This window comes from Amblyomma mixtum, chromosome 1 (genome assembly GCF_055824585.1).
Source record: "Amblyomma mixtum isolate Tamu chromosome 1, ASM5582458v1, whole genome shotgun sequence".
NCBI classification, from domain to species: Eukaryota; Metazoa; Arthropoda; class Arachnida; order Ixodida; family Ixodidae; genus Amblyomma; species Amblyomma mixtum.
This window is the reverse complement of record NC_143012.1, coordinates 142,927,037-142,999,125: the sequence shown is the minus strand read 5'-3', so window position 1 is coordinate 142,999,125 and position 72,089 is coordinate 142,927,037. Positions and strand designations below refer to the sequence as shown.

The window sequence follows — 72,089 nt, the reverse complement described above, 5'->3', positions numbered from 1 at the left end:
AAGAGAGGACATCTTCCAGACCACTGCCAAGCCTGCTCGAAAGAGAAGCGTGTAGCCTGCAAGCCTCGACTATATGATTGCAAAGTGCTATTGAAAAGCCGAGATAGGACTGAACGTGAGCTTGTGGAAGCCTTCTATATCAAGAAGCGAGGTGATAGTTGTATTAGTGACACGTCAGTTGTTCTTCGCCACAGTGAAATGCTGTTTCTTGATGCGTATCTGTGAGAGGCGATTGTCTGCGATCAAGAGCATGGATAAGAGCAAATGCTATTTAAACGTTCTTCCCTGAATAAATCCTGTTGAAAGTGCAGCGCTCGTCTTGTTCCCTTCCTCGTCCGTGTCCCCGTTTTGCGCTATCATGTCTTTCACGTATTTGAGATTGCAGTCACAATACTGGTGACCGAGCTTAAGGGCCTCATTGTGTGGCCAGATGACGAGCCATTTCACACGTGGAAGCCGGTGCTGTTTCAACAGAAGGCCTTCAGGCGTATCATGGTCATAATAGATAGCACGGAGATTTGCCTCGAAAAGTCAAGTGCAACAACGGCGCAAAGTGCAACATGGTCCGCCTATAAGAACTCTAACACGTTGAAGTTACTTGTAGGCATCACTGCAAATGGATTAATCTCCTATATATCTGACTGCTCGGGTGGGAAAGTCAGTGATAAGCAGCTCGTTATCGAGACGGATTTCACTACAAAATTCGACTATGGGAATGAGGTTATGGCGGACCGCGGCTTCAATGTTGGCCAGGAGCTGGCAGCTCTTGGCGTAGGACTAGTTGTCCAAGCCTACATTAAACAAAGGCAGCAGCTGTCATACAGAGAGGTCACAACTTCACGGGATATATCTTGCCGGCGCATAAGAGTTGAGCACGTTATTGGAAAAATGAAGAGGTATCGCATTTTGAGAAACGTTTTACCTTATTCTATGAAAGACTACCTCGATGACACTATTCTCCTCATTGCTGCACTAGCAAATTTAATGCCAATCTACAATTAGTACTAGGTTGTGAGTTTGCATGAAGTGAAAAGAATAAAGTGATTTCAGTCCAACTGTTTACTCTCTTCTGTAAGTGTCAGGATGACTTGTGAGCAAAGGCAACATTTACTCTTTTAAACAAACATAAAACCATAGGACAAACAGCCAATCTCTATTCGAACAGCATACACACCAAGTCATGACAACAAATTTCACAGCAACACTCACATAATGGACATAAAAATACTGCACTGTAGCTGAAGCTTGCATCGCTTCATTTCACCAGAAAAATTGTAAGCTGCTAAGCCAAAAGCGTTCCATTCCCCACTGATGTATAGCAGTAGGTACAAAAATTGCCAATCCGAGTTCTACAAGCACGCACACACACCAAGTCGTTGAAGGCAATACTCAAACTATGCTAAAAAATTACTGCACTGTTTCAGAAGCCTGGAGAGGTTAGTTTCAGGTGAAAGTCGTGGCATGCTGCTTCACCAGAACCATTTCATTCACGAGTGATAGGTGCGTGGGAAGTACACCCGCCACTGCTAACTGCCTACGATGCACAGCTACTGACCCGAAACATGCGGGTTTGTTTCCGGCTGCAGCAGTCTCATTTGAATGGAGGCAAAATGGTAGAGGAGCATATATTGTGCGATGTCTGTGCGCACTAAAACCTCCAGGTGGTCGAAATTATTCACAGCCGTTCACTACAGCACCCCTCATAGCCTGAGTCACTTTCGGACGTCAAGCCCCTAAAAACTATAAATCAACCACCAAACTGCTACAGGGTAGTGCATTGTGCAGTGTATGTTAATGAGCCCCAGGAGGTCCAAATTATCTATCTGAATTGTTTTGAAACATTAAATCTCATAAACCAAATAACTGTGAAGTTAAAGGAGTATAGACATGAAATTTGTGCTTGTGTTTTCTTCTTTCAAATGATGTGTTAGAATGCATAGTTCATCACATGGTACCAACCTGCGACCCCTAAAAAAATATAGTTTGTAATAAAGAGAATTGGGGTTTGCTGCCTCAGCGGCTAGCGCTGCCGAAGAAGAGGAAGATGACAGAAGAAGACAGAAGACGAAGCTGACGAAGCTGACGAAGCTCGGGTGCGCGCTTGCGAACGCCGGCCTGTTGAGCAGCACTGCTGGGACAAGGACTGTGCCCGACCACAATAACTGTGCGAGTTTCCACATTACACTTGGTGGAGGTGCTCCTTGTTCTCCCCGTGGAACTACGCCACGATGCCCAGGATACCAGGCTCTACCACGACGTCCGACACCTCGGTCCAACCTGCCCAGGCTGTCATCTGTTCCGGTGCCGTCCGTCAGCGCGACCCGACAGTCTTCAGCGGCACTGATGACACCGACGTAGAAGATTGGCTGGCCTCTTACGAACGCGTGAGCGCCTACAACAAATGGGATGACGTCGTTAAGCTCACGAACGTCATCTTCTACTTGACTGACGTCGCGAACTTGTGGTTCCGCAACCACGAGGCGGATTTTACTACCTGGGCGGCTCTCAAAACCAGCCTGACTGACGTCTTCGGCCGCCCCGCTGTCCGAAAACTTCGCGCCGAACAACGTCTGCGCAGTCGTGCCCAGCAGAATGGCGAGAATTTCACCAGCTACATCGAGGACGTTGTTGACTTGTGTAAACGGCTCAATCCATCTATGAGCGAGGGTGACAAAATCAAGCACATTCTGAAAGGGATTGAGGACGACGCATTTCAAATGCTGGTATCTAAAGATCCTCAAACCGTCTCAGACGTCGTCTCTTTGTGTCAGAGCTACGACGAGCTCCGAAAACAGCGTCATGCCACCCGGCGTGTCATTTGCACGGACGACAACCTTTCGAGCTTGGCGGTAGGCGGTCCTGCTAACGATCAGACGACCCTTCTTCAGCACATCAAGCAGTTTGTGCGAGAGGAGGTCGCCCGTCAGTTATCGCTGGTTACCTCCCAACCTGCCACAACGCCATCACTATCGCCTTCGATTCAGCGTGTAATCCAGGAGCAGGTAGCTGAGGTCCTGCCGCCCACTAATTCACCTACGCTGGTCACTGCACCGTTGACATACGCAGAAGCAGCCGTCCGGCCACGACCTCAGCCGGTTCTTCCAACTTATGCGCAGCCTGTCAACGTCTACCCTCAGCAGCAGCTCGCCCCTGCACTGCCACGCACTCACCATCCTTTGCCTCGCACCGGTCCCCGCCCTGTGAATCCGTGGCGCACCCCTGATAACCGCCCCATATGCTATGCCTGCGGTCTCGCTGGTCATGTGGCCCGCTGGTGCCGCACGCGCGGATCCGGTCCTTACGACTACGGGCGCTCGCCAACGTACGACGCTTCATTTCCCTCCGTCCCTGTCTCTTCTCCTCTGCCGCCTCCGAATCCCTCTCCGCCTCGCTCCGACTCTTACAACCGAAGCCATCGGTCACCGTCTCCTCGACGCCGTTCGCTCTCTCCTATGCGCCGCCGGTCCCCACCTCTTCAAGCGGAAAACTAGGCGCCGCAGTTCCGGAGGCAAGAACTGCGCCGTCAACGACCGTCTCAAGCCCTATGAACGTTATTGAAGTTATCGTTGAAGGCGTTACTGTTGACGCGCTTATTGACACTGGTGCTGCCGTGTCCATCATTAGTCGTAACTTGTGCCGCAAATTAAAAAAAGTGATGACGCCGCTTTCTGACCTTTCGCTTCGCACCACCAGCGCTGACCCCATTCGCCCTATCGCAGCGTGCACTGCCCGCCTCGTCATCCAAGGCCTCCCATACACCATTGAGTTCTTCGTTCTCGCCCGCTCCTCTCATGACATCATCCTCGGGTGGGATTTTCTGTCCGCGCATCACGCCATCATTGACTGTGCACGTGCGGAAATTGATTTGTCGCCGCTGTGTGATGCTCTTGTGGACGCCTCCCCTGTTACCGCCGCGCCTATTCTCGCCGCTGACGACGTCGACGTGCCAGCTTTCTCTTCTGTTCTCGTGCCGCTGACTTGTGCTGCCCTCTCTGACGCTACTGTCCTTTATTCACCCTCACCTCTTTGTGCGCACCGCAAGTCTGTCTTGCTCCCTCATGCCGTGCTCACACTTGCTGGTGGTTGTGGCGCTCTGTACGTCGCGAACCCGTTGCCTTTCCCCACCACTTTACTTCGGGGAGAATTTTGCGTCTCATCTTCTTCGCCTCGAGAGTGTTCTCCGCTGTCTCAGTGACGCTGGCCTGCAGCTAAACTTGAAAAAGTGTCGCTTCGGCGCTCGACAGCTGACTATCCTAGGCCACGTCGTGTCCAAGGATGGTGTACTCCCGGATCCTGCCAAGCTCCGCGCAGTTGCTGATTTCCCGAAGCCCACATCTCTGAAAGAACTCAGAAGCTTTCTTGACCTTTGCTCCTACTTTCGCCGTTTCATCAAGAATTTTGCTGCCGTTATCGCCCCGCTGACGCAACTTCTCGCTGGTAGCCACGACTTGTCGGCTTGGTCCCCTGCATGCGACGAGGCTTTTGGAACGCTGCGCCAGCTCCTCAGCTCTCCTCCGATCTTTCGCCATTTCGACCCTTCCGCGCCAACAGAACTGCACACAGACGCCAGCGGCATTGGTCTCGGTGCCGTTCTAGCTCAGCGGAAACCTGGTTTCAATGAGTACGTCGTTGCTTACGCCAGCCGTGCGCTCACAAAAGCGGAGACTAATTATTCCGTCACAGAAAAAGAATGTTTGGCGATTATTTGGGCGATCACAAAATTTCGTCCTTACTTATACGGGCGCCCGTTCGATGTCATTACCGATCACCATGCCCTTTGTTGGCTGTCGTCACTCAAAGATCCATCTGGCCGCCTCGCTCGTTGGGCTCTGCGTTTACAAGATTACGACATTCGGGTCATTTATCGTTCCGGTCGTAAACACTCCGACGCCGACGCTCTCTCGCGCTCCCCTGTGACCTCTGAGCCTGACCCACCATCTATTTCCGGCCTCACACCTTCTCTCGACACTATTGATATGGCTTCTGAGCAGCGCAAGGATCCTTGGATTACTTCTCTTCTGGATTTCCTAGCCAACCGCTCAGCGCGCCTCCCTTCTCGAGCGCTCCGACGTCAAGCCCATCACTTTGCCGTGCGCGACCAGCTGCTGTACCGTCGGAACTACCTCCCCGATGGTCGCAAATGGCTGCTCGTGATTCCAAGGCATCTCCGCTCCGCCATTTGTGCCAGTTACCACGATGACCCGCAATGCGCTCATGCCGGTCTCCTGAAAACTCTTACCCGCCTACGCCTTCGGTATTATTGGCGGGGCATGTACCGTTTCGTCCGCCAGTACGTACGCTCTTGCCTGGAATGTCAGCGTCGCAAGAACCCACCACCGCACTCACCTGCTCCTCTGCAACCTTTACCGTGTCCCGCCCGGCCATTCGACCGTGTTGGAATCGACCTTTATGGCCCTCTTCCCATCACTGCCGCGGGGCACCGCTGGATCATCGTCACCATGGATCATCTCACGCGCTATGCCGAAACTGCCTCGTTGCCTGCTGCGACGGCCTCTGACGTAGCCGGTTTCATACTTCAGAACTTCATTCTTCGTCACGGTGCGCCTCAAGAATTGCTCAGCGACCGGGGTCGCGTCTTCTTGTCCGGCGTCGTGGAAGCCCTCCTTCGGGAGTGTCATATCGTTCACCGCACGACGTCTTCGTACCATCCGCAGACCAACGGCATGACCGAGCGCTTTAACCGGACCCTCGGAGTCATGATGGCCAAGTACATTTCTGCCGATCACTCAGACTGGGACCGCGTTCTACCTTTCGTTACATACGCCTACAACTCTGCAACGCAAGCCACTACTGGTTTTTCCCCGTATTTTCTTCTGTACGGACGCGAGCCTTCCTCCATCATGGACACCATACTCCCTTACCGCCCCGATTCGTCCGAATTTACAACCGTCTCTCAGGCCGCTGCGCATGCCGAAGAATGCCGTCAACTCGCGCGTTCCTTTACTTCACACGTCCAGCACCGTCAGAACAGCTCCCGCGCCGCTTCTCCCGGTCTGCCGCCGCATTCTCTTCCGGACTCCTTGGTTTGGCTTTGGGTGCCCTCCTCCAGCCCAGGACAGTCTACAAAACTGCTGAGCAAATACCATGGCCCCTATCGCGTTGTTCAGCAGACATCGCCAGTTAATTATCTTGTGGAGCCCATCACGCCTTCGTCGGACCATCGCCGCCGCGGCCGTGAAATCGTGCACTTAGACCGCCTAAAGCCTTACTACGACCCAGCTCTCGTCTCGTGCCCTTAGGCCGCCAGGATGGCGCCTTTTCACCCCGGGGGTATTGTAATAAAGAGAATTGGGGTTTGCTGCCTCAGCGGCTAGCGCTGCCGAAGAAGAGGAAGATGACAGAAGAAGACAGAAGACGAAGCTGACGAAGCTCGGGTGCGCGCTTGCGAACGCCGGCCTGTTGAGCAGCACTGCTGAGACAAGGACTGTGCCTGACCACAATAACTGTGCGAGTTTCCACATTACAAGTTGAATTTCTTCTTAATGCTGTTTGGGCTTCATTAGCTGAATTACGGCTGTCACATGTAGTTTGTGTTTAGGTAACCTGAGAAAAAAAAGTATGTAACAGACAATATATTGTTTGTTGTCATTAGCTACTAAAGCACGCGGGCTTATTATCTGTTTAGAAGTTGTAGGCAAATACCACCCGGTGATTCATGCACTGTATTTTTCATCTACTGAATGAAGAAAACACGCAAGTTAAATTAGATGCGTATAGTCCTGAAAAACTTGTGAAGCCCATGTCTGCTCGTATTTTTAACAATTTAGACATCTGCTTGTTTCCTTGTCAGGAGCTGTGGAAGTAGCGTGCACCTGAAAAGGCTCTCTAAGGCTGTCATGTGTCGCTAAAAGAAATCCTCCTCTCTCTGGATGCGCACTATGACAAAACCCTTTTTAGTCCAACAGACAGTCACAAAAAGAAATATTGGCGCATGCCATCTCTGCTTCAACCTGATACATGTAATCATGGCTTTTATTTAGCTGCATGGTTTCGTTAAGATAAAAGATCTTGTCAACCACTTCCTTAATGAGGCAGTCCCTGTATTTGTATGGGCATTTCAGTTCAAGTACTCCTACGCCACAAGCAGCTGCAGCTAACTAAGCAATCAGGACTGGCTGCAAGACAATAACATTTGCTTGCTAGGTACAAGCCAGTGGCAGAGCACTTAAACTCAGTGTGGTACTGTTCCTGATATGCTATGTATTGCTCCCGCGCCTGCTCTTCATGATCAATTCCATATTTCATTGCGTCAGCTTTCCTCCCACGTGATTCGTACGCCATGAGTGGCGACATTTCCATGCCCCTTGCAAGACGTGCTGCAGCGGTATCACTCTTGCACTTGACTACTTTAGCTAAGACTGAGGCAGTGATCCGCCCACACCTCTGCTCATACCAAGGGAGGCAGTCGCGCTGCAGCCGTGTAGCAGCTTCTACCTCCACAATTTGCTCATTGGTCATGGAGCCTCCCACTATACGACTGATCTTTTGCTCCTTCTCCTGGCTGCTTTTGCTCTCCCATGAGCTGTCGAAAAGCTCAAAGAAACTCTGTGGCAGGTTTGATACGCTCACACACTCATGGCTTCCACAGCTTGCTTCATTCTCAGTATACTTGGAGTATGCAGTAAACATGGCTGCATGCGGCAAAACAGCTTGCATTGAGTCAAGCACATCGGGGTACTTGGCCTGCGGGGCTAGTGGTTGTGTCCGCTTGCGCTTCATGCCTTGTGATGGCTTTCCGTATTTATGCTTCACAACCAAAAGATCCCGGATCCGGCAGGGCGCCACCTTGAATGGACAATTAAAGAATAAACCGTTACAAAGATGAGCTTGCTGCAAATCACATTTTGTAGCTAAGGCATGTCTACTGAATGCTATCGCACTCCTGCTTGATCTTTTGTAGCTTGTCGTTTCTTATAAATGAACAAATAAATTGTAGCATGTATATTCCTCTGTATTCCTCTCGCATCACCTTCAGCAAAACATCAATTGTAGCAGAAAATACTCTTCCATACACCTCCAATCAATCTCGTCCTGCTACAGCTGCAGCCACTTTACCTCGCAAACTTCCAAATTTCATGTGCCCCTTGCAATGTTTGCTTTTATTGGCATGCGCTCTAGTTATCTTCTTTTAAAACACATGCTCTGCCCATGCTGATTTCTTCTAGAATCCAACTAGCTTATCATTAACTGGACCTATTGAGCTATCTGCGGGTTTACATGAGCCCAACAGAGGTTGGTCAAGTTTGGTATTTAAGAGCGACTTTGCAAAGGCAAGCTGTGACTCGACCTCTAACCTTTTCTTCAATGTTTTTCTACTTTCCCTCAAAAATAGGACTGAACTCGACCTCTGTCAGGCTCATGTATACATGGCTTAAGTTAATGGCAAGTGCCAACCAGCAAGCTATGTTGTGAGATAGTTTAAACTAGAACTAGTGTAGTGGAGACCAAACAGCTAAAGGGAAGAAAAAAACTATTACATACACTTCCCCGAAACTTGTTGTTCCATTCACACAGCTGTGATGTAGTGGAGCGAGCGAACCCATAGGAAACGAGCAGTTCCACCTTGAAGAGCAATGCAGCCACATGGGTGCAAACTTATCCTAACCTAAAATATAAGTTTGTCACCGATAAATTTCAAGCGTTACCAGAGCGCACACGCTTCGAAACTCGAATAAAATACCAATACAGCTAGCCACAAGTGGTACATATTCAGCCACTAAAATATCAGAACCTCAAGAAAAATGTTTGAAGTCCGATGTGCGCACGCATGTTAGCGGGGTATCTTAGTTGTTGAAAACTGGTAATATATGTCAAGTAAGCGTAAAGTAGGCTAGATGTGCAGGGTTTGGATCATGTACTACTAAGGCGACACATGGGATGTGAGGGGCGTCGCGGTGCTCGGTACCGGAGCAGTTTCAGCCGCCTAGAGACCTTTCTACGAGACCCGACACCGCACGGTCATGAGCGTTTTTTTTTCGTAATGGCTCTGAGCAGTGACCGCGCAGAGGGCACAACCGTTAGAGCCGAATCCCCCCCCCCCGAACGAAGCGACAGCCAGCGTTTTCAGCTTCAGCCCCGTCGATAAGCAGCCGAGATCGAATCAGCGATGCCGTGGCGGCGGGTGCGATATAGAGCCGGATAACACAATCAAATCATAAGACCTCGCATGCACTAACACAATCAAAATATATGACATCCTACTCACTGCATTATTGTATCCTTACTTCACATGTTTATTTATTCTATTTATTTCTGATACCATCATGGCCCACAGGGCATTATTGAGGGGAGTGGTACATAGATATCAAATGAAACTGTTACAAAAAGGGGGGTAACGCAAACATAGACATGCCTACAAAAAATGATACGCGTGATTCCAAAAAGAAAACTAGCTGCAAGAAAATACATGATTCAAAAACGCGAAACGATACAATAATTATTCGTTTTTTTGTATTCACAAAAACAGTCGAAAAACGTTGCAAGTAAACACAAAGATATGAACTAGAACGTTACCATTCGTAGAAACATTGAACGAGCAACTGGGTACGATGGCAGAAGGCTATTAATAAAACAAAGTGCATACGAAAAAAGGAACAGAGCTAAATACACAATATTCAAAACAAAGTGAACCAATTGAGGCTATGGTAAACCATATTGTAATGACAACATTGTCCTAAACTCATCAAGGTCTTTTGCAGCTACAATATGTGGTGGTAGGTGGTTCCACTCCGACGATGTTTTTGGAAGAAAGGAATTTATGCAGGATGTAGTCCGGAAACGAGGAACGCCAACTTTCCGTGAGTCATCGATGCGGATGAAACATATGTTGGTGCTGTGATCAATGCATCCTTAAGAGTAGAGTTCATGCTGTGAATTTTAAAAAACAGACAAAGACGGGACCATTTTCTGGGCACAGCAAGAGGGGTTAACATTAAACTATTTTTTATTTTTGTGACACTGGAAGCACGATCATCGTAGCGCACAATAAAACGCGCTGCTCTATTCTGCACAGCTTCTAGGGCGTCGATAAGTGTGTTAGTGAAAGGGTCCCATACAGAGTTAGCGTATTCTAATTTTGAGCGCATAAGTGACTTATACAGAAGAAACTTGGCAGGGGTTGATGCTAAGTAAAAATTGCGCTTAAGGTATCTAAGCATGCGGTTAGCGGAAGCTATAATAGAGCTGACGTGTGCTTTCCAAGTTAGATCTGATGTTAGAATGACGCCGAGATATTTATAAGATTCCACAGGTGTTAGCAAGGAAGCAGAAATAGTGTAGGAAACGGGACTTGAATTTTCGCTAAGGGAAAAGCGCATTACTTTGCATTTAGTCGTATTAAGCGTCATTTGCCATTGTGAACATCAGTTAGAGATAGTGGTTAGGTCTGCCTGAAGTAATTCAACGTCATTCATATTTTTTATTTCGCGGTAAACGAAACAATCGTCCGCAGAGTCTACTGAAGATGTTACATTGTTAGGCAGGTCATTAATATATACAAAGAACAGCAAAGGACCTATGACAGAACCTTGTGGGACGCCGCAGGTCACATGAATGGATGACTAGTTAAAGCCATTAGCGTGTACATACTGCAATCGGTTAGACAAAAAGCACTCAATCCACCTTAGTACGTTATGGTCGATATTAAGTTTACTTAGTTTGAAAAGAAGTAAGTTGTGCGACACTGTCAAATGCTTTGCGAAAGTGTAAATAAATAGTCAGTCTCGTTGCCATGATCAAGTATGAAGTTAATATTGCTCGTAAAACTTATTAATTGTGTTTCGCAAGAGAAGTATTTTCTAAAACCATGCTGTGCACAGTTGAAGAAAGAAGATGGCTCAAGAAAGTTCGCTAGGTGAGACAGGATGATGTGATCCATTATCTTGCAAAGAATACTGGTTAATAATACTGGTCGATAGTTAAGTGAAAGGTGTTTGTCGCCTGATATGTGGAGTGGAACCACCTTGCCCAATTTGCAGTCATCTGGGAGTTCCTCGTCTTGTAGGGATTGCTGAAAAAATTTTGCCAGTATTATGGGAGAATATACTTTAGTGTTTTTTTTAGAATTTTACTGCTGATATTATCTGGACCGCAAGAAGAGGATAGTTCCATGTGATCTATGATACTTGTGATGCCTTCAAAATCAAAACGAATGGGATCCATTGGGAATGTGATGTGACTATCATAATCCGGAAGTGATGTGGTAGAGGAGAGATAAAATGCCTTAGCAAAAGCTTCACTAAGTACCTTAGCACTGTCCCTAATTGGGATGGGATTTGATTGTGCATCGAGAGGAGATAGTGATGACTCGTCTGAACCGTTCACAGCGTTCCAGAACTTTTTTGGATCAGTTAGTAAAAGTGATGGCAGTGTAACGTTAAAATATCGCGTTAAAATTGGCTATTTTTAACGCATTTTTGTACTCTTCAACTACACCTCTGAGTACTGTCCAATGCTGAGGTTTTCCCGATGACTTTGCCCTGGAATATAAACGTCTGTTTTTGTTACCAAGGTGTTTTAATGACCGGGTTAACCATGGTGACCTGCCATTAGAAGTGATGATTCTTCAAGGAACATGCAATTCAGTTAGCTATGCAGTTTGTTCTTAAATAAGCACCAATTTTCATGAAGAGACCTTTGGTCGAACTTTATGAGAAATTCATTCAAAGATTAGTTAAGGCCATCATTAATTGACGTAAAATTTGCCTTAGCATAGTCGTGAATGGTTTTAGTTTTATTCCGCGATTTGTCAGACGGTAAGCTTAATTCGATAAGAGTAGGCAATGATCGCTTATACCTGGCAAGTAGCTTACGTCGGAAACAAGGTCTGGAGAACTAGTTAGCAAAAGGTCTAATAGGTTTGAGCTCGTAGGTATCTCCCTTGTCGGTTGTGTGACTACCTGTGTTAATGAAAAGGAGGAACTTGCTGATTCTGATGATCTATCATTGCCTAATTGAGTGTGTGACCAGTTAATGACTGGAAAGTTAATGTCACCAAAAAGAAAAATAGGGCTATTAGGAAACCTTGTTTGAATTATGTTAACAATGTCATGGAGGTCATTACGTAAGCCAACAGTAGTAGATGGTGGACGGTAACTTGCACAAAAGAGGAGAGCTTTGCTGTTAATTTTGATCTGGACACAAATGAACTCCGGAGTAGTCTCAAGGTTAACTTCAAAGCAATCTATATTCTCAGATACAGCGATTAAAGTGCCGCCGCCGCGGCCAGAAGGGCGGTCACAACGAAATACATGGTAACACTTTTGTGAGGAATATATTTCGTTATTGCGCACGGATTCATTGAGCAAAGTCTCTGTTAGTAAGATAATGTCAGCCCCATGGTATCGGCGGTGCAGGATAAGCTGTGACGATGACAAAAAACACTGCGTATATGAGTGAAAAGGATAGAAATGTTGCGAAGTGTTTTCGCAGGTCGGTGCTCATTTTTATCTAGTTATCTTGGGGAAGAAGGGCTTGAAGGGCTTGCGTTGGTTACAACATGTGTTGAACTGTTTTCTCGAACAGTATCAGTTATAGGGCAGTACACGTAACATCTTTTCTTAAGAATAAGCTTGTTGTAGCGAAGGCTAAATGCCTTGCGAATTGAACAAGTTTCTTCCGCGCATGCCTGGTGGCCTGAGAAAAATCTTCGCTAATCGAGACTTCTGAATCTTTCAATTTGGTCTTTGCACCGAAAACTCTTTCTCTGATTTTATGATGCGAAAATTTGACGAGTATTGGTCGCGTTTTCTCTGGTCCAGCCATACCAATTCTATGGGCGCGAATTGGGCGCGATTATGGGCGCGAATCATTTATAATTAAAGCAGTTCTGCATTGCACAGAACAGTGACAATAAAACAATGACTGACGTGCGTTTCGAGATTCAGAGCAGAGCCTCATGGGATATTCGTCTCCTACCGCTACTTCCGGTTCCGAATTTCTCCCTCTGCTCGCTTGCTTCACGACAGTCGCTGTGTTAGTTCGCTTCTAACACTAATTTAGTTCCACTGCAACACCGCTGATTGTATTCCGTCATTGCAGTACCAACTAGACGCCGACTCTGTTATCCTTCGTAGCGTGTTTTCGCATTGAGGACAACCGAAATTATGTAAACGATAGGAGGATTTCTATGGGTATGCAGTTCAATGTGTTGAGACGCGCTGTGCGCACGGTTGCATGTATGAATAGTCTGCTAGCCCATTGGTAGATATTACACGCTTTGAGGCAAATACATCTATCGTTTGCTAAACTGCGCAAGCGCAGCCTTCGTTGCCTTTGTAGTGCAGCGAAAAAAAAAATATATAATGACCAACGTGTTAAACTACTTCAACCACACACAGGACTCACTGGTTTTGATTCGGTGCCTAGTTTATGGGGGACAAGCATTTCCGCTCGGGGTACAAGCTTGTTGGTGTCGTTTTTGGAATCTGTTGCGTCCTGTCTTTGTTGTGCATTTTGGCTGTGAATAGAGATGTGCCCATATTTCTTGCCGCGAAAGCATTTCACACCTGTATGTCTATTTTTCCTACCAGTTTTAGGGCTTAGAGTTGGCTGCTGCTTTTTCTGTTTCTGCCCGCCTTGCTGGGGTGGTTTAGAACCTTCGAAACGCTCCCGCGGTTTGCCACCCGTCAGCTTTCCTGGAACGTTTCCGCTAATCCTGCCATTCCATCGGCCGTCAGCCAGCTATGGATCTCATTTTGCATGACATAGGTGCTGTCTTCGCCTGGCAGCAATGGTTTGAAACGATCTGCTATCATCAAATCTCTCAAAGCCTCTAAACTTTCGACCTCTTGGCTACGAACATAGTACGCGAACATTGTCTTGAGCCTGGTCGCTACATGATGCCATGACTCACCTTGTTCTTTGCGTACCGCCATAAACAACCGCTTGTACTCATTCGGAGTCATTCTGAGCTCTTTTAAAACTCTCTCCTTAAGCTCCTTGTATGGCATAGCACTTCAATCTGATTCACTGGCTACAAGCACCCTCATTTTCTCAGTCAGAAATGGCAATAGAATAGCCCCACGATTTTCTTCCGGAATTTTAAGGGTCTTCATCGCTGCGTAAGCACTTTTGAACCATGAGGGGTTCATTGGATCTTTTTCTGGCATCGGCGCCAGCACCGCTTTCAATTATTTAACATAATCGCCCAGCTTTGGACCTGACCTTTGTCCATGTTGCCCATCCGCTAGTAGCTTGTCATATCTCCTAGTGCCTCCTATGTCGCTGGCACTGACTCTGCCGACGCAGGTTGCCCGTTAGGCTCTAGACCATTCCCTGCGGCATCTATCCCTGTATTTGTCATTGCATCTAACTATAGCGTACAATCACTACAGACATGGTAACTGCGGAGAAAGCAGAAAGGTATCTTACCTCTTTGGATGCTCCGTCGACGGCACTGCTGTCGCACTCGACGTGATGACAGCAGGCTCCCGGGAAGGTAGACGCGCACGACCTGATCCTGGCCCCGCAGCAGCTCAGCGCCTTGGAACTTGCTTGCCTTGGTCGCCTTGTTCTTGCTCTGAACCTTTCGATGTGAACGCCTGGTTCCTTTCGGCAAAAATTGAGCTTGTCTCGGAATTTAAAAGCCTTGGAGTGTATTTCAATGAACATTTATGATGGAATAAACATATAGATACTACGATTAACAAAATATCTAAGGTAGTGGGTATTCTTTCCAGGCTTCGGTATTGTTTACCGGAATGTGTAAAAAAATTATCTTTCGGTCCCTATTTTCATCTGTTATAGGTTACTGCTTTTTGGTTTGGGGGACCACCACCTTTTCGAATGTTAGCCAGCTTCATAGATTACAAAAACGAGCCCTTAAAATCATCGTCAACGTTTCTCGGGAAGCACCAACAGAAGCGATTTTTCGTAAATTGAATATAATTCCTATCCCGCAGCAATATAAACAAACCTTATTAAGGCGCTACAGGACTACAGCCATAAACACAGCTATCTTCTTCAAGGAACTCTACAGACTTGAACGGACGTCTCACAATTGCAGCACTCGTACAAAAAATCATTTCGTCATTCCACAAACCAGAACAAATTACGGGCGGCAGAGCATTATTTACACCTTGCCTCTTCTTCTAAACACAATTTAATAGTTACAGAGTGCAGATAACGCTATTATTATTTGTATTACCTCACTGAAAGTGTGCATTTCTGTAAATATGTTTTCCACACTGCTTGTATGTTTTTTTCTTCTTCGCCGCAATCGTATGTCACCTTTTCTACAGTCTTTAGTTAAACATTATATGAAAGTGCCATTTCGCCCTGTTGTTTCTGTTAAAAATATATTTCAATGCATAGTCAACTCTTACGCCGAAGTTACCAAGTTTTTGTACGGGGCGAAGCCACTCGTCAAGCCTTTAATAGGCTTTCTGGCTGCGCCCCTAGCATCCTTGTGATGTTGAAATAAAGATGACTTGACTTGACTTGCTTGCTGTCTCGAACCCCCGACGGCTTTTCTTCGCCCGGCTCCTTCAGCTCCTCGCTGACTTGAGCCTCCGACGTCCTCTCGAACTCGACCAGGGATCTTCAAGCTTCTCGACGTCTGTTCCTCGACGCAGCTTCACGCTTTCTCCTTTAGGATGAACTACTCTGTAGCTTCTTCACACCTTCCGTCAAATTCCTCAAGTAGAAAGACGTTGCGATTCTGCCACGACTGCGCCAGTTGAGTTTCAACAATTGTTGATGATGAAATCAGGTTTCTTGGTGGATTCATGGTTCGGACTCGCAAACATTCACACTACTCGACGGCACGAAAAGAAGGTTAACTATTTATTTACACATAAATAAGTAAGAAGATACAAGCAAGGTGAAAACTAGTTACAGTATGACTGAACCATTGATTATACGAAATCAGCCCCCGCTTAACCCAGAGCGCTTAGACTTAAGCACTCTGTCTCCGCCCTTAGCCGGGACAGCAACCAATAATCAATCAGGCGACGCTTCTCACCAATCGATTGTTAGGGAAAGGAAAATGAAGTTTCCGTCAGCTAATCAGACTGGGGGAAGGATATCGGTTAACCAATACTTGAGAAAGAAGGGGTTCCAAGCACACATACAAACAGCACTGAGTTTACTGCATTCCGAACCTCTACCTTCCCCTACGTTTCCTTTTCCGCACGCGGGCATACGGGACACAGGTATGCCTCGCGAACAACCACTCAAGGTTATTCATAAAAAAAAAAGCAAGCTGTCGCTGAGGGGTCAAGCGCCCAGTTGCAACTACAGCCTTGCCTAGGTGCCTCTACAGAGTACCCAAATCCCGAACGACCCATTGGCGCCACATTGCGTACCGATCGGCCACCGTACACCTGAGTCCTCACAACAAGCTATGTAGATGACTAGAGCGAATGACTGACACGTAGGGACACGAGAAGGCACAAAAAACCGTCCAAGTTTCACAAAATGATGACTGCAGGCATTAAAACACTGAACACTGACAAGGCTGCGCGCTGGAAAGTTATCTGTGGTGGGAAGGCAAGACAGAGACGGAACAAGCGCCCTGGCGGCGGTGCCGCCGGCAACAATAGAGCAGCCACCGAGCCTCCTTCGTGCGTCCGCGGTTCCACGATTTTGGTAACCCTTCGGCCGGGGACCGGTGCACGTGTAAAAATAGCTACCTCGCGCCGAATACTCTGTACTGGAGACTGAATGGTGCATCAGAAAGTTCAGTGAACCTCAAACTCCTTCCATCATCCGCCATAACGAGCTCCTTTTTTCCCTTCCTTTGGGGCTCAATAGTTTTCATCAGGTTGGTCTGAGAGAAAGCTCTGCACTGTTGCACTAGAATGCGGTGAGGAGTGAAGCCTGAAAAAAAGTAGCTCAGCATGGAAAACTTTGGGATTCCGGCCCCTTGCCTGGCGTTTCTCACTGGTTTCCAAAAGGAACGCTCACTTGTGCCCGCAGGTCCATTTCTTTTTTGCGAAGTGGCGTCCATTCATCATTACTTCCATTCGTGTCCATGTCTGCTTCCAGAGAAGGCGATGAAGTCACATGTGGAGCAGTAGAAGCAATCCACTTCTCGATAACAACTATGGGGTCGACTGCCTCTTATCCTTAAACCTGGACGTTTTCCGGAGGGAGTTTTATTACTATCTTTGTTGTCGCTTCAGTATAAATCTCCAGATAACTGAGGCAGAATTTCGATCATCTATTCACCTAGGTATATCTCATGAAGAGCACAGTGCCCTTGTGAGAAATGCTCACTGCTACTGGGCGGTTTCTGTTATCATTTTGTCGCAAACTATAGTTACCAATGTTTTTCAATTCCTCGGGCTTGAACACCCCAGAAGACAATGAGCCCTTCAAAGAGCGCATGTTTAACCACGAATCCCACTCTTCGCTCCTTATTATCGTGCACACAGCCAGGAAGCAACCGTGTGTGACGTCAAAGCAAGGGATCTTCACGACGGAAGACTCCTCATTAACGTCATACATTTACGCATTGTCTCTGTCAAGTTTTACAGCCGCGAAGTGGCTGTTGTGCGCAGCTACATCTCCTTCCCGCAGTACCGTGTTCAACTTTTTGTGAGCATGGAAAAATCGGCAGACTATGTCGTTTGCAAACCATGCATGGAAACACCCTATCTTAATATATGACAGGTTGGCGCCGGTAAATCCGACCACAAAAGCACGGAGTGCTATCTGAGAACCATTGAAAAGAAAGTTTACGCCCTCTTCGTAAGGACGCTTTATGTGATTTACCGGCGGAGCGATTATTTCACATGCCAAATTTATGCACATAGGTGTATTTAGCAAGGAGCAGTAGATGAATAAAGCTCAATTTGCTGCTGCATTTTCGCTGAAGATTCAGGATCGAAAAAATACACTGCCAGTCCGGCAATGCAGCTGGCAGTGCAGAAATCCGGCGGTCCTACAGCCAGGGCGAGAGGATTGCAAATCATGAATTTGTCAGTATACAACAACAGGAGTACTGATTTCGCTGCACCTTCTCTGAATAAAGGGCGCTCTTTGACAAAAGCGACCTCTGAAAAATGCTGAAGCTTTTGGTTGGAATCATTTTCTGCCTGGCGCAAAACTGCTCCAACTACTTCATCAGAGAACAGAGCTCTTAGCGAGCGTTAGAGAGGTACATCAAAGCACATACTACTAACTCTCGAGGCAGTTTCGCCTGAAAGCTTAAACTCCTCCTGCTCAACACAATGGAGCCTTCTCTGCACGTATGTCAGAGCGGTATGATAACTTTGTAGGTCGTCCCACAGATAATCGACAATGCCAACTCCGAAAGTTTGCATTCATTTCATCGCACAGACTCGTGCTGCCATTCCGCCTAGCATCCAAAGTACGCGTACAGAACTGCAGATAACAGAAATTGCACAAACACCTTAACTCTTTGTCGGCCATAGGGACATATATGTCCCGCCCGCAACCCCAACTATAGTGAACTAGAATTCTGTAACCCCAACCAAAAACTGCCTCCTCTGCTCAGAGGGAAATATGTAGACCCACAGGAACGGCTAGCGCCATCACGTAGAAGATAGAACAACTATTATTTAAGTTTTTGCTTCATTTGGTAGGTGGCGCTAGTAGCTCGTGTTCTTTTTTCTGTTGCCTTGCTTTTTTCGGTGCCGTCGCCCCTGAAGTGCGTGAGTGTGCTTGCTCCATCACCACAAAAAAAATGTCCGGTAAGTGCAAAAACTGCATCTTGCACTCCTGTAATGCGCTTAGATCAATTGTAGGCATGTTTGACATGAGACTAAGGAATTTGTTCGAGCTGCATGCAAATATTCCGAACGTAGTGGTTGGAGGTTAGGCCTAACAACCCCCCTGAGAGGTAATTTTCATGCCCAGACATTTTCAAAGTCGGTTTTGCTATTCTCGTTCATATTTTGTGCTGCTATGTATCACCAAAACACAAATAATTCGACAGAGCGTGCTGCACGGTTATTATTCATATGTAACCATGGGGCCTGTATAATTTGTTGCCGGTTGTTTCTGCAGGAAAGAACAGGAATCTGACTGCAGAGGAGGCCCTTGATCTATACTTCAGCCTTCCGGATCTTGAAAGTGCAAGCAACGATGATAGTGAAGAATCTTGTGAAGAGCTGCCTTGAGATCTTCAAAGCGAAAGTGAGAGTGAAAGTGATAAGGTTCAGCTACCAGTTGCTACTGTAAAACGTAAGAAAAAAACGCGAACAGTGTATCCTGGCAAGCAGAAGAAAAGGCGTTGCGGCTCAACTCTAGGCTCGTCAGCTGCTGCAGATGATTCTGTATTAGAAGGCGAGTGGGAGACGACACCAGCAGATGTTGTGATGCCGACGGACACTGAGCCGACTTTTTCTGCGAAGCTATCGTCGGAGAGCACGGCGTTGAATGCCTTCGAGCTCTTCTTCACCGGCGAAGTGGTGAATCACATAGTTCATCATACCAATCTTTATGCCACTCAGGAAGGAACACGGAGCTCGATACCACTCACTCCCGAGGAACTAAAGTCCTATTTTGGCATGCTGGTACTTATGAGTGCCAATCCTATGCACCAGGTACATCTCTATTGGAGTTCTGACAGCCTATTCTGCGTGACAGAAATCGCTGCGGTCATGCTGCACAAGAGATTTAAACAAATCACAAACCATTTGCACTTGAATGACAACACGCAGATGCCAAAGAAAGGTTCAAAAGGGTATGACCGCTGCTTCAAGGTTCGGCCGCTCATCGAGAAGATGAATGGAAATTTTCGTAATCAGTACACGCCTTCATCTCGTCTTGCAGTCGACGAAAGTATGATTTTATTCAAGGGAAGATCCTCTATGAAGCAGTATATGCCTATGAAACCCAAAATAAAACGCGGGTACAAGGCGTGCTGCATTGCGGTCTCGTCCACAGGACACCTATGCAAGTTTGAAATTTACCAAGGTAAGCACCAGGAGCGACCAAGCAATAGAACACTTGGAGAACACGTTGTCTTGTCATTGTCAGAAGGGATCTCAACACCAGGAAGTCAACTGTTTTTTGACAATTTCTTCAGTTCAACCTCTTTGCTACAGCAGCTCCGTGACAAAGATGTTTTCGCTTGCGGTACATATCGCACAAATCGAAAGGACCTACCAGCAGAAATAAAGGTGAACAACAAGCTTGACCGTGGTGAATACATCTGGAGGAGAAAACGGAATGTTACCGCCTACCAGTGGCGGGACACGAAGCACGTTCACATAATGTCGAACTATCATGACCCCTGTCAAGACGTTCAAGTCGAGAGAACTACGCCAAAGGGACATAAAAAAGCCGTGAAGTGCCCCGCAGCAGTGCGCGACTACAACCTCTGGATGGGAGGGGTGGATCGCTTCGATCAAAAAAGAAATGCATATCCACTAGACAGGCGCTCCAAGAGGTCGTGGAGTCGCATTTTTTATTTCATTCTTGACGCAGCGATTATCAACGCTTACATCCAGCATGGCTACAGGAACACCATCGCATACCTGTTCTTTCGGTTCATGCTAGGAAGACAGCTCATCAGTGGGAGGAGCTTTCTCAAAGGTCGGCGCAGCCTAGTGCATCACAAGCGAGGAAGCAAGAACTGCTCAGTTATGAGCGGGGTGCCGAAAGATGTTCGCTTCAATGGCCAAGGGCACTTCCCATGCACAATCACTACACGCACAAGGTGCTGATGGTGCTCGACGACGTCACAGGAAAAGCGCACAAAGCTTCTATGTATAGCCTGCCAAGTGCTTCTTTGCATTACTTGCTTAGAGCCTTTCCATCGGCAGAGATAAAGCTGACAGACAGAAAAGATCAACGCCAATGTCTGCAGAGGGACAGCGCATGTCCCACCTTTGCTAATGTCGCCAAGTTACCAGTGGGACAAGTGTTGTCCCGCCCATTTTTCTAATAATATTCTTTTACAAGCAATAATAAATTTTTTGGTGGCTCATACATGTTGTACAATTTATTTGGGAAAATCTAGTGCACAAACCATCAGTAGATTTTTCACGCCTCATAAAGTAATATCATAAAATATTTCATGCGCAACACTCCGCGTTAAGCAGCGTGTCTCTGTCATCTTCAAGAAAAGGAGCAACAATTGGCAGTTAACTTGGTGAAATTCATAATGAGGGCTGTCGTCGGTAAGCGTTATGCCCCTTTGCTCGCAGTCTCGTCAGACGGAGCCTCGATGGATTCAGGGGGTGGGCATTCGTCCGCACCGGTATCCGATGACGTTACGTGGTCACCGCCCCTGCATGGTTTGTAAACTGAGGCCTCCTTCATTTTGTCAGAGCCCTTTCTGTGGAGGTGCTGGCGCTATGACTTGTCTGAGCCGTAGATGTTGCCCTCCTAGATTGTTTTGGTCCATTAAGTTCTTTCATCCAAATCAGCAAGCTTTTACAATACATTCCTGCAGTAGTCAACTTGATCCTCTTGTTCACGACGTGCACCTTGATTGCAACATCCCCCACGATGCTTTCTGTCTTGGCTTTGAAAAATCTTGTGATTAGCTTCTTTATGCAAGGGTGGTTTTCTTGTGCTTTAACTTGCGTTTAATAACTCCGAACTGTATCGAAGCTTAAACAACCAGCCGTCAGCAAATTTCCCTCGCCAATTCCTTCTATGCATCCTGCGTTTTCCTGCAATCTTGGTCGTCCTTCAACGAATTGCTCTTGGGCCTCAGCTTTATATTACCCTCATTATCACCTTTCCTTCTGTGTTTTGTCACATGACTTCACTGTTGGCGATATGGGGTGTGCCATCTTGGAATCAATACCAGCGTTTCAGTTCTCCAAAACAGTGCATGCTCTAGAATGGGCTGTTTGCTAATGTTACTAAGAATGCACTTATATTGTTTATATGAGCATAACTATTTTTTTTCCTTCTTTGAAGGGCCCAGCCGTGGTGGCTCAGTGGTTACGGCGCTCGGCTGCTGGCCCGAAAGACGCGGGTTCGATCCCGGCTGCGGCGTCTGAATTTCGATCAAGGCGAAATTCTAGAGGCCCGTGTACTGTGCGATGTCAGTTCACGTTAGAGAACCCCAGGTGGTCGAAATTTCCGGAGCACTTCATTATGGCGTCCCTCATAGCCTCAGTGGCTTTGGGACGTTAAACCGCAATAAACCAAACCAATAAACCAATCCTCCCTTAAGGTCATACTAAGAAAGGTGTATTCACTGTATTCTGGTTCGAACACTCAGCCATTAATATGGCTCAAAATATTGCAAGGTGTCTCCAAATGATCCTCATACGCCCGCACACAACCTAGGATATTTACAGTATAACGTGTACTTAACGTCGCTGTCTTGCAAGGCGCGTTCAAATCCCCAGTGTAGCATCAGCTTAGGTATTCAAATGATTCATGCCACAAATCTCACTTAACTAGTATTCCGGAATGAGTTGAGTCCTGATCCGTTTGTTTTATTTTCCGAGACTATTGTTGAAGCTCCAGTGTCAAAGCACTGAAGGTGAATCTTCAAATTGAACATTACCTCAGTTTCTGCATATTGAGGTTGCGTTCACCGTATGCTCTCTGTAAACGCCAGGAGCACCTCCGCAACTGATCGGTCATGATTTCGCTTTCCCTCAGTATCCAATCAAGGGTGCCTTTGTTGGACCGAGACTAGTAGCTGGCACGCTTATCGAAGCAGAGTTAACGATGTTTAGACCCTTCGTTCTGCCTTGCCTGTCTGGATCATTGATAACGATCTGGAATTTTTCCTTCCTCTGAGATGCTTAGCTAGACAATCTCATCAGTGAATTGGACATTGCTAAGGTATTGTCACTCAACTCATCTCCGTAATTCATATCCAGTTGCCTGCAAAGACGTGGTGAAATCCATTTGTGAGATGTCTTCCTGCCTTACGTCCTTTCTTAATTTGTTTTGACACTTTATAGAAGCAAATGGTGGCGGTGCATCCGCTATAGATACCTTTCAATACTCTTACATTTGACACTTCCACACCCTAGTTCAGAAATTTCTGTATGACTGCTGAGATTCAGACAGAATCAAATGCTTTCCTGTAATCTATGAAGGCTATAGGGGTGGATGTCTTCTGCGCATTTATTTGTCGTCCGATGATTGCGCCAATATGATCGTATTGCCTGTACCATTTACGAAATCCAGCTGCCTGTGTCATGGTTGACTAGGTTCTAAGGTTGACCTGATTCTATAGCGACGAACGCTCTAGGCTGTAACCCTCGTTTATGATCATCCTTCGTCGAAATCTACATACACTAAACTGCAAATCATTCCCGTTTCCCGCACTACTGTTCTGCCTGTGGTGAGGGATGATAATACGTCTGGAAAAGTGCTCCGCCCTACACCGTCTTCCAATTTAACTCTACCCTATCCTTGGCCCCGTGTGGTTTCGCAGGTAATCGGCGCGTTCACGCGTAGCTCGGGGAGGAAACTCCCGGGCTCCTGACGATACCCAGCCAATCCCAACCATTCTCTTGCAACCAATCTGTAGTTTTTCAAAAGACGACCTTTTGGAATAACCGCATGGCACAAAGAGTTTGCCCACCTCGGCGTCAGCAGTCAAATTTATTGCTTTCCATGCAGTTGCAACTGGGACTTCTTTCCATTTCTTCTCTGTATCTCCGTGTTCATGTGCTGCAGAGAACGTAGAGTCCATCATACCTCCACAACAGTTCAACAGCGTCGCCGTCTACTTCAACGGTGCAGTAATGTGTCATACCAAGGTATCATCGAAACATTCGTTAACCGACACCAACACGGTCAGACAGCGTCTGGGTTAGCGCTTGAAGGTGGCTTCCTTTGTTTAATGCGCGAACGCCTTGGAGGATACTTCCCAACCTCCGCTGGCGGTGACTGCTATAGTAACACAGCACACTCGTTTAATCGGCACGCTAAGGCAGGATAGTATTAACTGACATGAATTGTTCCTCTGCCTTGAAGTTTTTGGTGGTCATGTGAAGGTGTATACAGTGGAGTCATGAAGAACCTTGGAGCGTACTTTGCAAGCTGATAATTCTGGGAAGTACCCGCAAGAGCCGGCTCTTACCATCCTGGGTACTCTTGATGAAACTCTGCCCCAAGCATCGCTGTCAAAGAAGTGCTGATGGCACTTGTTTTGCATTTTTTTCCACCTTTAGCGCTTTTTTTTCTGTCACATTTAGCCAATGTCTCAGGAAACTGTAGGAGGTGACGTGATTTTATCAATAATACAATCCCGTCGGCAACGTGTAGTACGTGCGGACGCGAAACTGGCAAAACTCGAAGCGAACGCGTGGCTTCTCGGCCTTCATTATGACGTCTGCCGTGCCGTGTGCAATGCAGATTAAACTCTAGCAATGCCCCAAGATAGCTGCGAGGCCCAGTGTGCGCATAACACTGCGCAGAAGCGCACAACATTTGCGCCCATCGAGGAGCACTCACTGTCGGTCCATGCGTAAAAAACACAGACTCGCTCCTGCTGCTCTTTCCGTGCATGCTGCAGTGCTTTAGGTTCGCCAGAACGGCTCAGAAAAGCGCAGGGCAGGCAACTGCACGCTTGGCGGCTGTTGCCACGAGCGAGAGAAGTATCCATGCGCCGTTATGCATCCTGGAGGGCCGAACACGGTACATAAAGCCCTCGGAAAGCACTGTCTCTCGCCATCGGCCATACCACGCTGAATACGCCGGTTCTCGTCCGATGACCGAAGCTTAGCAGCATTGGGCTCGGTGAGTACTTGGGAGGGAGACCACCTGGGAACACCAAGTGCAGATGGCACTTCTTTTCTCTTTTTTCGCCTTTACCGCTTTTTTTTCTGTCTTATATAGCCAATGTCTCAGTCAACTGTAGGAGGTGACGTGATTTTGTTATCAATAATACAACCCCATCGGCAACGCGTAGTTCGTGCGGACGCGAAACTGGCGAAGCTCGAAGCGAACGCGTGGCTTCTCGGCTGTCATTCTGACGTCTGCCGCGGCGTGTACACTGCAGATTAAACTCTTGCAAAGTCCCAAGATAGCTGGGAGGCCCAGTGGGCACATAACACTGCGAAGAAGCGCACAATATTTGCGCCCATCAAGGCGCACCCACTGCCGGTCCATGTGTAAGCAACACAAACTCGCTCCCGCTGCTCTTTCCGTGCATGCCGCAGTGCTTTAGGTTCGCCAGAATGGCTCAGAAAAGCGCAGGGCAGATGAATGCACGCTTCGCGGCTGTTGCCACAAGCGAGGGAAGTAGCCATGCGCAGGTTTGCATCCTGGAGGGCCGAACACATTACATAAAGCCCTCGGAAAGCACTTTCTCTATCCATCGGCCGTACAATGCTGAATACGCCGGTTCTAGTCCGATCACCGAAGCTAAGCAGCGTTGGGCTCGATCAGTACTTGGGAGGGAGACCACCTGGGAACACCGAGTGCTGATGGCACTTTTTTTGGATTTTTATTGCGAAACCAATATTACGACAGGTTTCAGCCCTTCGCGCCGGGGCGGCCGCGAGGCACGTTTGACCTTGAAGGGCGGCAAGAGGCGCGACGCGCGGCGCACTACAGCTGTAGCCGAGTGGAGGCGCTGCCCTCCCCGCGCTCTCGCCAGCTCCGGAGTGTAGAGAGGAGGCTGGAGCCTGGAGAACGGGGAGGGGTATAAAATCCGTTCGCTCGCTTGCCGGCTCCGTCGTTATGCCGCCTGATAAACAGAAAGACAGGCTAGGTCGGCTTGACGAAACCAGGAAACTACAACGGGCTTCGGAGACAGATGGAGAACGCGAACAGCGCCTTGCTAAGCGGCGCGCTCAAGACGCTGCTACACAGGCGCACCGCGCCTCTATCGAAACCGAATCGTCTACAACCAGGGATGATCCCGAATGGAACGCTATGGATGCTTACGCAACCTACCAGGTTTAACCAAAGCTAAATCGCAGAAAAATTTTTTTCGGCTGTGGCTAGAGTTCCGTCTAGACGGAAGAGCAATTTGCGCTAGAGTTCCGTCCGGACGGAACTGCAACTTGCGCTAGAGTTCCGTATAATTTGAGCTTTCCCTGCAGGGCGGCGTCTATAGCATGCAGACGTCGGTGAGTGGCGACACCACGGGGTTTCCCGAGCATCCGCAAGGACATTCCCGCCGGGGGATGACGGTGAGCAATGCGCTCCCTTAGCGAAAAAGAGGATGTGCTAAAAATGCATTTCAAACGTATTGTATTAATTTCATATTTATTTCGCATTTTTTTGTCCCTATGCTTAAACTGCAATACGAATGCTTTCTAAGTATACTAGGAATAATATTTTAAACGTTCTTAAAAATACGTGTAAAGTACATTTTTGCCCGCTTAGCATATTTATAATGCATTAAAAATATAATAAAAAAATACATTACAAATATACTAAAAATATACATTTAATACATTAAAAATGTGTTTACTCGGGCTTAAAAAAAGTCTACTGGGCGGCTCCATGGAATGACACGGGTTAATTCATCAACTGGAGAACAAATCGTACACGGGCATTTATCATTAATCAACAGGAGTCTGATATGATAAGGTCACGTGATTGAATGGGAACGGCAGATACCTACATACAGCATACCAAGACGACAGCGACACAGCAAACAACAAATCCTACGACAAGCGCTATACTTGGCTTGCCGTATATATACCCAGCGAAAGCGACGCACTATTTTGCACGGTGATGCCTTTTTTTGCGCAAATACTGTGGGCTTACAAATTATCGCAGAAGTACCCTACTGGTCGCGTTCGAATCTGGGATTAATTGAGAACGGAATTGCTAGTTGAAACTTGCGTCAGGCACAGGTCAGGAGTCGAACTGTCAATTAACAGATACATGGGCGTGTAAGGTAGCCGGTCTTCCCTGCCACACGGGGTCCTTTCCGCTGGCTTATTCGGACCCAGAAGTACCCAAGGCGCTTTTGCTGGTATAATGCTATCACGTTCTCACACGGAAATGTTCGAATGACATTGAGTGGAATGGCATTCGAGAATAGGAATGACATTCGGACTCGATGGACTGCCGCGGTGCTGCACGACACTTTCGAAACGCATTCGAAAGCCTCAGCTCGTTTTCAGTGTACAGCGACGACGACGACGGCGGTCACACTAATCCGACAACGACAGTATATATCACGCTGAACAACAGCATGTAATTATAGTGAAATATCTAGTTTACTATAATATGATTCTAGAGGGACACGTTTTTCAGGCCAACGACACCGACGAATCCGGTCGGCGGACGGTCAGCCTTGTCGGCGGCTGTGCGAGAGCACGGTGATGAGGCGGCGGTGTGTGTATGCTCGCGCTTCTAAATGAGCGAAACGAACGGCTATATTTCACGTGTGCATACCTGAACACTCACCAGCGATAAGCGCTGGCCAAATCAGTTTCAATCGACGACGGCTCTGTTCCCTTCCGCGACGACTAGGCCCAGCGAGTTCGCAGGCTTGGATCTGTGATTTCGGCGGTTGTGAAGAGCGAATCACAAGCTTTAGCGAATGCAAATGGTCACCAGGTGTAGTTTTGGCAACAGTGACCTGAAATCAACTATTGCTTACATCGCAGGGCACGCGTACGATGAACGGGAATCGCCGGTGTGACCCAGACTGCCGAGCCGTGCTTTACGGCCAGCAGCAGTCGTCGCCGTCGCTAGCTTGTGGATAACAAGTTAGGCCGTTTCATTTAAAGCGAACAGTCGCCATACATACTTCTGGATAAAGTAGTTTAAAAAAAAAGTACTGGTCACGTCGGAGAAAGCCGGGACAAGAAGCGAGAAGCGCCAGTCCTGCGCGATGCCAACAACCCGGCTTTCTCAGGCGTGCGATCGCGTCATCGCTTCCCACACATTGTAGCACTGCGTAAACAATCACGAGTACAACCAGTAAAAAAGAAAACAGATTGTTTATTAGAACCAAAGCGCAGATTGCGTTTTATGTTATGTAAACAAGCGATGTAAACAACAGTATGAGTGCAGTCGTCATCATCGGCGCACTCCTGGGGAAATTTCATGCTGACGCGGTTAATATTCATTGGCGTAATATTATCTTCAAGCACTCCCTTAGACAGAACACGTGTAGCATCGTTAGATGACATTCGGCTGGAAGGCATTCGAAGCGCCCGTGTAGCAAGGGTATAAGTGGTGATCACCTTCCTGCTAGAAGTTACCATAAACGAAAGGATGACAAGAAAGGGAAAGTTTTCACTCTTCGCTGAAACGTCATTTCGAGCCCTAGATTGTTCCACGGTAGCTTGAAGTGTAATGCAAATATGTTTACGCGGACAACCCATTTGTTAGAATTTAAATATACTTCAGACGGATTAATTGCGTATTTACGAAAGTACACTTTCAATAGATGGCCAGCACCAAAATGCGATGTCCCGAAACTCGATTTTGAGCATTAGATTGTTCAACGACAGCTTGTAGTGCGCTGCAAATATGCTAATGCGGACTGCCAAATTGCTAGAATTTCAGTGTTCTTTGGACGAATTAATTACGTATTTACGGAAGTACACTTCAAATACATTGACGACACGCAAATGCCATTTCCCGAAACACGATTTCGAGCACTCGACTGTTCATGGCAGCTAGAAGTGTGCAAAGACGTTTAAAAGGACTGCCCGTTTGTTAGGATTGAAATATATTTCGGATGAATTAATTTCATATTTACGAAAGTTCACTTTTAATACATTGACAAGATGCTAAAACTGCATACATATACGTTTACAAGGGCTGCCCGTTTTCTAGAATTGAAGTATACTTTCGATGAATTAATTTCATATTTCCGAAAATACACTTTTAATACACTGACAAGATGCTAAAACTGCATGCATATTTTTTCATGTATTTGAAAAGTGCTCGAAGTATGCTTTAAGTGAGGTATTTTTGACACATTTTAAAAATATATTTCGAATACCAAGCATGAAATTTCAGAAACGTATTTCCTACATATTTTTAGTGCATTCATGAATACAAAATATGTTTAAAATACATTTTAAATAGACCTCCGTATATTCCAAACGTATTAGTTTTTGCTAAGGGCTACCACGGACCTGAGCATCCGCGCTTAGGCGTGCGTGGCACCGCCGTGTCCGGGGAAAAGGGGATTCTGGTGGTTGAGCCGATGCCGAGAGTTTGGACCCTTAAGGCCCCTCGGCGGAGGCAACACACCACTTTGGCCCCAGCTGCCTGTAGACGGAACCTCCGGCCTGACCCGACCGGAGGAAATCGGCAGTCGCCTTTTCCTGTTCTCCTCTCCATCGTTCACTTTCCTATCTTCTTTCTCACAATTCTCCTGTCACCTATTCGCTTCTTAGATTTACCTTTTTTCCTGGCGGCGAAGGTTAACCTTGCGTGACCAACTACCCTGAGTTGTGTCATATTTGGTTATAGTTAAGGTGTACAGCTGGCGTGGGCAGGACTTGATTTCAAATTCCTGTCTCGTCCCCTTGTTGGACTCCATGGTGGGTCTCTGGCACCATTACCGAAGAACTACATTTTTTTAAGGCTCCCCACCTTTCTACACCAGGTCCCTCTCTCAAAAGAGAGTGGAACGAGGCAGCAGACTATCTTTCGAAAAAGAAACCGTCATTCTCAAAGTTCCACGTAATCCATAGTGAAGTTGAAGAAAAACAAGCCAGAATAACAGAATAATATCTCCATTCATTGTGTCCAGATGCATGACAGATACCTTGGGCCCTGGCTACAAGGTTTCGAAAATGGCCAGTGGCGACTTATTGCTCGAACTGCGTGACAGCATGCAATGCTCGAAACTTTCAAACATTACATCTCTAGGGGACATCTCTGTCTCTGCGACTCCCCACCGATCTCTGAACACAGTCAAAGGCGTTATCTCAGAAGCTGACTTTATCCATCTAAAAACTTTTGAAATGCTTCAAGGGCTCTCTGATCAAGATGTAATTGATGTCCGCACTATCAAAATCTGCAAGGATAACAAGGAAATAGATACCAAACACATGGTCCTCACATTCAACGCCAGCAGTTTGCCCGAAACAATCGAAGTAGGCTACTTGAAAGTCAACGTCAGGCACTACATAACTCATCCCCGCCGCTGTTTCAATTGTTAGAGGTTTGGCCACGGCTCACAGAGTTGCCGCGGCGGCAAAACGTGCGTGAAATGCGCCTTGAAAGACCACCCTTCAGAGCAATGTGACGCAGCCCTACGCTGCACGAACTGCGAAGGAGACCACGCTGCGTACTCCAGGGCGTGTCCGTCCTGGAAAAAGGGAAAAGAAATCATCACCATTAAGACCAAAGAAAACATTTCATTTAAAGAAGCGAGAAGGCGCTTTTCGCTTACAAACACATTCTCTTTCACAGCAAAACCAAACTTCGCTGATATGGTGCGCAGGGGCGTAGTACCCCACAACACTCCAGCACCTGCCGCGGCCAGTTCCACTGCGCCTGTGGCAGGGCCATCCACGCCCCAAGCAGGGACAGCGAAGGCTGCTCTGCCAACTACAAGCCAGAGAGTGCCGGCCCATTGGTCAGCATCCCGCAAGACTTCCCCCCGTCGCGGGAGGCCTGACATTCACACACCCGCGGCTTCCCCGCGGTCATCCAGCACCTCTTGCGAGGTGTTGGACGTATTCCCCAGCCCGCCTGCTTTACAGCGGCGGAACAGCTCTCTTGAGCGGAAAAAAGACAGTGCCGTGATAACGGCCCCAGAAAGTAAGTACACCCTTAATCTTTCCTATCCCAAACATAAACATGGCTTTTCTAGTTCAGTGGTACTATAGAGGAATGTTGAAGAATTACAATGACATAACAGTATTCTAGGGTTAATCTCGCCCGTAGCTTTATGTCTTCAGAAGACCAATCTTGGTAGACAACATGCAAATATCCTGAAACACTATAAAACTTTTAGACGCGATCGTGAGCAGGCAAATAGACTCTCTGGAGGCGTCGCGATTGTCGTGCAAAGCGGCGTCCCTGCTCGAGAAATGACACTCAAAACAAACCTTGAATCCGTTGCGGTCAGTGCCGTCGGTCATAAAACAATTTCTATCTGTTCTGTATATATTCCTCCACATTTTACATTAACAGTCCACGATTTACAAGAACTTGTCAATGAACGTCCAGGACCGTATCTAGGAGTTGGGGACTTTCACGCTCACTCCCCTTTTTGGGGAAGCGAGCGCTGTGACTCTAGGGGTCAAATAATCGAAGATTTTATCCTCACAAATAATGTATGTCTTTTAAATACAGAAATAAATGGAACGTCATTGACAATCCATATGGCAGCGATCACCTCCCTATACTTATCACTTCAACATCCCCACCGGAAATAATCCCCCCGAGGCCACGGCCCTGGAAGCTCCACCTCACTGACTGGTCACTTTTTAGCGCAAAGACAGCTTTAAAAAATATAGTTTTAGAAAATCTCACCATCGACCAGATAAACGAAAAGTTCACTAATTGTATCATAACTGCCGCACTCACAGCTATTCCTCAGTCGTCAAGAGTGGCGCGACAAAACAATAAAGTATCCCCGCAGGGGGGCGTCTGCATCATGCAGACGTTGGTGAGTGGCGACACCACGGGGTTTCCCGAACATCAACAGGGACATCCCTGCAGGGGGATGATGGTGAGCAGTTTCAGCAGCACTCACTTTCCTGTTCCTTTCTCACAACTCTTCGGTCTTCTACTCACTTCTTGGTTTTTTTCCTTTCTCCTGGCGGCGAGGGTTAACCTTGTGTGGCCAACTACACTAAGTTGCGTCATATTTGGCTTTAGTAGGGGTGTACACCTGGCGTGGGTAGGGCTTGCTTGCAAGTACCTGTCCCGTCCCCTTGTTGGCCTCCATGGTGGGTGGCTGGTACCGTAGCCGAACTGCACACATATCCTATAGCTCTCGCTCCTTCATCAAACGATCGCCCTCTCAAAAGAGGGTGGACCGAAGTAACAAAGCAGTTTGTAAGCAAAACGGAAGAAGCCTTCCCGAAATATCACGTAGTCACCAGTGATGATCCTGAAAAACCAGCAAGAAATATATCACCATTTATGGTTGCGAAGAGTCTCAAAGAAGCCTTGGGCCCCGGTTACAAGGTGACGAAACTAGCTAGCGGAGACTTGCTCCTAGAAATACGTGACAAATTTCAAGTTCCGAAACTCTCAAACATTTTGACATTTGGAGACATTCGTGTCTCCGTCACACCCCACAGGTCACTAAACACTGTCTGTGGAGTGGTCTCTGAAATTGACTTACTGGATATCACCGAAGTAGAAATGCTGGATGGCCTAACCGATCAAATGTACCAGCCGCCGCGGTGGCTCAGTGGCTATGGTGCTCGGCTGCTGGCCCGAAAGACGCGGGTTCGATCCCGGCCGCGGCGGCTGAATTTCTTTGGAGGAGAAATTCGAGGCCCGTGTACTGTGCGATGTCAGTGCACGTTAAAGAACCCCGGGTGGTCCAAATTTCCGGAGCCCTCCACTACGGCGTCCCTCATAGCCTTAGTCGCTTTGGGACGTTAAACCCCATAAACCTAAACCTAAAATGTTACCAAAATTCAACGGATCAAAATAAGGAAAGGAAACAAAAAAAAATCCCAACGACGCATCTAGTACTTACTTTCACTTATTGCACACTCCCCGACTCCATCGAAGTGGATTACACAAAGATTGCCGTGAGACCTTACATTCCCAACCCCAGACGCTCTTTCAGTTGCCAAAGATTTGGCCATGGATCCCAGAGTTGCCGTGCCCACAAAACGTGCGCGAAATGTGCTTCAAAAGAACACGCCTCAGAAAACTGCGAAGCAGCATTCCGCTGCGCTAACTGCGGAGGCGAACACCCAGCCTACTCAAAGTCTTGCCCATCGTGCAAGACGGAAAAACAAATGAGCACACTGAAAACGAGAGAGAACATTTCATTTAAAGAAGCAAGAACACGTATCACAATGGCAAGCAATTTTTCACTCACAGTACATACAAGCTTTGCCGTTGAGGTGTGACTATGCGACCCATCACACCGGCCTCTGGCACCTGCCCAGACCTCACGCACTGAGGCTGCGGCGGAGCCATCCTCGCCCCAGGTGGAAGTTGCTAACACTACTCCACCACCTTCAAAGCAGGTCATGCTGCCTTTCGAGGCAACGGTCCTCAAGACTCTGTCCACGAGGCGAGGTCTGTCACAAAGAGCCAGGACAGCAAGAGCCACGTGCAGTCTGCACGATCGTCGAGCGCCTCTGAAGAGGTGACGGACACGAGCCCGGGTAGCTCCATGCCGTCGACGTCACAAGTACGGCAGAACTCCCTGGATCGTAAAAAAGAGACAAGCCCCGAATCATGGGGCCAACCTGAACACAGTTCTCACCCTCCACACACAAGATGGCATTCATAACTCATTGGAACTGTATTAGACTTTTAAATACATTCATCGACATAAAGGACATCCTAACTTCACTCTCCCCTGTTGCGTTGTGCCTGCAGGAAACTAACCTAGGTCCGCAGCATAAAAATCTACTAAAAAATATAAGTTATTCCGGCTTGACCGAGAGCATGCAAACAGGCTATCGAGAGGGGTAGCCATCATCGTGCAAAGTGGAATAGCAGCCCGTGAGGTGAAACTTACAACTAAATTAGAGGCCGTAGTTGCCACTCTACTTACGTACAATACTATTACAGTGTGCTCTGTATATCTGGAACCACACCTTAAAGTCACAAACATAGAGCTAGAAAACCTTTTAGCGCAACTACCAGAGCCTTTTTTGGTAGTTGGCGATTTTAATGGACATTTCCCCTTCTGAGGAAGTGGAAAAAACAGATACCAGAGGCCAAATTATAGAGGATCTTATTCTTAGCAGTAGTATTTGTTTGTTAAACTCGGCTAAAAGTGCATACTGCTCCCAACCTCGGGGAAAATGAGTTGTTTGGATTTGTCTTTTAGTTCACCGTCTGTTATTAACGATTTTAAATGGGATGTCATTGACAACCCATATAGCAGCGATCACCTTCCAGTACTAATCAATCTAACATCTCCAACAGAAATCATCCCAACAAAACCGCGACGTTGGAAACTTCATTTAGCAGACTGGGAACTTTTCAGAACAGAAGCCACTTTAGAAAAAATACCGTTAGATAATCTTAACATAGATGAGGTAAATAAAAATTTCACAAGTTGCATTCTAGCTGCCGCACACTTAGCTATTCCTCAGTCTTGTGGAGTGGTGCGACAGAACCACAAACAATGGTGGACACAAGGCTGCAGGGAAGCGAAAAAACGACATAACAAAGCGTGGGGTACATTTCGCAGGTACCCGACACAAGAAAACCTCATAAATTTAAAAAAGCCAGAGCTAAGCACCAGCGAGAAAGCATCAAGGCAAAGTTACATCTCATCCATAAACAGCCAGGTCACATAAAAAAAAATATGGGAGCAGGTTCGAAAATTGAATGGCAGCTTCTCACCGCTCACAATTCCTCTTTTGACAACACCCGGTACACAAAAGAGTACAAAAGAACAGGCAGATGTATTAGGGGAGCACTTTGCTGCCGTTTCTAGTTTGTCACATTACACGCAGTCATTTCTAAATTACAAAAATATAGCTGAAAAGCAAAGACTCCTAACTAGTGGCAGCACAAATGAACAATACAATAGTCTCTTCACACTCTCAGAAATAAACAGAGTGCGCTCTCCCGGAAAACTAACTGCTCCACGGCCTGACGAAATACACTATTCAATGTTGGCCCATGTCCCCGAGCCTGCTATAGGGACACTTTTGAAAATTTTTAGCAAAATATTGACACTAGGGAGAATACCTGAAGCTTGGAAGAAAGCTATAATTGTACCGTTTCTTAAATCTGAAAAACCACCAACCTCCCCAAGCAGTTATAGACCAACAGGCCTTACGAGTTTCTTAGCCAAATCCTTCGAAAGTGAGCTTAATATAAGATTGAATTTTGTTCTTGAATCGCGTCAACTCCTTGATATCCATCAATGCGGTTATAAAAAAGGATGCTCAACGACCGACCATCTTGTTTGCCTTGAAAATACTGTGCGCGAAGCTTTTATACACAAACAAGACTGCCTAGCCGTATTTTTTTATCTGGAGAAAGCATACGACACAACATGGAGGTTTGGGATTCTTCGCGATCTTGCTGAACTTGGCATCCGCGGCAGGATGTTAAGCTGTCTAAATGATTTCCTGTCGAACCGCAAATTTCAAGTACGCTTGGGATCAACCCTTTCCAGGAACTTCATTCAAGAGAACGGGGTTCGTCAATGGTGTGTTTTAAGCACAACACTCTTTGTTGTAAAAATGAATTCCATAAGCAAAATAATTTCGAAGTTCATTATGTATTCTGTCTATGTCGATGATCTCCAAATAGCCTCCATGTCCAACAACGTAGCAACCTATGAGAGACAAATACAGCTAACAACAAAACTGGCTTCATGGGCAGACAAAAATGGATTCTAATTCTCCACACAGAAAACAGTGGGTGTCCTGTTCTCACTAAAACGAGGCCTACAATTCAACCCCACATTACATCTGAACAATACCGAACTACCTATACAGAGTGAACCAAAATTTCTAGGCATTACCTTTGACAAAAAACTAACTTTCCTATCTCATATTAATGGTTTCAAAAAGAAAGCCTCTCGATTCTTGAACATGCTAAGGTACTCTCTCGAAAACACTGGGGTTTCAATAGGACCTGTCTTTTACAAATTTTTCGCTCTGTATTGCGCTCTACCTTAGATTATGGTTGTATAGTGTACGGGTCAGTGAGACCGTCGTATCTTAAACGACAGGATCCAGTACATAACTTAGGTTTACGTCCCTCCACTGGTGCATACAGGACATCACCCATTAACAGTCTGCATGGAGAAACTAACGAACCATCACTTACACACAGAAGAGCCATGCTCACATGCTCGTGCATCCTAAAAATCCGGCCACTGCAGAAACATCCATGTTACCCTATAGCCACAATGTGCTCATCTAGAATACTCTTTAACAACAAACCGCAAGCTACCAGACCACTACTACTGCGATTTGAAGAGATGTGCCAGGATCTCGGCGTTCTAAACACATTGCCTGGTATTGCGCAAAGACGAAATCCACTGCCACCATGGTACAATTTCCCTACAGTCTGCGATTTCACCCTTACACAGTTCCATAAAAAACAAACTCCACAACAATATATTACAAGAATTTCTTGCACTTGAGGAAAAGTACACAACTTTCACAGCATTTTACACAGACGGTTAAAAAAAACAGATCTCTATGTTGGAAGCGCAGTGGCACAAGGGGACTGGAATGAAATTTATTTATTTATTTATTTCGTGTACCCTCAGGGCCAGAGGCATTATAGAGGGGAGTGGTTACAAAAATTTCAGAAAAAAAAATGTACAGTGCAGCAAACTAATTAGTAATACAAAAATGATTGCTCCTAGTTATACATTATTAGCTGTTGGGTTCTTGGTGTGCTGGTTAATAGTACATAATGCACAAAATACAGCGCAGCAATACAGTGAAAAACAAACAAACAAAACGCTCGTACAAAAAACAACAAGAATATAGAATTAAAAAAAAATATGATGCTTCTACTTATACAAAGATTTCTAATGCTGTTTTGAAGCGTTGGTTGTCAGTAATGGTAGCGGTAGATGCAGGAAGGTGATTCCACACAGCAGCTGTGCGCGGAAGAAATGACTGAAACATGGCATTGGTTTTGCAAAATGGAATTCCGACTTTGTTATTGTGATCTAGCCTTGATGAAATGTATTGGGGAGGGGAGATCAGTTCGTGGCGAAGTGAAGGATGATAAAATATTTTGTGAAAAAGTGAGAGTCTAAGAGCTTTACGGCGAGATGCTAAAGATGGCAGGCTGAGATTTAATTTCATTGCAGAGATGCTGGCAGTTCGGTTATAATTACATACAATAAAACGAGCAGAATTATTCTGGACCATTTCTAATGAGTGAATTAGGTTTTGTTGAAAGGGATCCCACACTGCTGCAGCATACTGTAGCTTTGAGCGGACCAGTGTCTTATATAGAAGTAGTTTTAGGGAAGAAGGTGCCTTAGAGAAATTACGTTTTAGATATCCCAGCATGCGATTAGCATTATTAATTACGTAAGAAGTGTGAATGGACCAAGTGAGGTTGGTTTGGTTTGGTTTATGGGGTTTAACGTCCCAAAGCGACTAAGGCTAAGAGAGACGCCGTAGTGGAGGGCTCCGGAAATTTCGACCACCTGGGGTTCTTTAACGTGCACTGACATCGCACAGTACACGGGCCTCAAGAATTTCTCCTCTAAAGAAATTCTAGCCGCCGCGGCCGGGATCGAACGCGCGTCTTTCGGGTCAGCAGTCGAGCACCATAACCGCTGAGCCACCGCGGCGGCCAAGTGAGGTTGCTAGTAATATGGATACCAAGATATTTGTAAGAATAAACAGAATCTAGAGGGACATTATTAAGGTGATAGGAAGGTAGCTGGCCGGAAGTTCTTGACACACGCAGAAATTTACATTTTTTGATGTTTAATTCCATTCACCATGATTGGCACCAAATACAGATAGCGTTAAGGTCTGCTTGAAGAGAAGATATGTCATCGTCGCAAATTATTTCCCTGTAGTTGACGCAATCATCTGCGAATACATGAATGTAAGAGGAAACACAAGAGGGTAGATCATGAATGCAAATTAAAAAAAGTAGAGGACCAAGTACCGACCCTTGAGGTACACCGGACAGTACTTTACTTGGCTGCGAGGTTGAGTCATTAGCAGAAACAAATTGCGAACGGTTAAAAAGAAAGGATTCGATCCAAGCAAGCAGTTTGGGATCAATGTTAAGTTGATGTAACTTGAACATTAGAAGGTAATGGCATACTTTATCAAATGCTTTCGAGAAATCTAAAAATATACAGTCGGCAAGTGAACAGCGGTCAAGGATGACGTTTAGCTGATGCGTGAATGATACTAGTTGTGTTTCACATGAATAAGTCTTGCGGAAGCCATGTTGCGATGGTGAGAAAAATGAATTAGATTCGAGAAAGCTAGCTTGATTTGAGGCAAGGACATGTTCTAGAATTTTACATGGGATGCAAGTGAGCGAGATAGGCCGGTAGTTAAAAGGACAATGCTTGTCACCTGATTTATGGAGTGGGATCACCTTCCCTACCTTCCATTCAGCCGGCAAAGAACTTTTATCGAGCGACTGCTGGAATATCTTTGTTAGAAAAATGGAAGAATAACAGCTCGTGTTTTTCAGAAATTTCGCGTTGATTAAATCGTGCCCAGGAGCGGAAGATGGTTTTAGAGATGAAATTATTGATTCGACGCGTTCTGCTTCAATGGTTATGGGAAACATTGCTGGATAAACATTGTTGTGCGTAGATTGGAGCGTAATATTGGTAGTTGAAGAAAAGTTGCGCAGGAAAACTTCGTTAAGTACAGACGCACATTCATTAGCTGGAATAACTATGGAAGAGCTGTCAATCAAGGTTATCATGTCATAGTAAGGATTCCGCAGTGTACATCCATCTTCACTGTCGAATGTCACGCCACCATTCTAGCCGTTAAAAAAATAGTAAATGAGAACCTCGCCAACAGTATTGTATATACAGACTCACTAAGTGTACTTCGAGCTCTCCACTCAAGAAATGCAATCAGTCCACTACTTGGTGACCTCATACACAAAAAAACAACAGCCATATCTCAAGGACAAAACATAAAACTCTGCTGGGTACTACGTCATATTGGAATTCAAGGCAACGAGAGAGCAGACTTGTGTGCTGCTAAAGCCCGTTGCAAGCAAATAAACAAAGTAAACATACCCGGTTAATGATTCCATGCACCTAGTACTCCGTAAAATAAGGAAAAAATGGCAGTTAACTTGGAACAATGAAGAAAATAACAAACTACAGTTGATAAAGCCAGTTTTAAATGAATGGAAGTCTTGCACACACCAGGAACGTTTTAAGGAAGTAATTCTCTGCCGGCTTCGTATAGGACATACACATCTTACTCATAACTTTCTATTGACAAAACAAGCAAAACTCTTTGTGACAAGTGCGGAGAGGAAATAACAGTAAAACACATTTTACTCTCATGTACAAAAGTAGAAAAACTAAGGAAAAGTATTTTACAGTTTTATAATTATTACATTCCTTTGCACCCGATGTTATTGCTGGGAGAAGATGCAATTGTTAATAGAGCTTGCGTGTTCGGTTTTGTAAGAGAAGCAGGACTGCTCAAGAGTCTAAATTTTCATCCACTGCCTCACTTTACTTTAAGATGCACTTCAGCCACCTTCGCATTCCTGAGAAAGGGACTGAAGTTCTTGTTTGGTTGGTTGGGAGGCTCAACGCCCTTGCCCAGCCAATGATGGCCGCGGAGCCTACCTGACCTTTTTAAAGCTTTTATCATTAGCCATTTATAAAACGTTTTCCTCTATCGTCACTAGATAACACATACCAATGTTATAGCCTCTCTACACCGCCGATTATTTTAATATTCCTATAAAATTCTGCACACGACAATTGCGTCATACCCTGAGCTTGGCGTATAATGGCCTCAGTTGCCTGTGTGCCATAAAACCCAAGAAACAAACAACGAAAACCATAAAGTATGGTGGACAAAAGACTGTAAAGAAGCTAAAAAGCAACAAAATAGAGCTTGGGGTAAATTCCGTAGGTATCCGACACCTGAAAATCTCTTAAATTTTAAAAAGGCACAAGCTAAAGCTCGCAGTGCCGAGAAAGCTTCATGGCAGAATTATGTTTCAAATATCAACAGTAAAATCACATAAAAAAAAATGTGGGAGCAGTTTCGAAAATTAAACGGCAACTTTTCACCATTCAGAATTTCGTTTTTAACAACACCCGGCACACAAACAAGCATAGAGGAACAGGCAGTATTATTGGGGGAACATTTCACTGCAGTTTCAAGTTCATCACACTACACGCAGTCCTTTTTAAAATACAAAAACAGCTGAAAAACAGAGGCTTCCAACAAGTGAAGGTGCAAATGAAAAACACAATAGTCTAAATACCCTCCAAGAAATCAATAGAGTACTGTCTGCCGGAAAAAACTGCTCCAGGATCCGACCATATACATTATGAAATGCTTGCACATCTTTCTGAGCCTACTGTAGGAGCACTTTTAATATTCTTTAACACAGTTTGGATGTCAGGGAAAATACCTGAAGCCTCGAAGAAAGCTTTTATTGTACAGTTTCTTAAACCTAGTAAAACCCCAACCTCTCCTAGCAGTTTTAGACCTATAGCCTTAACCAGTTGTCTCGCCAAATCCTTTGAAAGTGTCCTTAACACAAGATTAACTTTTGTTCTTCAAACCTGCGAACTTCTTGATATCCATCAGTGTGGATTTAAAAAGGGATGCTCCGCTACAGATCACTTAGTCCGGCTTGAAGATACTGTTACAGAAGCTTTTATACAAAAACATTGTCTTAGCGTTCTTTTTGATTTAGAAAAAAGCATATTATAGAACCTGGAGGTTCGGGATTCTTCAGGACATAGTTGAACTTGGCATCCGTGGCAGAATGCTGAACTCCATTAAAGACTTTTTATCTAACCGTTCATTTAATGCCCGTCTAGGCTCAACCCTTTCGAGGGATTTTATTGAGGAAGTTGGAGTGCCTCAAGGATGTATTTTAAGCCGAACTCTTTTTATTGTAAAAATGAATTCTCTTAACAATATAATACGAAGGTCCGTTATGTATTCACTTTATGTAGACGACCTCCAGATAGATTACACATCCTCCAACATATCCATATGTGAAAGACAAATACAGCTGACAATAAATAAACTGTCAACATGGGCAGACAGAAATGGTTTCCGGTTTTCACCACATAAAACAGTGGCCATTCCGTTTTCACTCAAACGAGGCTTACAGGCAGACCCCACCCTACACCTGAACGAAATAGATTTACCCGTAAAAAATGGACATAAATTTCTAGGCATAACATTTGACAGAAAACTCACTTTCCTGCCTCATATTAACCCGTTAAAAAAGGCAACTTCCCTATCACTGAACCTACTCAAAGTCCTTTCGCATAAACACTGTGGTTCTGACAGGGCAAGCCTTCTAAAAATTTATCGTTCTGTGGTACGATCCTCATTAGACTATGGTAGTATAATATATGGTTCAGCAAGGCCATCGTACTTGAAGCGACTTGACCCAGTGTACAATTTAGGTTTACGTCTTTCAACTGGTCCTTATAGGACATCGCCTATAAGCAGTCTTTATGTTGAAAGTAATGAACCATCACTTACAGACAGACAAATCATGCGCACACGCTCATACATTCTAAAATCCGTTCCCTACCGAAACATATCTGTTATAAAATAGTTACAAAGTGTCCATCCAGAACACTTTATAATAACAAACCACAAACTACCAGGCCACTCCTCCTGCGTTTTGAAGAGTTGTGCCAGAGTCTTGGCGTACTGAACACATTACCTAACACTGCGCTCAGAGGAGAGCCACTACCTCCATGGTACAACTTTCCTGCAATATGCGACTTCACTCTTACACAGTTTTACAAAACGCAAATCCCACAACAACATGTAGTACAAGAATTTCTTGCAGTCGAGGTAAAATACAATGGTTTTACGTACTTTTATACGGACGGTTCAAAAACAGATGCCTACGTAGGAAGCGCAGTAGTACGGGGTCATAAGAAATAATCAGACTTCCACAGTGTGCATCAATTTTCACAGCTGAATGTTATGCTGTAGGCTTAACCGTTAAAAAAGTATTAAATGAAAACCTCAGAAACAGTATAGTTTACACAGACTCCGTTAGTTTACTTACAGCTCTCCATTCTAGAAATGCAATTACCCCGATGCTTGGTGACATCATACACAACATAGCAAAAGTTATAGCTCAAGGAAAAAACAAAACTTTGTTGGGTGCCGAGTCACGTCGGAATTAAAGGCAACGCGAGAGCAGACCTCTGCGCTGCACAGGCTCGTGACAAGCAAATAACGAAAGTAGATATTCCCTTTAAAGATTGCATGAACTCGGTACTTTGTGAAATAAAGAAAAAATGGCAGTGTGCCTGGGACAATGAAGCCAACAACAAACTGCACTTCATAAAACCAGTTTTGGGAGAATGGAAATCCTGCACCCACCAAGAACGCTTCAAAGAAGTCATTATTTCTCGTCTTCGTATAGGACACACGCACCTGACACACAATTTCCTACTGACAAAAAAAGATCAACCTATTTGCGAGGAATGCGGAGTTGAAGTTACGATTAACCACATTTTATTCTCTTGTACGAAATTGGAAATATTAAGGAAAAAGTACTTTACGCAATTTTATAACGAATACATCCCTTTTCATCCTAAACTGCTTTTAGGAGATATTGCGATTGTTGATATATCACATGTTTTTAGTTTTCTTAAAGAATCAGGATTTCTTAAGTGTCTCTAAATGTGTTTTACCCACTGGTCTGTTTTAATTCTAATGCACCTCGGCCACTTTCTCACTCCTGAGAAGACGGCTGAGGTCCCTAATCCATCGGTTGGTGACCTCGAGATCCTTGCACAGCCAAGGATGGCTGCTGAGGTTACCGACCCTCTTTAAAGCTTTTACCATAAGTCACTTCTAAAATTTTGTCTTATATTTTTCTAGGTTCCATGAATTAACTTTTTGGCCCTTTACACCGCCGTTCATTTAGTCTTTTGTATAACATCCTATATAAAACAATTTTCTATACCCTGAGCTAGGGGCATGATAGCCTTAGTTGCTTTGCGCCATTAAACACAACACAACACAACACACAACACTACATTCCTTTGCACCCGATGTTATTGCTGGGAGAAGATGCAATTGTTAACAGAGCTTGCGTTTTCGGTTTTGTAAGAGAAGCAGGTCTGCTCAACAGTCTATAAATTTTCATCGACTGCCTCACTTTACTTTAAGATGCACTTCAGCCACCTTCGCATTCCTGAGAAAGGGACTGAAGTTTTTGTTTGGTTGGTTGGGAGGCTCAACGTCCTTGTCCAGCCAAGGATGGCCGCGGAGACTACGTGACCTTTTTAAAGCTTTTATCTTTAGCCATTTATAAAACTTTTTCCTCTGTCGTCACTAGATAACATAAACCAATGTTATAGGCTCTCTACACCGCCGATTATTTTAATATTTCTATAAATTTCTGCGCACGACAATTGCCTGAGCTTGGCGCATGATGGCCTCAGTTGCCTATGTGCCATAAAACCCAAGAAACAAACAAACAAAACAATAAAGTATGGTGAACAAAAGACTAAAGAAGCTAAAAAGCAACAAATTAGAGCTTGGGGTAAATTCCGTATGTATCCGACACATGAAAATTTTTGTCATATTACTTTAAATTTTGTTATTTATGTGCTGCACACTGCTGCATGAACTGTATTGGGGAACTGTGACCTCGTCAGGCCTCACCGCCTTTTGTCACAGTTCCCTCTTTCATTTATTTGAAGGAAAATAAACCTCAAACTTCAAACTTGAACTTCAAAATCTCTTAAATTATAAAAACGCAAGAGCTAAAGCTTGCAGTGCCGAGAAAGCTTCATGGCAGAATTATGTTTCAACTATCAACAGTCAAATTACATAAAAAAAAATGTGGGAGCAGTTTCGAAAATTAAACGGCAACTTTTCACCATTCAGAATTTCGTTTTTAACAACACCCGGCATACAAACAAGCATAGAGGAACAGGCAGACATATTGGGGGAACATTTCACTGCAGTTTCAAGTTCATCACACTACACGCAGTCCATTTTAAAATACAAACACAGCTAAAAAACAGAGGCTTCCAACAAGTGAAGGTGCAAATGAAAATTACAATACTCTAAATACCCTCCAAGAAATCAATAGAGTACTGTCTCCCGGAAAAAAAACTGCTCCAGGACCCGACCATATACAATATGAAATGCTTGCACATCTTTCTGAGCCTGCCGTAGGAGCGCTTTTAATATTCTTTAACACAGTTTGGATGTCAGGGAAAATACCTGAAGCCTCGAAGAAAGCTATTATTGTACAGTTTCTTCAACCTAGTACACCGCCAACCTCTCCTAGTAGTTTAGACCTATAGCCTTAACCAGTTGTCTCGCCAAATCCTTTGAAAGTGTCCTTAACACAAGATTAACTTTTGTTCTTCAATCCTGTGAACTTCTTGATATCCATGAGTGTGGATTTAAAAAGGAATGCTCTACTACAGATCACTTAGTCCGGCTTGAAGATACTGTTACAGAAGCTTTTATACAAAAACATTGTCTTAGCGTTCTTTTTGATTTAGAAAAAGCATATTATAGAACCTGGAGGTTCGGGATTCTTCAGGACATAGTTGAACTTGGCATCCGTGGCAGAATGCTGAACTCCATTAAAGACTTTTTATCTAACCGTTCATTTAATGCCCGTCTAGGCTCAACCCTTTCGAGGGATTTTATTGAGGAAGTTGGAGTGCCTCAAGGATGTATTTTAAGCCGAACTCTTTTTATTGTAAAAATGAATTCTCTTAACAATATAATACGAAGGTCCGTTATGTATTCACTTTATGTAGACGACCTCCAGATAGATTACACATCCTCCAACATATCCATATGTGAAAGACAAATACAGCTGACAATAAATAAACTGTCAACATGGGCAGACAGAAATGGTTTCCGGTTTTCACCACATAAAACAGTGGCCATTCCGTTTTCACTCAAACGAGGCTTACAGGCAGACCCCACCCTACACCTGAACGAAATAGATTTACCCGTAAAAAATGGACATAAATTTCTAGGCATAACATTTGACAGAAAACTCACTCTCCTGCCTCATATTAACCCGTTAAAAAAGGCAACTTCCCTATCACTGAACCTACTCAAAGTCCTTTCGCATAAACACTGTGGTTCTGACAGGGCAAGCCTTCTAAAAATTTATCGTTCTGTGGTACGATCCTCATTAGACTATGGTAGTATAATATATGGTTCAGCAAGGCCATCGTACTTGAAGCGACTTGACCCAGTGTACAATTTAGGTTTACGTCTTTCAACTGGTCCTTATAGGACATCGCCTATAAGCAGTCTTTATGTTGAAAGTAATGAACCATCACTTACAGACAGACAAATCATGCGCACACGCTCATACATTCTAAAATCCGTTCCCTACCGAAACATATCTGTTATAAAATAGTTACAAAGTGTCCATCCAGAACACTTTATAATAACAAACCACAAACTACCAGGCCACTCCTCCTGCGTTTTGAAGAGTTGTGCCAGAGTCTTGGCGTACTGAACACATTACCTAACACTGCGCTCAGAGGAGAGCCACTACCTCCATGGTACAACTTTCCTGCAATATGCGACTTCACTCTTACACAGTTTTACAAAACGCAAATCCCACAACAACATGTAGTACAAGAATTTCTTGCAGTCGAGGTAAAATACAATGGTTTTACGTACTTTTATACGGACGGTTCAAAAACAGATGCCTACGTAGGAAGCGCAGTAGTACGGGGTCATAAGAAATAATCAGACTTCCACAGTGTGCATCAATTTTCACAGCTGAATGTTATGCTGTAGGCTTAACCGTTAAAAAAGTATTAAATGAAAACCTCAGAAACAGTATAGTTTACACAGACTCCGTTAGTTTACTTACAGCTCTCCATTCTAGAAATGCAATTACCCCGATGCTTGGTGACATCATACACAACATAGCAAAAGTTATAGCTCAAGGAAAAAACAAAACTTTGTTGGGTGCCGAGTCACGTCGGAATTAAAGGCAACGCGAGAGCAGACCTCTGCGCTGCACAGGCTCGTGACAAGCAAATAACGAAAGTAGATATTCCCTTTAAAGATTGCATGAACTCGGTACTTTGTGAAATAAAGAAAAAATGGCAGTGTGCCTGGGACAATGAAGCCAACAACAAACTGCACTTCATAAAACCAGTTTTGGGAGAATGGAAATCCTGCACCCACCAAGAACGCTTCAAAGAAGTCATTATTTCTCGTCTTCGTATAGGACACACGCACCTGACACACAATTTCCTACTGACAAAAAAAGATCAACCTATTTGCGAGGAATGCGGAGTTGAAGTTACGATTAACCACATTTTATTCTCTTGTACGAAATTGGAAATATTAAGGAAAAAGTACTTTACGCAATTTTATAACGAATACATCCCTTTTCATCCTAAACTGCTTTTAGGAGATATTGCGATTGTTGATATATCACATGTTTTTAGTTTTCTTAAAGAATCAGGATTTCTTAAGTGTCTCTAAATGTGTTTTACCCACTGGTCTGTTTTAATTATAATGCACCTCGGCCACTTTCTCACTCCTGAGAAGACGGCTGAGGTCCCTATTCCATCGGTTGGTGACCTCGAGATCCTTGCACAGCCAAGGATGGCTGCTGAGGTTACCGACCCTCTTTAAAGCTTTTACCATAAGTCACTTCTAAAATTTTGTCTTATATTTTTCTAGGTTCCATGAATTAACTTTTTGGCCCTTTACACCGCCGTTCATTTAGTCTTTTGTATAACATCCTATATAAAACAATTTTCTATACCCTGAGCTAGGGGCATGATAGCCTTAGTTGCTTTGCGCCATTAAACACAACACAACACAACACACAACACTACATTCCTTTGCACCCGATGTTATTGCTGGGAGAAGATGCAATTGTTAACAGAGCTTGCGTTTTCGGTTTTGTAAGAGAAGCAGGTCTGCTCAACAGTCTATAAATTTTCATCGACTGCCTCACTTTACTTTAAGATGCACTTCAGCCACCTTCGCATTCCTGAGAAAGGGACTGAAGTTTTTGTTTGGTTGGTTGGGAGGCTCAACGTCCTTGTCCAGCCAAGGATGGCCGCGGAGACTACGTGACCTTTTTAAAGCTTTTATCTTTAGCCATTTATAAAACTTTTTCCTCTGTCGTCACTAGATAACATAAACCAATGTTATAGGCTCTCTACACCGCCGATTATTTTAATATTTCTATAAATTTCTGCGCACGACAATTGCCTGAGCTTGGCGCATGATGGCCTCAGTTGCCTATGTGCCATAAAACCCAAGAAACAAACAAACAAAACAATAAAGTATGGTGAACAAAAGACTAAAGAAGCTAAAAAGCAACAAATTAGAGCTTGGGGTAAATTCCGTATGTATCCGACACATGAAAATTTTTGTCATATTACTTTAAATTTTGTTATTTATGTGCTGCACACTGCTGCATGAACTGTATTGGGGAACTGTGACCTCGTCAGGCCTCACCGCCTTTTGTCACAGTTCTCTCTTTCATTTATTTGAAGGAAAATAAACCTCAAACTTCAAACTTGAACTTCAAAATCTCTTAAATTATAAAAACGCAAGAGCTAAAGCTTGCAGTGCCGAGAAAGCTTCATGGCAGAATTATGTTTCAACTATCAACAGTCAAATTACATAAAAAAAAATGTGGGAGCAGTTTCGAAAATTAAACGGCAACTTTTCACCATTCAGAATTTCGTTTTTAACAACACCCGGCATACAAACAAGCATAGAGGAACAGGCAGACATATTGGGGGAACATTTCACTGCAGTTTCAAGTTCATCACACTACACGCAGTCCATTTTAAAATACAAACACAGCTAAAAAACAGAGGCTTCCAACAAGTGAAGGTGCAAATGAAAATTACAATACTCTAAATACCCTCCAAGAAATCAATAGAGTACTGTCTCCCGGAAAAAAAACTGCTCCAGGACCCGACCATATACAATATGAAATGCTTGCACATCTTTCTGAGCCTGCCGTAGGAGCGCTTTTAATATTCTTTAACACAGTTTGGATGTCAGGGAAAATACCTGAAGCCTCGAAGAAAGCTATTATTGTACAGTTTCTTCAACCTAGTACACCGCCAACCTCTCCTAGTAGTTTAGACCTATAGCCTTAACCAGTTGTCTCGCCAAATCCTTTGAAAGTGTCCTTAACACAAGATTAACTTTTGTTCTTCAATCCTGTGAACTTCTTGATATCCATGAGTGTGGATTTAAAAAGGAATGCTCTACTACAGATCACTTAGTCCGGCTTGAAGATACTGTTACAGAAGCTTTTATACAGAAACATTGTCTTAGCGTCTTTTTTGATTTAGAAAAAGCATATTATAGAACCTCGAGGTTCGGGATTTTTCAGGACTTAGCTGAACTTGGCATCCGTGGCAGAATGCTGAACTCCATTAAAGACTTTTTGTCTAACCGCTCATTTAATGTCCGCCTAGGCTCAACCCTTTCGAGCCGCCGCGGTGGCTCAATGGTTATGGTGCTCGGCTGCTGACCCGAAAGACGTGGGTTCGATCCCGGCCGCGGCGGTTGAATTTCTTTGGAGGAGAAATCCTAGAGGCCCGTGTGCTGTGCGATGTCAATGCACGTTAAAGAACCCCAGCTGGTCGAAATTTCCGGATCCCTCCACTACGGCGTAACTCGTAGCCTTAGTCGCTTTGGGACGTTAAACCCCATAAACCAACCAACCATCAACCCTTTCGAGGGGTTTCATTTAGGAAAATGGAGTTCCTCAAGGGTGCATTTTAAGCACAACTCTCTTCGTTGTAAAAATTAATTCTATTCGGAAAATAATCCCAATGTCCATTATGTATTCAGGCTTTGTTGATGATCTTCAGATAGCGTGCACATCTTTCAATATATCTACATGCGAACGACAAGTACAGCTTACAATCAACAAAATGGCAACATGGGCAGACAAGAATGGTTTCCTGTTCTCACCACAGAAAACAGTGTCCTGACTTTTTTCACTCAAACGAGGCTTGCACACAAATCCAACATTACACCTAAACCATACCGAACTGCCTGTAAAAAAGGAACACAAATTTTTAGGCACCACTTTCGACAAAAAACTTACTTTCCTGCCTCACATAAACGCACTGAAAAAGAAAGCGTCGCTACCACTGAACAGACTGAAAGTCCTTTCACGCAAACACTGGGCTTCTGATCGGGTATGCCTTCTACAGATTTATCGCTCTGTAGTACGTTCCATTTTAGATTATGGTTGCATAGTGTATACATCAGCAAGGCCGTCGTACTCTAAGAGACTGGATCCTGTGCACAATTTGGGATTGCGTCTTTAAACTGGTGGTTATAGGACATCACCCATAAAAAGCCTGTACGTAGAAACCAATGAACCACCACTTGCAGACAGAAGAACAACGCTCACCTGCTCAAACATTTTAAAGATCCGTTCCCAGCCTAAACACATCTGTTACCCACTCGTTACAAAGTGTCCATCTCGAACACTATTTACCAACAAACCTCTCGCAATCAGGCCACTTCTTCTCCGCTTTGAAGAGAAGTGCCAAGAATTAGACATAATGAACACATTGCCTAATATTGCACGCAAACCTAATCCACTCCCGCCTTGGTATTGCCTACCATCAGTGTGCAACTTCACATTAACACAATTTCGGAAAAAACACACACCGCATGAGCAGATATTACAAGAATATTTAGAACTAAACAAAAAATACAGATAATACGAAGCATTTTATACCGACGGATCAAAATCAGCAGACTGCGTCGGAAGTGCTGTGGTTCAGAATAATTGGGAAAATATAGTACGGCTACCTGAGTGTGCATCTATTTTCACTGCCGAGTGTTACGCATTCTCGGTAGCGTTGGAAAAAATAATAAATGAGAAGATTCAGAACAGTATCATTTACACTGATTCTCTTAGCATGGTACCCTCACTTCACCATAGAAACGAAGTCACACCAATAATCGGTGATATCATAGACAACATAACAAGCGCCACAATACAGGGACAAGACTTTTAGCTTTTAGTTTTCTGCTTTTTAAGGGAAGCCGGTATTCTTCAAAAACTGTGATGTTCTGACCCTGTGCTTCTCTACTTTGAACGATACACCTCAGCCACTTTCTCAGTCCTGAGAAGGAGGCTGAGGTTTTTATCTGAGTTGTTGGGAGCCTCGAGATCCTTGCCAAGCCAAGGATGTCCATGGAGGTTAAGCAACTTTTAAAAGCTTCTGCAAAAAGCCATTTCGAAAATGTTTGTCTTTCATCAACTAGGTAATAAAAATAACATTTAGGCCATTTACACCACCGTTCTTATACACTTTGTTTTCAAACTTTGCTCAAGCCAATTTTTCTAAACCTTGTTCTTGACGCATGATAGCCTTAGCCGCTTATGCGCCATTAAACACAACACAACACAAAACACAACCCAGCCTTATCATGCTTCCCCATTCCTCTAACGACTGTATGCCGTTCTCGGTGAAGTTGCTGTCGCATGCTTCGCGGAACGCATTCCAGAAAAGTTTTTCTGTGAAGTGCGAACCACCTGAAAGAAAGGAGAAATGACTCTACTGATACAAACACCCCGCAAAGTTAGATTTGTCGTTGTCAACGCGCACCTGCACAAATACAAGAAATTCTTCTGCAGTCCGGTGGGGCATCGAACGCAGCTCTGACCGTATTTTCTTGCCTCTAGGCCCGTCCGTACGTCCTCGCGCCTGCCTTTCACTGGGCACCTACAGTGGCTGTCCGGTGACTCCGGCTGAGGAACGTGCAAATTTCTCGCAACAGGCTGCATTCTGCGGAGATTTGTCAGCGCAGATATGAACGGCTTTGGTGGATGACACCTCGGGTACTCTGAGTGGTGTGACATCACGGAAGGGGCCACATCAAGCCTGCAAAAGTTCAGTTCAGTTTATTAAGGTCCACGCACGGGTATTACATAAGGGGTGGATTATACAGAAAAATAAGTACAATGGGTGCCATGTGGGTTCCACATATAATATAATCTTTTACTGCTTCGGAAAAGTTGGATGGGCAGGTGACAGCGGCGTTGCTGTGGGAAAGGCCGTTCCAATCTAACGCTGCTCGGTTGAAGAAGGAGGCAGCGAACGCGGTAGTATGGCAGGAAAGGACGCGGCAAAGGATCGCACCCTGTGGTTTGGTGGAGCATCGAAGCATCGAAGTTCTGACCGTATTTTCTTGCCTCAAGGTAAGCGAAATCCGTTATATAACGGAGGTTTATTCTATGCTCCACTGGACTGAACATTTTGTGAGTAGAGTGTGTTAAAGATGCCAGGCAAACAATGTATGCCATGTAACAAACTGCTTGAAAAGGGTGCTCTTTGCCTTGCATGTAAACAGTCTGAAAACTGGCATCAGGCCGGGAACAAGTCGGGAATTTCTAAAAAACATTAAAGAGTGTGAACGCATAGTAAATTGCTGACTGGAAATGCAAAACATCTGACAACTAATCGGCAGAATCTGAGAACAGCGAGGAAGATCACCATAAGCTTACAAAGCACAACAGCTCAGGTGCGTCAAAGGAACTAGGTGAGCAGATGGCGACCATGAATGAAATTCTCGCCAAAGTTTTAGTCCACCTGGAAGGTCTGGAAAAGAAAGTAGATAGCCAGTGTACGACAACCGAGGCAATTGAAAAGTCAATGGAGCTGCTAGCTTCAAAATACGATGAACTTCTGGAAAAGACGCAAATCCAGGAAATGGAAATTGGAAAGTTAAAAGAAGCAACAGAAGAAGTGGCTAAAAAGCTGACTGCAGATCAAAAAAAAGTTCAGATAACGCCGAACGATACTCGAGAAGTAAAAACATCGAAATACACGGAATTCAAGAGCTCCCAGAAGAAGATCTGCGCCAAATTCTATCTGACTTGAGCAATAAACTAGAGATAGAGGCGCCAGAAGAACAGTCACTTGAAGCAATCCACAGAATCAAAGCAGCGAAATATAAAATTCTACCAATCATTGTAAGGTTCACCGACAAAGCCACTCGAGACGTGTGGCTGTCAAAGAAAAACACCCTCAGGAGTTAAAAGATCTTCATAAATAAAAACTCGACGCGTAATAAAAAAAAAGTTGTTTTGGCAATGCCGAAGCATTGCAGACCGGAAGGACTACAAGTTTCTCTGAATGCGGAATGGTGAAATCTTCGCTAGGGAGGATTGAAGGTGCTATATTGATTAAAGTTGAGACAGAGAATGACTTGGCCAAATTAATCTAATGGCTTCTTTTGAATCATTCACTTAATGGGATAAGAACGGGCAGAGTGCGATCACTGAAACGGTCTAAGTCAAGAGATAAGCATACTACATATAAACATACGAAGGACAAGAAAGCACTGGGATCAGCTATGTATTTGATTGTCGAGCAGGGAGGCTACTGATGTGATCGTCTTAACTGAAGTAAATTTGGACGGCACCAGACAGAATTGCTATGACTTGGATGGTTATCAAATGTTTGTGCTTTGCGGAGAAAACAGAAGAGGTGAAGGAGTTTTCATCTTCGGGAAAGACACATGGATGTGTTCTACGATTGATGTGAACTTTGACCACGCACAAGTTATAGTGCGATCTATTAACAAAAGACAAGTTGCATACACACTCTGTGGCATATACAAACCAGCCGGCAAGAATTCAAACATGTTTTTGAATAAATTGAACCCTTTTCTTCAAAGGCTTATGATTGAAAAGAGACTTGTTTCGGTTGAGGACCTCAATATTGATATTCTTCAAGAATCTAGAGCAGCAGCAGCTGGTTACCTGAATCTATTAGTGGAATATGGACTTACAAATGTAATAAATGCTTGCACCTGGGAAGAGTACTTCAATCAATCAATCATTTTATTCAGACATGAACTTGTATGCACAGTACATGCCCTCGAGATGAGACAAAAGGAAGAAGCTGCTGGCATTCTTCCTGACGCGGCCTCACCCCGGGTCACACATCAAAGGCAGAAGGGTGGTTGCAATCATTAAAACTCAACAAGCTCTTTAGTTCAATTTTTGCAGTAGTCGAAAGTTAATAAAGGCACATCGGATTACAAAGACAAAAGAAAAAGACCACTAACGCTACATTTCGCAACACAATAGAAAATATGACAGGAGTGAGGTTATCAATGTAAACACTACATATCACAAGTATTTGATGGGTCATTAGTACGCGTAAAAAGCATCTTCACTTTCTGTTTGAAATGACAAGTGATTTTACTAGTTACAGCTTCGTCAATTATGGAAGGATACACATTGCAAACCGCAGAAATTTGGTTATCAATTTGTTGGGTGCCGTAGTTTGTCCGGGCACGACTGGAAATGAAAGAAGTGACTCGCAGACTATATCGTATGTTTCTGTTTACGCACTTGTTTCTGAAAGTCCCCGCAGGGGGGCGTCTGCAGCATGCGGACGTTGGTGAGTGGCGACACCACGGGGTTAACTCGAGCATCCGCAGGGACATCCCCGCAGGGGGATGATGGTGAACAATGCGTCACCACGAACCCGAGCATCCGTGCTTAGCCGTGCGTGGCATCGCCGTGTCCTGGGAAAAGGGCATCCTGGTGGTTGAGCCGATGCCGAGCGTTTGGACCCCTAAGGCCCCTCGGCGGAGGCAACACACCACTTTGGCCCCAGCTTCCTTTAGATCGCACCTCCGGCATGACCCGACCGGGGGAAATCGGCAGTCGCCTTTTCCTGTCCTTCCCTTTATCTTTCACTGTCCTATCTCCTTTCTTACAACTTTCCTGTATTCTCCTCCCTTCTTTTTCTTTCCTTTTTTCTTGGCGGCAAGGGTTAACCTTATGTGGCTGACAACCCTATGTTACGTCATATTGGGTAATAGTGGTGGTGTACAGCTGGCATGGTCAGGGCTTTTTTAAAGCCTCCTGTCCTGTCCCCATGTTGGGCTCCATGGTGGGCGGCTGGCACCGTTGCCGAACACCAAACATTTCTTATGGCTTCCCATTCTTTTACTGCCGATCTCCCTCGTAAAAGACGGCGCACCGAGACAGCAAAATTCTTTTAAAAAAACCCAACGAGCTTCCAACGGTTCCACGTAGTGCACTCTGAACATGCAGAAAAAACTGCTAGACTGATTTCACCATTTCTTGTCTCCAGAACTCTCACAGAAAGCATAGGCCAGGGCTATAAGATAAAGAAATTAGCCAACGGCGATTTGTTACTAGAACTCCTGCACAACCACCAGCACGAAAAGTTAGTGGAAATAACAGCTTTTGGAGACACACCCGTGACAGTCACCCCACACCGATCCTTGAATACAGTGCGAGGAGTTATCTCTGATGACGACCTTAGGCATGTAACCGAAGAATAACTTCTTGAAGGACTGAAGGAACAAAATATAACTAACGTGTATAGAATCAAAATGAGGAGAGATGACAAAGAAATTGCCGCGAAGCACATTGTCCTGACATTTGCATCAAGCATACTTCCAGAATCTATTGAAATTGGTTACACGAAGCCTGAACTCAGGCAGTACATACCCAACCCACGACGCTGTTTTAAATGCCAACGTTACGGCCACAGCTCTTAGAGCTGCCGGGGCCAACTGACATGTACTTCACATGAACACGATGCGAAATGTACTTCACATGAACACGATGCTGATAGCTGTACAGTTGAACAACACCTGTGCATAAATTGTGAGGGCAGCCATCCGGCGTACTCACGTGCATGCCCTGTATGGAAACAAGAGAAAGAAATTATCACAATCAAAGTAAAATAAAACATTTCCTTCAAGGAAGCACGGAAGCAAGTTTCATCAGTACACAAACCTAGCTTCTCCGTTTTGGTGCAAAAGGGCACGGCTCCACAGCGGCTTCCGGCTCCTGCTCAGGCCACACACAGTGAGCCTGGAGCAGGGCCACCCGTGCCCCAGGTGGCAGCAGCTAGCGCTGCGCCACCACCCACGAAGCAGGCTGCGCGGCCTCCAGGTCGGCGCTCCCCAAGGCCCCTCCGTTCGCGGAGAGGCCCAACACGAAAACAGCCGTGCGTACTGCACGGACGTCCAGCGCATCTGAGGATACGATGGACACAAGTCCAAGCAGCTCTGTGCCCTCGACGTCGGAGAGACGGCGGGGCTCCCTAGACCGACAAAAGAAAGAGAAGCCCCGTACCAGGGCGCCCGAAGAAAAAACCTAGTTTTCTCACTATCCACATAATATAAGATGGCTTTCATACATTGGAACTGCAGAGGACTCCTACACAACCTAAATGACATCAAATACATTTTAGCCACACATTCACCTGTAGCCTTGTGTTTACAAGAGACAAACTTAGGCTATAAACACGAAAACTTTCTCAAACACTATAAGGTCTTCCGCCGCGATCGAGAGCAGGCGAGCCGGCTTTCGGGTGGCGTTGCCATAATAGTTAAAAGTGGAGTCGCAGCTCGCGAACACAAACTTAAAACTAGATTAGAAGCCGTAGCAGTCATCCTACACACATTTAAAAGAATTACAGTGTGCTGCGTATACATTGACCCTCATCTTAAAATAACAACCCATGACTTAGAAGACCTTTTAGACCAATTACCAGAACCGTTTTTAATGATAGGAGATTTTAACGCCCACTCCTGCTTTTGAGGTAGTGAGAAAACCGACACTAGAGGTCAACTGATTGAAGATTTTATACTCTGCAATAACATTTGTCTCTTAAATACTGGCAAGCCAACCTACTGTTCTCCTAGCTCAGGAAAAATGAGTTGTATAGATTTATCTTTTAGTTCGTCCTCTATTTTTACAGATTTTAATTGGGATGTCTTAGATAACCCATATGGAAGCGATCATTTACCAATACTAATTTGCTTAGCACATTCACCCGAAAATAATCCCAACTAAACCGCAACGGTGGAAACGCATTTGGCCAACTAGGCACTGTTCTGTGAAAAAGCCAGCCTAGATAAAATAGTTTCTGACGACTTGAGTATAGACGAACTTAACGAATTGTTCACAAACTGTATTATTGCCGCTGCACGCCAAGCTATTCCTCAGTCCTCTGGAATAGTAAACCAAAATCACAAATACTGGTACACAAAAGAATGTGAAGAAGCAAAAAAGAAGCAAAACAAAGCATGGGGCATTTTTCGGAGATACCGTACACAGGAGAATTTTATAAAATTTAAAAAGGCGAGAGCGAATGCTCGATATAATCTTCGCAGTACCGAAAAATCTTCGTGGAAAAATTACGTTTCGTGAATAAACAGCTCGACCACGTCTAAACAAATGTGGGAGGAGGTCAAAAAGCTAAATGGCAACTACTCTTCGTTCACAGTCCCCCTTCTGACAGTTCCTGGTGCACAGACGAGTTTCGAAGAACAAGCAGATATTTTAGGCGAATATTTTTCTACCATTTCCAGCTCATCACACTACACAGCAGCTTTTCTAAAACACAAAAACACAGCGGAGAAGCAAAGACTGCCAACAAGTTGTGGTACAAATGGACCCTACAATAATTTATTTCCAATGCAAGAGATCAAAACAGTAATTTCTGCCGGTAAACATACAACACCCGGCCCAGACCATATACATTACCAAATGCTAGCCCATCTTTCTGAACCTGCCGTAAAGGCACTTTTAAGTTTTTTTAACAAAGTCTGGGTGCCAGGGAAAATACCGAAAGCCTGGAAAGAAGCTATTATCGTACCGTTTCTTAAACCCGGGAAACCACCAACCTCTCCTAGCAGTTATAGACCCATAGCCCTTACCAGTTGCCTCGCGAAATCCTTCGAAAGTGTCCTGAATATACGGTTAACTTTTGTCCTCCAATCCTGTGAACTTCTAGATAGCCATCAATGTGGTTTTAAAAAGGACACTCCTCTACAGATCACCTAGTTCGCCTTGAAAATACTGTAAGAGATGCCTTTAAGCACAAACAACACTGTTTTGCAGTCTTTTTTTGACTTAGAAAAGGCATATGACACAACATGGACGTTCGGAATTCTTCAAGACCTTGCCGAGCTTGGCATCCGCGGAGGGATGTTAAATTGCATAAAAGACTATCTCACCGCTCATTTCAAGTACGCCTAGGGTCAACCATTTCAAAGAATTTTTGCCAGGAGAATGGAGTACCTCAGGGATGTATCTTAAGTACAACACGCTTTGTTGTAAAAATGAATTCTATTAGGCAAATGATCCCAAGGTTCATTATGTATTCTGTTTATGTTGACGATCTTCAGATAGCATGCACATCCTCCAACATATCCACATGTGAAAGACAAACCCAGCTAACAATAAATAAACTGGCAACATGGGCAGACAGGAATGGTTTCCGGTTCTCCCCACAGAAGAGTGTCCTCTCTTCACTAAACATTAACGGGATAGAATACACGGAGATTGAGTTGGCAAATAAATTTAACGAGCATTTCCTTACAGCTGGTGTAATGGAAAATGTAGATCCTCTCTGTAAAGAGCCTATAAGTTACATAAAGAAGACATACACAAATTCAATTTTCCTGGAACCATGTACTGATAATGAAATTGTAGACATAATTAACTCACTCCGAAACAATAGTGCTCCGGGAATAGATGACATCCTGACACGGCCAATCAAATTTGTTGCAGATATTTTAGCTGCCCCACTAGCACATATCTGTAACATCATGCTTAACACTGGTAGGTTCCCAGACTTGATGAAAGTGGCTCGTGTAGCTGTAATTCACAAGAGCGGTGATGCCAACAACCTCAACAACTACCGACCGATTTCCGTTCTCTCAACTTTTGCGAAGGTTGCTGAACATGTAATAAATAATCGCCTGTATAATTATCTGGCACGACACAAAATTATTGCAAAAGAGCAATATGGTTCCCAAAATATAAAACAGAATCTGCTTTGCTTAATATTAAGGAACAGCTAATTGACAGTATAGAGAGAAGACTAGTAACAATAGGAATTTTTCTTGATTTAAAGAAAGCTTTCGACTCGGTAAAACACGATATCCTTCTCCAAAAACTAGAACGGTACGGGGTAAGAGGTCTTGCTCTTGAGCTTCTCACCAGTTATTTAAAAAATCGTTTTCAAATAGTCCAAATAGACGCAGTATCATCAACGCCAGGGGAAATTGTAGTTGGTGTACCACAGGGTTCTATTTTAGGACCGATACTATTCCTTCTGTATATTAACGACAAAGTGAACATGCCTCAGACTAAGAATATTGTTATTTACGCAGATGATACTAATGTGTTCTTTTGAGGAAATAATATGGCTATCTTAGAAAAAGAAGCAAACGTATGGCTACAAGAACTTTCTTCATGGCTGGAATCTAACCAATTGAAACTAAATGTTGAAAAGACTAAATATGTCGTATTTAGAGCCAAAAACAAGATGATTACTGAAAGTTTTGAACTAAAATTTCAAAATTCAACTTTACTTCGTGAAAATTCAATAAAATTTTTAGGAGTAATTTTCGAGCAGCACTTACTGTGGAATGACCATTCAGATTATTTACGCAGTAAAGTATCGCGGTCAGTGGGCATAATAAACAGACTACGAATGCTTGTACCTGTCAGATGCAAACTACAGCTATACTACTCTTTAGTTCACTCCTATATACATTACGGCCTACTTGTGTGGGCAACAACAACACTTACTAATATAGCAAAATTACTTGCGCTGCAAAAAAGGGCTATCCGAGCTGTATTCAACCTTACACTCAGCCAAGACACAGGGGAGGTTTTTAGAAAATACATAATTAAATTCAAAGGCGTCAAACCATACGCACACACACACACAGGAGAAGAAAGACGAGACAGAGCGAAAGACGAGAGAGGCGCTCTGTCTCGTCTTTCTTCTCCTGTGTGTGTGTGTGCGTATGGTTTGGCGCCTTTGAATTTAATTATGAATAACTACCAACTAGCCCAACAACAAATTCTTCTAAGATATACTTAAAGTGCAAACAATGTATTGCAAAAAACTGGCTATATACATAAAGAATCAAATAAAATACAGTAAAGAAACGTTTCAGAACACATATCTGCACATGCCTGGACTATATAACTTCCGAACAGCTAGTTTCCATGTTTCAAAGTCCCGTACAAATTACGGCCAACAAATGTTGACATTTATGATACCGCGAGTTCTAAATGCTTACGCCCCGCTACTTTCTATGGCAATGGAAAAACGAAGTGACCAAAGCTATAAAAGAGCCGTGCATGATATGCTACTTTCGTGACAGTGCTGTATAAGTAAACACCGTTTTATCTTTTTTGGTATCAAATCTGTATACTACTGCCAATTTAATTTTAACCTGCGTTTTTTTCTGTTCGAAGTCGGTTGCTGTCAAATGCTTTGAATGTTTGTTTTAATTTGTTGTTTGTTTTTTGTATAGGAGGGCAGGCCTTAATCAGGTGTTGTTTAACGCCTTTTGCCTGCTCGTCCTTGGTTTACGTATGCATTGTAAACCAAAAATAAACCAATAAAAAAAACAAAAAAACAGTGGCCTTTCTGTTCTCACTCAAACGGGGCCTACAGACAGAACCCGCACTACACCTAAATGAAACCGAGTTACCTTTAAGAACTGAACACAAATTCTTAGGCATAACGTTTGACCGAAAGCTAACTTTCCTGCCTCACATAAATGCGACGAAGAAGAAAGCTTCTCGATCACTGAATATACTCAGTCCATTCACACAAACACTGGGGCTAGGACAGGGCAAGCCTTTTACAGATTTATCGCTCTGTGGTACGGTCCTGCTTAGATTATGGTTGTATAGTGTATGGATCAGCAAGGCCATCGTACCTGAAACGACTGGACCCAGTGCACAATTTAGGCTTACGTCTTTAGGCTGTTACCCCATCTGCATAACAACAAGCCGCTAGCTATAAGGCCACTCCTCCTGCGTTTTGAAGAGATGTGCCAAAACCTCGGCGTCCTAGACACATTACCTGCCATTGCACGAAGACGAAATCCACTGCCTCCATGGTACAATTTTCCTGCAATCTGTGACCTCACTCTTACACACTTCCAGAAAAAACTAACTCCACAACAACATATAGTACAAGAATACGTTGCACTGGAAGAAAAATACAATAGTTTTACGGATTTCTACCGAATGGATCAAAAACAGATGTTTACGTAGGAAGAGCAGTGGTACGAGGGAATTCAGGGAAAACAATAAGACTTCCACAGTGCACATCCATCTTTACTGCAGAAAGTTACGCAATCTGTGTGGCCATAGAAAAAATAGTTAACGAGAATCTCCCAAACAGTGTTATTTATACAGACTCCTTAAGTGTAATTACAGCTCTCCACTCTGAAAATGCTATCACTCCTATACTTGGCGACATCATAAACGACATAGTAACAGCCACAGCTCAAGGACAAAACATAAAACTCTGCTGGGTACCTAGTCATGTTGAAATAACAGGCAACGAGAGAGCAGATTTGTGTGCTGCTAGGGCTCGTGAAAAGGAAATTAAAAAAGTAAGCATACCCTGTAATGACTGCATGAAATAAATAGAAAGGAAACTAAGGAAAAAGTGGCAGTCGGCTTGGAACAGTGAAGAAAAAAATAAACTGCACTTGGTAAAACCAGTTTTAGGTGAATTTAAGGCGTGTGTGCACCAGGAACGTTTTAAAGAAGTTATCTTATGCCGTCTCCGAATAGGCCACACGAACCTTACACACAACTTCCTGCTTAGAAAACAAGAATGCGAAGAATGCGGAGACGAACCTACAGTTAACGATATTTTAATCTCTTGTGCTAAACTTGAAAAACTGAGAAAAAGTACTTCAGTCAATTTTATAGAGAATGCATTCCTTTTCATCCAGCACTGCTCTTAGATGATAATGCCATTGTAAACATTCCTTCTATATTTACCTTTTTAAAAGAAGCAGGCGTACTGGAAAAACTATAATTATTGAACCACTGGCTCACTCTATTGCATGATACACCTCAGCCACTTTCTCATTCATGTGAAGTTGGCTGAGGTTTTTATTTTATTGGTTGGGATCCTCGACATCCTTGGCCAGCCAAGGATGGCCGCTGAGGCTACCCGACCTTTTTAAAGGTTTTGCCATTAGCCATTCCTAGATCTCGTCTTCTCCATTATTACTAGGTAGTTAAACGTTTTAGGCTCTTTACACCACTGATCCCTTTCCACATTTTTTATTAAATCCCGCAGAAAACTTTTAACATACCTTGTGCTTGGCGCATGATGGCCTTAGCAGCCTATGTGCCATTCAACCTAACAGAACACACACTTGTTTCTGAAAGATGTGATGTCCTGCTTTATTTTATGATAAATATGAACAGAAACTGAAAGCTTATAGCACAGTGGGAATGGAGGAACATTGAAGGACTGTAATAAGCAGTCGCTCGAGGAAGGATTAGGAGAACATGCGCGCAGAGCTCTCTTTTGTAATGAAAATAATCTGACTGTGTCAGTTTTGTTGCATGTGCCCCAAATTAAATTGCAATACACCAGTTGTGAATGGATGAGGGCAAAATACAACTGCTTTTTAGCCTGTACGGGCAACAAGTACCTGATGCGATTTATCACACCAATAGATCGATCTACACGCAAACGGACGTGATTTACATGGTCACCCCAGCCTAGATCACTACGAAAGAATACGCCCAGGAATTTGCAAGAATTTACGGATTCAATCAATGTATTGTTGAACTGGAGTCGGATTGGATAATCTATAGGCTTATTTTTGGGACGGAAAATGATAAACTTTGTTTTCTTGACATTTAATTGCAATCTGTTGACTGCAAGCCACAACATAAGTTCATGTAGCCGGAATCTGAACGACGCTCGAGTTCACGAAGATCTAAACCGGAAACGAAAACATTCGAGTCATCTGCATACCGAGCAATGCTAGAATAAGATGAAATGTTTACTATATCATTGATGTATAGTGTAAAAAGAAGGGGCCCCAGTATGAATCCTTGAGTAACGCCAAATTTGATTAATTCTGCGTCGGATATGGCATCATTTAGTCGCGTGTACTGAGTGCGATTTGTCAAATAGCTTTGTAGTAATCTGTGAGGTGTTCCGCGGATACCATACGTGTATAACTTATGAAGTAATATGTCGTGCTTGATTGAGTCGAAGGCTTTGGAGAAGTCAAGGAAGACACCAATAGTGTAGAGCTTATGTTCAATATTATGGATCAGACTGTATGGATCAGGCTGTCAGCAGAGCTGCCTGTGTGGAATTTCCGGGCTGAAATCCATATTAGTCCTTGCAGATGATATTGTTGAAATGCAGGAATTTATATACCCGTGTGAAGATCACTCGCTCAGCAACTTTGGAGATTCAACAGGATAGATAAGCGGGCAAGTTGGTGATACATTATGCAAAAAAACAGCGCTTGTTCCTGTGTATTCTTCGTCTCGTCCCCGTTTGTTCGCGCTGTTTTTTTGCCTAACTTTGGAGAACAAAGGCAGTATAGATATCGGACGGTAGTTATGGGGATCATTTTTGTTGCCTCCTTTAAATATTACTGTAACACGGGCAGACTTCATTTTATCCGGGAACTCTCCTGTAAGAAGCATTTGATTACAAATATGCGCAAGAGGAAGGACAATAATCTTAGCAGCAGCTTTTATTGCGAGTGCAGTAATGCCGTCTGGGCCAGGAGAGTATGTATTAAGAAATGAGTTTATAATGGAGAGAATTTCATATTCAGAAGTTTGGGATAAAAATATTGAATGTTCACAAGCTGGGAGCAAAAAGGAATCGACTGATTTTACAGCTGGAGGAAGATTATACGAAGTGCAATTTCCTACATTTCAAAAATGGGCATTCAGCTTATTGGCGAGAGAGACACCGCTATACATTACTCCATTGATTTGCATTTCCGAAGAAAGAGCAAGAAAATTTTTCAATGTTCTTTTGGTCATATGTTTTGCGTATAAAGACAGAAGTATTTGGTTCCTTGGCACATGAAAAAAGTGCAAAAAAGGGAAGGTGATCGCGTATTCCCGAAGAGAAAACACAAGACTTGGTATTGCAGGGTGAAAAGTCTGTGAAACATACATCGAGTAAGGTTTCCGATTGACAACTTATTCGAGTGGGAGTATCAATGACGTTGTCACAGCCATAAGATAACATCATTTCCATTCATCTGATTTGTGTTGGATTAACGTTCATAATATCAGTATTCAGGTCACCTAGTAATACAACATACATTTTTTGTTTACTGGTAAATTCCAAAGAAAGGTTCAACAAACTGGAAAAAGATATGCACATCACTGTGAGGGGGACGATACACCACCATTATAGCTATATTATAAAACAGGATGGTAACAACTTTAAAATTGACACTGTAACATGAAGGTAGGTATGTAAAGTTGCTCGTCGATATCCGCTGCCGCCACCGCTGCTGGCAAGCGTGTGAAGGGTTGCTGCAAGGCACACGGGCTTTTGTAAGCAGCACAGGCGCTGTAGTCCGCTTGTTGGGGGCGTAGGCCACTTGATGCTTCCACGAAAGATAACTCCCGCAGAGTGTCTCGTAACGTCAGCCCTCGGAAAGCCTGGCCATCCGTTGACACTGTAACATGAAGGTAGGTATGTAAAGTTGCTCATCGATAGCCGCTGCCGCCACCGCTGCTGCCAAGCGTGTGCTGCTGCCAAGAACAGAGAATCACCAGGACACGCATTGACTACATTGTACTTAGGTGGCCGAAACAATCATATAGGTCCGGTGTGAGCAATCTCAAATTAGCTGACCGTTATTTTATAGAAGCCGTGATATTTTCATTAAAAATTAACGATGGTGAAAAAAGCCCAGCAAAACACTCTTTTAGATGATAAAACGTTGATGAAATAGTCAAGAATACTAATTGGAGATCCCTGTTAGCTCTTGACGATTTAGATGCATACAAGCAGCTAGTTGACATATTGCAAGGTATTTATCATCGTGCGTCTATTTGTGTCACCCTGCAGCAAAGAAATCCTCACCATAAATGGATGACTCATGAAATAATAAATCTCTCCTACTTAAAAGACCAGGCTTGGCAAAGATGGAGAAAACCACCAGAAAATGATGAATAAACACGAGAGTTTCGTATATTACAAAATCTTGTCACAACAAATATGCGACAGGCTAAAAGGCGATACTTCTTGCATCAATTCGCAGTTTGCAAGCACGACGGGAGGAATACATGGAGCATAGGAAATGAACTAATGGACATAACAAAGCAGGTCAGCATTGAGGATGTAATCAAAAAGAACTTTCGCAAACAAAGCTCGCAGCTGATATGCGAAAAGCACCATGATACGTTCGTACGAACTGCGGAAAAGCTAAGAGAATGGAATGGCTGCAACTCTGACGAATACAAGTCAGTACGAGCATGCACACACACAGCCTTTCTACCACCAATATCTGAAACGGAGCTTTGGAACATCATGAGGCAGGTGAAGCTTACAAAACCACCGGTGGTAGATAAAGTACGATTTCGTGACTTATATTTCTATTTAAGTAAGCTGAAAGATTTGATGCTAAAGATATTAAATGGCATATTTGAAACCGGTCTTATTTAAGGCAGAAAGCTGGGCTAGTTAGTGTTTGGACTGAAAGGACATAGTACTAGCGCTAAAAAACAGCAAAGGCAGGCGAAGACAACACAGGCGCTAGTATCGCCTGTGTTGTCTTCGTCTACCCTTGTCTCTGTTGTTTAGTGCTACTACTATGTCCTCTCAACCGGTCTTATATCCCAAGAGCTGAAAATATCGATCATAAGGCCTGCTTACAAAAGCGGTAATAAAGATGACTACGCGAACACAATTGTGTGCTGTTTAATTGAAAATTGAAGTTGAAATTTATTCCTCAACAAAAATTGACACAATGCTTCATTAAGCTCCACTGTATGTTTCTGCAGTTAATCTTCCAAAAACTGCACACATTGACGACGTGTACCAGTATACGTATTCTAATTGGAAAAGTACTATTTGCACTCCCTTACAAATTCTACTTCTATACAGACACTATTAACACGACCACCTCACCACCTCCACTACAAGTTACTGCCCAATACAATTTGATGCAATGAATTGCAATGATGCAATGATTTGATGGAAATGTTACAATTTCCTCGGTAGACTGATCAACACACACACCCACATGCACACATATTTCACATTTCTACCCACACACGCACAAAGGTGATCATAGCAAACCGATGAGTCCTCTCTATTTCCTCGGTAGGATATGTACATGTATTGCACATCAATTCGAAGTCATACAAGTTCCTCGATGCCACTCAAATATTCATCACTGGAATCGGTGCTCGACTCATTAGAGGAGGAGTTGAACGAGTCAGAAATACTGACGACAACCGGTTCAATTTCAGAGTCAACAATCATATCGTGTTGCCATGCTTCAGCCTAAACTTGCTCCACATGAACACAACAGTTTTGCCAGTTTTCCTGGCAGACTCCAGTGCTTCCGGCAGGAGCTTTTCCACTTCAGCCAAAGTGAAACATTTATTCCGACTTGCGATTATGAATATTGCATAAGAATGCAATCTGCCAAGTGACACAAATGCTACCGTTTAAAATTACCGACGATTACGTTACTTCCCAATGCGAAATTTGAGCGCAGCAAATAAGCTGTTTCACCTTTTCGATAGATTGAGGCAAAGAAATCGAGCAACACATGTATGCGCTATCACAGAAAATGATGGTGTACGTCCTTGGCATGTGCGGCAAGGGAGCGTACGTTAAGAGCGGAGATCAACAAGTAGTGCGGATGTTCAGTCATGGCTGTTCGGACAACACGATAAAGGGAGGAGGGAAGAGATAGCAGCGACTGACTGATGCCGCTGACGCCGATAGTGAGTCAACCCCAGCTGCGGAGTTGGTTTCAGGGACAACGCCGCCGATGCCGACACAAACAATATGATACCCTCGCTTCCGCAGCCCTAAGAACCAGGTCTAGCCGTGGGAAGGTGGTCACGTATTCGTCGACGTGCCGGGGCCTACGTGAAATAACCGGCGCGTCGGCAACTGAAGAGCACCCTATCCGCCACACAAGAACAGGGGGGGGGACCCTTTCCTCCTCTTTCTGCATGGCGGCGACGGTGTTCTATGCAGTCACGTTATCTTGACTCTCTAGCGGCGTCAGCGGCATCCAGCGGTATCAGTCGGTCGCTGCTAGCGCTGGGGGGATGAAAGGGGGGCGGAGCTGGTTACGAGGCCGACGACAACGCCGACGACGACGCGAAACCCAGGAACGGACGCCAAAGAGCTGCGCTCTAAAACATGCTGCGAGGAGGAAAGGAGAAAAGCTGTCTGAACAGCCTGAGAAGCCCTGACCCCCCAACACACGTGGCGCTCTGTCGCTCTGTCTGTCTCTTGGCTTTTGTGCTCTGTCTGTCTCTTGGCTTTTTCCTGTGTTTGTCTTTTTTATAGCGCAACTAGGTTCCTTCAAGCAACACACGGGGTAGGACAGCAGCGTGCGGCAAGAGAACACAGTCGGATATGGCAACATGGTTGAAAAAGTTAGTATAAAACAGGCAAGAAGAACTAGAAAATCATATCACAACATTATACAAACAATAAACGCAGTTATTTTGGTGATATATCTGATATATCACTGGGTATGGCAGCATCGACAGAATGCGGAGCACTAATCCGTTTGTCTTCCTTGTGCAGCTGTGCGGCCTTCTTGGATGTTTCAACGTTGGCTGTCCGGACATCAGCGTGCTGAACCTCTCTGCGCATGTCCATCTTTCAACGCATCAAGACATCGATCAAGAAATGCGCCCACCAGCATTGGAATCTTGGCATCCGTATCATCATTCTTCGGCAACACGTGCTGATTGCCAGGAACCTGGACTGCAGGGGGCATCACAGTGCACTCAAGCTATAAATGGGACTCACGCTCGTTTTGCAACCACTGAGCATGGCAGCATCGAGAGAATGCGGAGCATTAGTCCGTTTGTCTTCCTTGTGCAGGTGAGCAAAAAGTATGGAAAATGTTTTCGTTCTAATAACCTATTCCTGTTGGTGCTGCCGTGCCCTCGGCTTTGCTGCTTGCTACAGGTTTTCACATTTTGTGTGAGGAAATTATTATTGTTAGCAGGTGACATTGAATCGAACCCAGGCCCTGACATGACCCGAATTTTACAACTTCATGATATTGCAGTTGACATAAAAGATACGAAAGAGAACAGATTACTGAAAATAGCGAACAAATTAGATGCGCTGTCGAGGCTTGAGAGCCGAGTAACATCCTGCCAAGAACAGGTTAGTTGTATGAGTACAACGATTGAAAGGCTTGAAGCAAGGCTTGAGCAGCTTGAAAATTATAGTAGGAGGTCAAATTTGATCATATTTGACACCCCAGAAACTGAAGAGGAAACAAATGAATCGCTTGAAAAAACCGTAAACAAAGATATTTTTCATGATATTTTAGGACTCGATCCTATCCCTATTGAGCGGATACATAGGTTAGGTAAACCGGCAATTGACAAAACACGTCCTGTAATCCTAAAGCTTTTAGACAGTAGGCATAAAACTGTGATACTCAAGAACGGAAAAACTCTAAAGGGAAAAGATTATTCAATTGGCGAAGGCTTTTCAAAGAACGTTCGTGAACTAAGAAAGAAACCATGGGATAGCGCGAAGCCGAACCGAGATAAAAAAAGATAGGGTTTCTTTGGTGTTTGATAAGTAATATATCAATAATATTCCTTACGTTTGGGACTGCGAAAAATTGATAAAGTGAGGGTTCAAAAAAATCTCTGCCTCTCCCGTAAACGAGAGTAGAGTAAGCATGAAATGTTTACGGGCCTAATGTCATCTCGGTGGACACCCGAACCGCACCGTACAGGAAGGGAGGAACGCCACCACCCGTTCAGCGCGATGCCTTGCCATTTGAACGCAAGGTTTTTTGAGGAAAGGAAATGGCGCAGTAATTCTCTGCCATCTCGGTGGACACCCGAACCGCACCGTAAAGGAAGGGAGGAACGCCACCACCCGTTCGGCGCGATGCCTTGCCCTTTGAACGCAGCGCTTCTCCCCCGGATCACGTATGACAACGAAGTGTAACGTGGCATTTATGTGCTTTTTGCACGCGTTATTAGAAATCGGAAATTATAATTCCGTGCATTATCAAACCCACAGCTCCACTGATATCTTGATAAACATTGAGAAGGCACTGGCAGCAGTTATTTTTTTTTCTCGTTTGGAGACCAACCGGCGCTTGCATGCCGGTCGCGTAGGAGGGCTTAGAGAGTCTCGTTAAATCTCGTTAAGTCTCGTACGGTGCCCGGATGTTCTCGTTTCAGAGCCCGGATGACTGGATTTCAGTGCCCGGATGATGGCTCTCGGTCTCGGCGTGACGTCACCACACTGCCGACAACGGGGGCTAAAAGCATTTCATGCTTAAAACGACGAGATCGGCGCAAGTGGGCCCGTGACGCGAAATTGTACGCAGTTACGAAACCGCTCACCGATAAAGTGAACGGTTAATTTACCTCAGCTTCTTTATTCACTAAGACATATAGCTTGTCTTGCCATAGTAACACGGGCAAATCTTGTATAAAAAGCTTGAGAATAGTTAACATTAACGCACGCAGCGTTGCAAACAAGAAAGACTCACTTGAACTTAAACTGCTGGAGTTCGACCCACACATATCAGTCCCGACGGAAACTTGGTCACATGACGACTTAGCAGATGACCTGGTATTTCCTCCTCATTATAAAGTCGTTCGCAAGGAGAGGACCTCAAGAAAATACTGTTAATAGGTGACTTCAATCTGCCAGATGTGTGCTGGGACCGCTTACAAGGCGGTGGTAAATATGGGAGCAGTGCAGACGTTCTGTTTGATGTCATGCTTACACATGATTTAGCTCAAATTTTAAATCAACCTACTCGTGTACAAGGTATATCTTCCTCTATACTAGACCTAGTTTTTCCTAGCCGTCAATATTCTATGCATACTGTATCCGTCGAAACAGGCATTGCAGACCATCACCTGGTAAGCGTATCGATAGATTTAGTGAAGTCCCCTTACCGCAACAAAAAAGCCAGTCACGTACGTTCTTTCAAGGATTATTCTAGGGCTGATGATGCCGCAGTGATTTAACATATGAAAACTTGTTTATCGAGTTTCGATGAAAATGATGATGTCTGCAAGCTGTGGGAGCGATTCGTCGAAATGTGTCAATCTAAATGCCTTCGTTCCAAATGAACGCAAAAAGTTCACAAACGCACAACTTGGATGACGTGGAAGATTATTCAACTGAAGCGAAAACTAAAAAGATCTAAGAAAAATAACCGCCAGTTAAGCCAGATTGAAACGCTTAAAAATAATCTTGAACGTGCGTTTTGTGAGTCAAAAGACGTACTTTAACACAGCGTTACCCAGTTTTGTTAAAAATGAGCCATGTAAATTTTGGAACTTCCTGACTGACAGCAAGAAACATATCTCAAAAATAACAGCCGAGGGAGATACAATGACTGGTCCGATTGACATTGCCCGCCATTTTAATTCTTTTTTTCACAGCGTATTCTCTGAAGCAGGTATACAAACTGTACAAAGCGCGTCATATTTTCCTGTATCGGAGGTTGACTTTGTTACCCTCCCTGGTGTATTTTCTTTGCTTTTAGGATTGAAACCTAAAATTTCTTCTGGTCCCGATAATTTACCAAATGTATTTTTGCGACGCTATGCCGAAATAATTGCGAAGTTTTTTTTGTGTTGTTTAAAAAATCTCTGCTGTCATCAAAACTTCCGGTTGAATGGAAGACTGCTTGAGTTATTCTCATATTTAAAAAAGGTGACTGCACATTACTACAGAATTACCGTCCTTTTTCTATAACTTCCGCATGCTGTAAAATGCTCGAACATATTATTGCTAAACATATTAACAAATTTCTTGAAGAACACTCCATATTAAGCGACTTTCAGCATGGGTTTAGAAAGGGCTATTCTACAATAACACAATTAGTTACAATAGTACATACTTTTGCTAAAACACTTGATATGAATGGTCAAATAGACACCATATTTATGGATTTCAGCAAAGCATTTGATAAAGTTCACCACGGAAAGCTCATTCAAAAACTAAAAAACATTAATCTTCCAGACATTTTAATATCGTGGATTCAAGATTACCTCACGAATGGAGCGCAATTTGTTTCAGTCGATGGGTGCAGCTCCAGTTGTTTCCCAGTCACCTCTGGGGTGCCCCAAGGAAGCGTCTTGGGGCCTTTGCTTTTTCAGATCTACATCAATGATATTGTTAATGCGGTTACTCCAGAAACTCGTATTCGTTTGTTTGCTGATGATTGTGTCGTTTTCCGTCAAATTACGTGTACTAACGATCAAAACGAACTTGACCAGTGTCTTCAAAATGTTCTTGATTGGTGCGGTGAGTTTTCCATGGTTCTTAACACTGAAAAAACAGTTTCGATGCAAATAACACATAACAAGAACCCAATTAACCACGTGTATACACTCGGATCATCAACACTAAAGCAGGTTAATAGCTACAAATATCTAGGTGTAACAATCACAAGGAATCTTTCCTGGAACTCACATATAGATAACATATGCTCCTCTGCATTTAAAAAGCTATGTTTTCTGAGGCATAAAGTAAGAAATTAACCTTCTCACGTAAAACTGCTGACGTATAACGCTTACATCAGGCCAAAGCTTGAGTATGCTTCGGTTGATTGGGACCCATTTACTAAACTTAACATATATAAATTAGAAAGGGTTCAAAGAAAAGCTGTTAGGTTTATTTATTCCAAATTTAAAATCACCGACTCCCCCACTGACCTCATGGCGGCTAACAATATTGAAACACTCGAAACGCGAAGAGGAAAATATCGCCTTGAGTTTCTTTATTCTTTACTTGCCCATTAGTTTGCTTTGGATCCTTCAAAGTACATATCCCCCCTAACCACACGTTATACCCGACATCATCACATTCACTCATTGACACCGTATTTTTCGAAAACTAACTGTTTTAAATATTCGTTTTTTTCCGCGGACAATATCCGATTGGAACCATGTTATCACATTGGAATAGTTTCGCAAAATTTGTCTGCTCATTTTTATGTATATTTCTTTTCATTGAGTACTGTATCGTTTGAGCCGCCGCGGTGGCTCAGTGGTTATGGTGCTCGGCTGCTGATCCGAAAGACGCGGGTTCGATCCCGGCCGCGGCGGTCGAATTTCTCTGGAGGAGAAATTCTAGAGGCCCGTGTACTGTGCGATGTCAGTGCACGTTAAAGAACCCCAGGTGTTCAAAATTTCCGGAACCCTCCGCTACGGCGTCTCTCATAGCCTTAGTTGCTTTGGGACGTTAAACCCCATAAACCAAACCAAACCGTTTGAGTTTTAACAATATATGCCTGTCCTGCTTGGACCCTGAGAAGGGTCTGCAGTCTGTACTAAATAAAATAAATAAATATGTCAATGTTAGCATCCTTTATCATGTGATTCAGAAGTGTAGGCAATTTAAATTTCATCATTTGATTTCCATAATTGCTTCTACATTTTGGAACATACCACACCTCAGGATGGCGCACATTATAAGCAGAGATGTTTTTCTCTAGCCTTGCTAGGCTAGTGATGGCATCATTATTTTTTATTAAACTGAGTTGATATAAGCGGCACAGTCTGTGATCGTTCATCGATGAAACTTGTATAATGTGGTACTTCTTAAATAGGCCTGCTGTGTGGAAGCGATATGGAACTTTATAGGCGAGGCGTAAAGCCCTTTTTTGCAAGACAGTAAGTTTGTTAATGACAGCTGTTGTTGTTGCCCATACAGAAAACGCGTAATTTAATAGACAGGAAAATAAAGAGTTATATATGAGCATGTTAACAGGTATAGGAAAATTGTATCAGTAACGGCGCATAATGCCAGCGGTCCTGGATAGCTTACCAACGATATAGTTTACGTGATCAACCCATGTCATGTTTTCTGAGAAATACACGCCCAGTGATATAAAGCACTTTACCACTTCAATTTCAGTGTTAATTAAAAAAATTGAAGGTCGCTGGAGATGTGTGTGTCGGGGGTGAAATAAAATAGCCTTCGTTTTATTAATGTTTAGCTTTAGGCAGTTAATTTGAGCCCAGGCATTAATCTCGGACAACGTTCTATTCGCTCGGATACCTAGATCAACACACGATTTGCCTGAAAAGAATAAACTTGTGTCGTCAGCATAGATTATGTAATGTGCCGTTGCATCAACGCGAACTATCGCGTTAATATAAAGAATGAAAAGAAATGGTCCCAGGATGCTTCCCTGCGGCACACCTGTTTTAATTGACTTTAATGTGGAGTGTTTTCCTTCAATGACGACAAACAAAGTACGGTATTGTAAGACGTAATTAATTGATGCGAAATGCCTTTTATGCCATAGTGATCGAGTTTTTGAAGGAGAATTTCATGATTAATGAGATCAAAGGCTTTGGAA

General features: G+C 44.2%; 4 pseudogenes; 3 read left to right on the top strand and 1 right to left on the bottom strand.

The window, feature by feature from the left end:
* Positions 1-11,424: 11,424 nt before the first annotated feature.
* Positions 11,425-16,995, bottom strand: LOC149367808 (uncharacterized; annotated as a pseudogene).
* Positions 16,996-18,670: 1,675 nt separating this feature from the next.
* Positions 18,671-33,383, top strand: LOC149367805 (uncharacterized; annotated as a pseudogene).
* Positions 24,588-24,706, top strand: LOC149367807 (5S ribosomal RNA; annotated as a pseudogene).
* On the top strand, positions 25,234-25,352 carry LOC149367806 (5S ribosomal RNA; annotated as a pseudogene).
* Positions 33,384-72,089: the final 38,706 nt, after the last annotated feature.